At 44.4% G+C, this 64,864-nt stretch overlaps 1 long non-coding RNA gene across 1 annotated transcript; it reads left to right on the plus strand.

Annotated features, from left to right (window-relative positions):
- The first annotated feature begins 23,697 nt into the window (after positions 1-23,697).
- Positions 23,698-40,163, plus strand: LOC116978198. Its single transcript, XR_004413416.1, has 3 exons — positions 23,698-23,709; positions 32,300-32,303; positions 40,127-40,163. It is a non-coding gene; the product is annotated as an uncharacterized LOC116978198 (long non-coding RNA).
- Positions 40,164-64,864: the final 24,701 nt, after the last annotated feature.

The raw sequence follows: 64,864 nt of genomic DNA on the forward strand, positions 1-64,864 counted from the left end.
CCCGTCCCGACCCCCTGGGAAACTGAATAGAGCAACAGTCAACTGCTGCCTGTGCGCTGATATGACAATAAAGGCTACTTTACTTTACTGAGTTAAAGAGTTCCCACGGTAGACTGTAAAACTGGGACCCTGGTTCTGGACTCCCCCAACACCGGAACCCTTCTTCAGACAGCCTAATCGGAATTGAGTCTGAAGATGTGTCTCGTCCCGAAACATCAGCTTTTTTTCTCCAGAGATGCTGCTTGACTCGCTGAGTTACTCCAGCTTTTTGTGTCTGTCTTCGGTTTAAACCAGCATGTGCAGTTCACTCCTTACACGGGTCTCTGTACAACATTGATTGGTAGCGTTCCGGACCCCTGGACCCGAGGACTCCGACCTGTATCTCTCAAAGAAGTACATGTGAAAAATTTCTCACGGACCATAAAAATGCGTAGCCTTTCAGTAAAGTCCCTTTTAAAGATTATAGTTATTTTCTTGAATCTCATTAACATAACTCATGAATAAGTTGATGTCCATATGCGGATGCAAATCTTTATTTTTATTTATTTTTAAAATTCAATCCCACATAAGATAATTTTTACTCACCTTCTGTCCCCTCTGTCCAGCTTCCGGGTTCACCGTTCGCAGGAGTTCCCACGGTACCCGCAAGAGTTATTACGGATATCGCACTGGCCACTACGTTCATATAATGTTGCAATACTCAACCACAAGTGTACAAGTCACTCTTGGAGAAATTCAAACTTTCTTGAATTTTCTCCCGAGTGACCAAGTTACACGATGACCTGCCGTTAGCGCTACGGTGGTCCACGGTGGTCCACGAATGCCGTACTGTTATCGCACGAGGTTCCCACGATGTTAAACTCCGGTTAACTCTTGCGTCAAGTCGCCCCGTGAAAAGGCCGCTTAATGAGTATGTGTCAATCTTCTTGTATCTGTAGTGATGTTCTGATTGAGTTTAGTTTTGAGACACAACATGGAAACTTGCCCTTCAGCCCTCTGTCCGTGCCGACTACTGATCACCCGTTCACACTCGTTCTGTTCTCTCACTTTCCCATCCGCTCCCTACACACTACAGGCACACTACAGGCAATTTATGGAGGTCCAGTTACCTACATCCCCACTCATTCGTGGCCACAGGGAGCGTGCTATCTCCACCTAGAGAGCACCCGAGGTAGGTCAGGATTGAACCCTGGTCTCCGGCACTGTGAGGCAGCAGCTCTAACATCTGTGTCACTGTGATTGGGTGGTTTGGCTGTTTAAATCGATGTGAGTTTTGGGTTGAGGATAACACAAACGAGGTCAGCATGTGTGTGTTGGGTTGATGTGTCTATTTCCATGCTCTACAGCTCTATGACTCTCTGCTGCATCTGTGTATATTTGGCAAATAACTCAACTGACTGACATCACCTGGAAACCTCTTTGCATCCTCTTTGCTTCTCCTATTTACTCTCAGTTTCATGTCATCAAACTTAGAAACATTCAATTTGTTTCCTTGTCAATACCATTGATGGACATTGAAAATAACAGACTCAAGAACTGGCTTGATGCTGGATCATTCATCACCACCTGCCACCCTAACAAAGTCTCCTCTCTGTTTCCTGTCTGCCAAATTATTTTCAATTCATGCCTGTTTAATATTGCCTAATCCACATGTTTAAAAATTCAAAGACCCTCTGAAAATTGGACTCATCGACTTGTTCTCCCTGAAACAAACAAAAACAATCTGCTGGAGGGACTCAGTGGGTCAGGCAGCGTCTGTCGAGGTAAATGTACAGATGACCCTGTGTATCGTGACCCTTCTTCAGTTGCGAATGGTCATCTGTCCATTTACTTCCACAGATGATTCCTGATCCACAAATTCCCTCCAGCAGTTTGCTCTTTGCTGGTGTTTCCAGAATCTACAAACTCTTGTGTCTCCACATCTTCTCCCTTATCTATTCTACACGGTACATCACCATCATCTACAATAGATTTGTTTGCCATGATTTCACTTACATAAATTCAAAAATACATTGTCTTATCGCATAAATTATTTTAAATATCCAAACACTGTTTTGGAACCCGGAAACACCAAACCAGGTGTAGCGGCAGATTTTTCAGATCTTTCAGGAAATTAACTCCCTAGCCACTAATTGGTTGAGAGGGGATAAGGGGAATATCTTCGATACGCATGCAAGCTGCCTCAGAGACTTACAGAGCTTCTACTTTCATAAAGCTTCAGCACACAGTCTTTTAATGAATATTTTCTTTATTGTAGATATAAAACAGTAAGATACATCCAAGGTTTTCTGTCTTGTTCCATCAATCTTCTTCGAACTCCTGGTGCATTGCTTCAGATACTAGAAAACTCTTCGTGTCTTCTTCTTCACATGAGGCTTGACATGCTTGACATGCTTGAAGGATAAACCTTCTCCCTCTCCTGTCCAAAACGAATTCCCAACTAAACTAACACGCAAGCAGTTAAGCTGCATAAACACGCCCCTAGACACGTCATAAAATCCCACCCACATTATAACGGGCTGGCTAAAATTTAAAGGAACATGCCATCCACAATGACATGCAAAATAGGCCAAATGGCCATTACACACCGGCCCCTAATTGTTCCGAATACATAATGAGGCAATTACCAAATAACATCAAAAAAGTGGCCATTAAGGCTTAGCATACATCAAAATCAAAATCAAAATATCAGGGAATAAAACCCTGTGGCTCCCTCCTGTGGCTCCCTCGTCAGGAAATCAAACCGCGATCGCCCGCATGCCAGGCGTGGATACTGACCACCATACTAATGAGGAAAAAATAGCATGCACTATATATCTGCAATCACAATTCTTTCTCGACTCTTCCATCTTCGCTTTCGCCTTCTAGAAGCAAGCACAACTTAGTTATTGGTCTTATTAAAACATTGTTTTTTGTTTTCAGTCGCACTATACGTACCAAACCCTGAACATCAGGCATGATTTCCAGTATTCTACCCATTAACCAAGAACCTCTAGATGCTGTAGAGTCAGCCACCAACACAATGTCGCCTGGAACAAAGTTCCTTTTAATCCTTAGCCATCGTTGTCGTTCTTGGATTAAAGGCAAATACTCTTGTATCCATCTCCTCCAAAAAAGATTTGCCATATATTGTATTTGCTTCCATCTACGTCTCATATACACATCTTCTTTTACAAAAAGCCCAGGTGGAAGTGTTGGAATGGTTTTCAGCAGAAGAATATGATTTGGTGTGAGTACTTCCAGGTCATTAGGATCGTCAGAACCTTTCGTAATAGGTCGATCGTTTAAAATCGCCTCAATTTCACAAAACAGTGTCTGTAACCCTTCATCATCCAAAACTTGTTGTCTCAGAACGGAGCGCAGCACATTTCGTACCATACGAATTAATCGTTCCCAAATACCGCCATGATGGGAACCCATTGGAGGATTAAAGTTCCATTTTATGCCTTGTTGAAGCATAGTATATTGGATTTTATCCTGATTTAAGTCTTTGAGTGCTTTTTTTAGTTCCCTATCCGCTCCAACGAAATTCGAACCATTATCCGATCTTAACGAAGTAACTTGACCCCGTCGACAAATAAATCTCCTTAATGCCTGAATACATGAGTCCGTGTCGAGTGTAGATGCAACTTCAAGATGTACCGCTCTACTCGCCATACAAGTGAAGATCACACCATATCTTTTCACAAGGCTACGTCCTCTCTTAACTTCCATAGGACCAAAATAATCCACCCCCACATCTGTGAATGGAGGTTTGTCTGGAGTGATCCTCTCCAAAGGCAAGTCTGCCATCTTCTGTATACCAAGTTTCCCACGCTCTCGCGTGCATATGATGCAATTTTTTATTATCTTTCTTGCTGCTGAATTTGCCTTGGTAACCCAATATTTTTTACGAAGTTGGGATAGCATGTAATTTCTTCCTCCATGCCCAATTTGTTCATGAATATGCCGTAATAATAATGTTGTTATGTAAAAGTCCTTAGCGAGAATGATAGGACGTTTCCTTTCTTCAGGCATTGCCAATCTGTTTAGGCGTCCACCCATCCGCAGAAGATCTCCTTCCCAAATTGGGTCGAGCTTATACAATTGACTACTTCTTTTTACCCCTTCTCCACCAGCTTGTAATGTTAATATCTCTTCTTTGTATTTCTGCCTTTGACAGAAAGAAATGATCGCATTTTCTGCTTTGAGGAGATCATCAAGACATAGGCACTGTTGGCTAGGTGAAGCTTCAAAAACTTGCGTCTGGAATTTGATTTCCTTTTCCCTTCCCGCAGGATTCTTCTCCAAGATACTTTCTGTTATTTGTTTCTTTTCCCGAATTTTCATCAACAATCTTGTTTTTATTTTAAGAAACCAGGCTACCGATGTTCTCAATTTATTCCATGATGAAAAGTGGGTAATTAAACTATTCACGGTGTCATATGAGTTTTTTTCAATCACATTCACCGAAATGTTTTGTTTAATTTCCGGATCTGTTGTAGAGATTTCAAATCCGAGTTCAAGCTTTGGCCATTCTCTACTTGGCTTACTAAGAAACTTTGGCCCATTGATCCATCTCTTGTTATTAAGAAAGCAATTTGCTGTTTGTCCCCTAGAGGCTTCATCCGCAGGATTTTCCTTTGTATTAACATATCTCCATTGAGAAACATTAGTAGCTCCTAGTACAAAGGAAACTCTATTTGCAACAAATGTCATAAAACATTTGTTTTCATTGTTAATGTATTTCAAAACCGTAGTGCTATCGGTCCAGAAGGTAGATTCTTCCAGTTGAAATTGCAGTTCCTTTTTCAGCATTATGTCAATTTTCACAGCTAAGACTGCTGCTGTAAGTTCCATTCTGGGAATCGTCATTTGCTTCAATGGTGCTACTCTGGCTTTTCCCATTACGAATGCAACATGCACTCTTTTGTTTACATCTTGTAGTCTTAAGTATGAAACAGTCCCATAACCACTTTCGCTGGCATCCGAAAAGTGATGCAGTTGCGCATTTCCGATATTACCAATGGTTTTAGGCTTTATACACCGATCTACTTTAAACGTTGACATTTTTTGGAGGTCTTTTAACCATTCTGTCCAACTGTGCGAGGATGTTTGAGTTATACTCTCATCCCAACCAAGTTTTTCTCGACACAGATTCTGTAAAATTAACTTGGCTGGCAGTGTAAATGGTGCCAGAAATCCCAAAGGATCATATACTGAACCAATCACAGATAAGATACCCCTTCTTGTGCATGGTCGTTCTTGAATTGACAATTTAAACTTAAACACATCCGTTTCCACACACCAGTGCAGTCCCAGTGCCCTTTCCATTGGCAAGTTGTCTTTGTCTAAATCCATCACCTTGGTTTCTTCGGCTCTGTCATCTGGTGGAATGCTTTCCAAAACAGCACGACTGTTGCTGACCCACTTGGTAAGTACAAATCCTCCCTTATTGCAGAGAAAGGTTAGGTGCTTCACTATTTGAATTGCCTCTAACTCGGTAGATACGGATTTTAGGCAATCGTCCACATAAAAATTATTTTTCAAAGTGGAAATTACCTCCTCTGGGAAATAATCTTTATTATCCTCTGCGGTTTTCCTCAAAGCGAAATTCGCACAACTTGGAGATGACACTGCTCCGAAAAGATGTACTTTCATTCGGTAATCAACAAGGTCTTGCTGCACATCCCCTTCAGGCCACCATAAGAATCGCAGATAATCAATATGTTTACCAGTTACTTTCACTTGATAAAACATTGCTCTGATATCAGCCATCAAAGCTATCGGTTCTTGCCTAAATTTGATGAGAACTCCAAGGAGCGAGTTAGTAAGGTCTGGACCTTGCAGTAATTCACTGTTAAGTGATGTCCCTTTAAAGACTGCCGCGCAGTCAAAGACCACCCTCAATGTCCCTTTCTTCGAGTGGTACACCCCATGGTGCGGAATATACCAGATCTCTCCATCATCTCGATATAGTTGATTCGTTGGTATCCTTTCAGCATAATCATTATTAATCATATTCTGTAAGAAGGATGTATATTCCTCTTGAAATTTCGTGTTCTTAACAAATTTACGTTTCAAACCATGAATAGGCTGTTCAGCCATATAGCGATTATTTGGTAAATTGACACTTTCCTTCTTGAAAGGTAAATCCAAACAATAATGTCCATTTTTCATCTTAACTGAATGGTTCATAATATCTAAGAATTTCAATTCTTCTCTAGACATTTCTTCATGTTCTTGGCTGGTACTTTCATTGAAGTCATGATTATATTGCTTCATTAACAGCTTTTCCAATTTACCTGTAGATATTTGGTTAACAGCAACAGCACGGCAATTCATTTTGCTGGTGCTTTCCTTATTCTTACCCAAGGAGCCATAAATAACCCATCCTAATAGGGTCTTCATAGCATACGGTCCATCCCCTTGGCTCCTAATTATCTGTACAGGTTCTAATGCTCTCAGGGCATTCGTTCCAATAAGTAAGTCAATATCAGAATTTATCTTTGTTATTTTGACTTCTTTCAGGTAAGGCCATTGCTGTAAGTCTTCACATCTGGGTACATTTTGACGACCAACAGGCATTGTTTCATGTGTGAAAACCTCTGAAATTGGAATAAAATTATCTTCATCCAAACTGGATATCTCCATATTTGTTATATAATAACTCTGGTAATCCTTTTCTTTATTCATGGTACGCATTTGAATTTTAACTTTCTCTCCAGTAATGTCCAACCTTCTCATCAAATTCTCTGTGCAAAAAGTAGCTGAACTCCCATGATCCAGAAATGCATATGTATGCAACACTACATTAGTTTCCCTATTTCTCACTTGTACTGGTAAAATAGAGAAAATGCATGCTTTCTCTCCGGCCCCAATATGTGCAGTTACTTGAGGCGAGGTGATAGCATTTACATCCGCTGACTCCTTTTTCTGCTCAGTATGATCTGGCTCTTTCTTTACAGTATGAAGCACATCAGGATGATTCTGCTTACATTTGTCACAAATTATTGGACACCTACAGTCTTTTACCATGTGCCCTTTCTTTAAACATCCATAGCAGATTCCATTCCTTTTTAAAAAGTCCATCTTTTTTTCATATTTCTTTTCCTTAAATTTACGACACCATCTTATGGTGTGACCTACTTCATCACAAAATGGACAGAATTCATTCTTTCTGGTCGGTGCATCCTCTTTTGCACCACCTAACACCTTCTCAGGTATTATATTGGTAGCAAAATTGCTTTTCTTAGGCCCTGTCTTTTGTTTAGTTTTGACATAGGTAGAACCCTTATAAATTGCAAGTGGCTTGGCTTCTTCAATAATCCCGCTGCATGAATCTGACATGTACCGTTCTTCTCTTTCTAAATATTCCACCAGGTCTGGTAGCCTGGCTACTTGTTTGCTCTTATCACGTATTTTACCTGCCCTTTCTCTCCACTTTTCTCTCATTCTTCTGGGCAACTTGCTAATGATGATTCTCATATTCCTTGAAAGATTAATTTCCTCCATATAGCCAAGATTTTTCATCGAGCTGCAACATCTTCTCAGAAATATTGCATATTCACTCAATTTTTCCACATCTTCTGGCTTGATTTCTTTCCAATCATGGGCCTTTTCAATGTATGCATTCGCAATCCTCTGTTCATCACCAAAACGTTCCTTCAATAATCTTCTCGCCTTTTTATAGCCCTGGTTGTCTGGCTCCATCTGACAACTTTCCACAAGCCTCTTCACCTTTCCTTGTGTGTACTTCACCAGAAACCTTAAGCGCTCTTTTTCATCCATAACTTTCTTCTCTAATACCTCTTCCAGTGCCCTCACGAAAGTTTCATATTCCAAAGGATCTCCAGCATACGTAGGAATTTCAACTGGTGGCAAAATGAGAGATTTATTTTGTCGAGCTATAATCTCGTTGAATTCAGATTGCTTATGTAGCAGTGCCATTAGACCAACCTGATTCCCTTCTCCTTGGTCCACTGGTCTTTCTCGAGTTTGTACGGATGTTCTTATAGTAGCTAGTTTCGGTCTAGCATCCATTTGCTGAGCTGAAGGTTCACTAAACCTATTTAGGTTTTCCAATCCAAGGTATCCTGTGGACTTTGACCGTGGAATCGATTCAACTGCCAATTCACTCTGAGCAGGTCTGGCTCTCTGTCTAGAGCTTATCGCCTTTGATGATCTAGAGCTGCATCTAGACCCTTCACTTTCCAGTATGTCCCTTCTGGCTTTAGCCACCTTCAACTTTGTATCTAATTCCAGTTGTTCCTGACATCGCGCCATTTCTTCTTGCTGTCGCTTTGTCTTTTCTTGCTGTCGGGCCATCTGTTGCATCTGGTGTCGGGCCATCTGTTGCATCATCTCTTCTTGCTGTCGCTTTGTCTCATCTTGCTGTCGGTTTGTCTCATCTTGCTGTCGGGCCATCTCATGTTTTTTCTTCATAGCATCCGCTTCTATTGAGAGCGCTGCTAACTCAGCCTTTGCTCCCAAACGAGCAGAAGCCCTCGAAACCGAACTGGCTGAGCTACCAGATTTACGGCCTGATCTTTGTGAAGATACATTTGAGATACTATCTTCCGGTGCTATTTCATCACCTTCTTCTTCTGGCTTAGTATCTTCTTTTCTGCTACCTTTACTTTTGCTAACTTACATAGAAACATAGAAAGTAGGTGCGAGAGTAGACCACCAGGTCCGTCGAGCCCGCACCGCCATTCGCTCATGGCTGAACACTAAACAGACACACTTACCCACAAACAGTAGACACAAGACACAGAACACAAGACACTACCCTCCCCTTTATACCGCTATCACCCCTCTCCACCCCAAGAACCTCGTGATCTCCTGGGGGAGGCAAAAAAACGGATAAAAACCCAGGTCCAATTCGGGAAAAAAATCCGGGAAATTCCTCTCCGACCCCAATCCAGGCGATCGACACTTGTCCAGGAGATCACTCAGGTCTTACTATACTAACCATACCTAGGTCCATATCCCTGCCCTCTCCCCGTAGCCCCTTATCCCCTTGGCAGCTAAAAAAACATCTATTTTAGTCTTAAATATATTTAAAGTTTCTGCTTCCACTGCTCCCTGGGGCAGTGAATTCCATAAATTAACCACCCTCTGGGTGAAGAAGTTCTTCCTCATCTCAGTTTTAAAAGAGCCCCCCCTTATTCTGCAACTATGTCCCCTAGTTCTAGTTTCCCCGATCATTGGGAACATCCTCGGTGCATCCACCCGATCAAGGCCCCTCACGATCTTATATGTTTCAATGAGATCGCCTCTCATTCTTCTAAACTCCAAAGAGTAGAGTTCCAGCCTACTTAACCTTTCCTCATATGTCAATCCCCTCATTGCAGGAATTAATCTTGTAAACCTTCGCTGCACTGCCTCCAGGGCTAGTACATCCTTTCTTAAGTATGGACCCCAGAACTGTACACAGTATTCCAAATGTGGTCTCACTAATACTGTGTACAGCTGCAGCAAGACCTCCGTGTTTTTATACTCAATCCCCCTAGCAATAAAGGCCAAAACTCCATTGGCCTTCCTGATTGCTTGCTGCACCTGCATACTAACTTTTAGTGATTCATGTACTAATACCCCTAGATCCCTTTGCGTTGCATTACAACGCAGCTCCTCCTCATTTAGAAAATAACTTGCCCTATCATTTTTTTTCCCAAAGTGAATGACTTCACATTTATTAGTATTAAATTTCATCTGCCAAGTTGTTGCCCACTCACCTAGCTTATCTATATCCTTTTGCAGACTCTTCCTATCCTCCTCATCCCCTACTTTTCCTCCCATTTTTGTATCGTCCGCAAATTTTGATATATTACACTTGGTTCCCTCCTCCAAATCATTTATATAAATTGTGAACAACTGGGGTCCCAGCACCGACCCTTGCGGAACCCCGCTAGTTACCGATTGCCATCCCGAGTATGAACCATTTATCCCCACTCTCTGCTTCCTATTTGTTAGCCAATCCTCTACCCATGCTAATATATTACCCCCAATCCCATAATTTTTTATTTTTAGCAATAGTCTCTTATGTGGCACCTTGTCAAAAGCCTTTTGGAAGTCCAAGTATACCACATCCACCGGTTCCCCTTTATCCACCCGGGTTGTTACTTCCTCAAAGAATTCGAGCAGATTCGTTAAACAGGACTTCCCCTTCACAAAACCATGCTGGTTCTGTCCGATGAAGTCATGTTTATCCAAGTGCCCCGTTAGTGTTTCTTTAATAATTGTCTCTAACATTTTACCCACCACCGATGTTAGACTAACCGGTCTATAGTTACCCGCCTTCTGTTTACTTCCTTTTTTAAATATAGGTGTTACATTGGCCATTTTCCAATCCACTGGGACCGTTCCTGCCTCCAGGGAGTTTTGGAAAATTATCACCAATGCATCCACAATCCCCACCGCTATCTCCCTCAAGACCCTTGGATGTAATCCATCAGGCCCAGGGGATTTATCCTCCTTCAGTCTCATTAATTTCCCTAATACCACCTCCTTGGTGATCTTAATAGTATTTAGCTCCTCCATTCCTACCGCCCCCTGTTTATCCAGCGTTGGAATATTTTTTGTGTCTTCTATGGTGAAGACTGATACAAAATACTCGTTTAATGCCTTTGCCATTTCCATGTTCCCCACCAACAACTCTCCAGTCTCACCCTCCAATGGACCAACGTTCACCTTAGCCACCCTTTTTCTTTTTATATAGCTATAAAAACTCTTACTATTAGTTTTTATGTTGTTCGCTAAATTCCTTTCATAGTCTATTTTCCCCGTCTTAATTAATCTCTTAGTTATTTTTTGCTGACCTTTAAATGCTTCCCAATCCTCTACCCTCCCACTATCTCTGGCTACCTTATATGCCCTTGCCTTCAGCCGAATACTATCCTTTATAGTTTTACTGAGCCATGGCTGACTGTTCTTACCCTTACCCCTTTTTTTCTTCATAGGAATAAATTTTTCTTGAAGGTTATACAGTAGACCCTTAAACGTACACCACTGCTCATGTACCGTCTTATTCTTGAGTCTGCTATCCCAGTCAACTTTGATCAGCTCAGTCCTCATACCTTCATAATCCCCCTTATTTAGACTAAGCACCCTAGCCTGAGTTTCAACCTGCTCCCCTTCTATTTGAATATGGAATTCGACCATATTGTGGTCACTTGTTCCCAACGAGTCCCTAACTATGACATTTTTAATTAATCCTGCTTCATTACACAGGACCAGATCCAAGATTGCCTCCCCCCTTGTCGGTTCTGTGACATACTGTTCTAGGAACCCGTCTCTAATACATTCTATAAACTCTTCCTCTAGTCTACCCTGCCCAGTTTGGTTTGCCCAATTAATATGAAAATTGAAGTCCCCCATGATTACAGCAGTTCCCTTTTTACATGCGTCAACTATTTGCAGATTTATGTTCTGACTAACAGCGTCACAGCTATTTGGAGGTCTATAAATTACACCCACTAGTGTTTTTTTTCCCCTTGTTATTCTCTATCTGTACCCAAGCTGTTTCACTATCCTGATCCTTCAACGCAATATCCTTCCTCTCTATTGCCGTTATTCCCTCCCTTATTAAAAGGGCCACCCCTCCTCCCTTTCTTTCCTGTCTATCTTTCCTAATTGTCGAGTACCCCTCTATATTTAACTCCCAGTCCTGATCCCCTTGCAGCCATGTCTCCGTAATGGCCACGATATCATAACTATATATACTTAATTGCACCGTTAATTCATTTATCTTATTACGAATACTCCGTGCATTTAGATAAAGCACTTTCAGATGATTTTTACTACCCTTCCTTTCCGTTTTTGCCCCTTTTACATCTAGAGCTTTATCTTCACACATTCTGTCTCCTGTCACATTTTGACTTTCCGCTTCCCCACTGATACCCTGCTCTATTTCCTCTACCCCTGCCGTTATTACCCCCCTTGATACCTCCCCCCCGCTACTTAGTTTAAAGACCTCTCTACTGCCCTAGTTATATGATTTGCCAGGACCCCAGTCCCAGCACCGTTCAGGTGAAGTCCGTCCTTACAGAACAGATCCCCCCTGTCCCAGTACTGGTGCCAGTGGCCCAAGAAACCAAACCCATTTTTCCCACACCAGTCTTTGAGCCACGCATTCAGCTTTTTAATTTTACGTACCCTCGCCGATTTGGCCCGTGGCTCAGGTAGCAATCCGGAGATCAGTACCCTCGAGGTTCTGCTTTTTAATTTATTCCCTAACTGCTCAAACTCCTTCAGCAGATCCTCCTTCCTCGTCCTTCCTATGTCATTGGTCCCCACATGGACCACGACCACTGGATCCTCCCCCTCCCTCTGCAAATTTCTCTCCAGCATCGCAGAGATATCCTTAACCCTAGCACCGGGTAGGCAACACAGCCTTCGGGACATGTTCTGCTGGCCGCAGAGAACCTTATCTACCCCCCGAATAATACTATCCCCTATCACTACGGCATTTCTTCTAACTCCCCCCTCTTGAATGGCCTCCTGATCCACGGTGCTGCAGCCAGGTTGCTCATCCCTCCCACAGCCCCTGATCCCGTCCTTACATTGAGTAAGAGCCTCGGTCATGCTCGTCAGGGACAAGGGCTGTGGCTCCTGCCGCATCTCCTCCTGGTTCCCCCTACCTGCCTCGCTTATGGCCACACCTTCCTTTCCTTGCTCACTTCCTACTGAATTAGTTAAACTGGTCGGTGTGACCATCCCCTGGCACAAAACATCCAGGTAATACTCCCCCTCCCTGATGTACCGCAGCGTATGAAGTTGGGTCTCCAGCTCATCAATGCGGAGCTGGAGTTCCTCTAGCCTCAAACACTTACTGCAGCTGTAGGGATCTTCTACATCAATGGTGTCGACAAATTCCCACATCTCACAGTATTGGCACATCTCCTGACCGCCCATCCTATATAAGTAATTAACTGGTCCTATTTAAGAATCCCCTACTGTATTGATACACCCCTTATTTATATAATCCTACCTCCTATAAATGGGAAAGTACTCACCCCAGCCGTAAATTACCTACTGGTTTGGCTGTCTAGTGGTAATTCCGTCCGCTCTTCCTGTCTGGTCCACTGCTCCCTTGCAGTGCGTGGCAAACCTCTTTGCCTCTGTTAGTCTCTGTTAGTCTCTCGAGCCGCGGCTCCGTCCATCCTCCCTCGACCTTCAAGGTCGGCAGAGGAGCGGCAGTTGCTCTAACCATCCTTCTACAACTTCTTTGGATTCATCATAATACTCCGTATTTTCACAATCCCACTTAAAATGTCTTGTCTGCTCCTCTGGAGAACGCTCTGCCTCCAGCAGTGTGTCCTGCTTCTCTCTCAGATCATGGTTAAGGCTACTTATCAGGCGTAATTTCTCTTCCACCTTTTCCTGGCTCTCTTCTGATTCCATGAGTGTCTTCACACTTTCAAACAGCTTTCTAATCTTCTTCCCCAACTTATTCCTATCCAATTCAGCCTCCTTGAGAACATAACCTCGACCTTTCTCAGTGAGTTTAAGTTGTCTGGCTGGTCTTTCTTCACCACCATGTGGCTCTTCTGGCATGGCTCTGCCCTCATCTTCCTTCATGATTTAAAAGAGGTCTTGGCAGATTGCCAAGTCTGTAAATTAGTCGAAAAAAAGTCTCTGCTTCTGAGTGACTTTGTTATTATCAACAATTTCTTCCAAAACTAAAACATACTGATAATGTAGAGAACCTCTCTCTCATTCCAGGTGCAAAATAAATGATGCTAATTCCAATGGAATGCTCCTTTATCTCTTTGATTCAAAACAATCCAAGGTCGGTCTGCCTTTCCCAGACACGCTGGAGAAAACAGCTTGTTGAGCTCTATTACAGAATTCTTTCAATTAAAACCGTAATTTTAATTCAAAAGGTAATAATCAATTCGTACTCACAATCCAGTGATACGTCTTCCGATGCGTTCCGATGCTGTTGATAGACCTCAAGGCTCCTCCTGGCCGAGATCTTCTTCAGTTCCACGATTGGAACCAATCTTCTTTGGCTGCGCCTTTTCGAGGTCTTAGCCTTCATCCTGCTCTGGCCGCACCTCTCCTAGGTCTTAGCCTTCGCACTTCGATCTTCTGTCCCTATCTCAGGGACTGGTATTTACCCCCGCCGGAGGTTCGCTTTTACTTATCTTCTTCTTCTTCTGTCCCAATCTCTGGGACTGGCAATTACCCCCTGCCGGAGGTATCCTTCGACTTAATGTAGCGGCAGATTTTTCAGATCTTTCAGGAAATTAACTCCCTAGCCACTAATTGGTTGAGAGGGGATAAGGGGAATATCTTCGATACGCATGCAAGCTGCCTCAGAGACTTACAGAGCTTCTACTTTCATAAAGCTTCAGCACACAGTCTTTTAATGAATATTTTCTTTATTGTAGATATAAAACAGTAAGATACATCCAAGGTTTTCTGTCTTGTTCCATCAATCTTCTTCGAACTCCTGGTGCATTGCTTCAGATACTAGAAAACTCTTCGTGTCTTCTTCTTCACATGAGGCTTGACATGCTTGACATGCTTGACATGGCCGAAGGATAAACCTTCTCCCTCTCCTGTCCAAAACGAATTCCCAACTAAACTAACACGCAAGCAGTTAAGCTGCATAAACACGCCCCTAGACACGTCATAAAATCCCACCCACATTATAACGGGCTGGCTAAAATTTAAAGGAACATGCCATCCACAATGACATGCAAAATAGGCCAAATGGCCACTACACCAGGTTGGAGATTGAAATATGTTTTAATGAATAAAGAGCAGCATTTACTAGAGAGAAACACCACTATTTTATTTTTTAATCAGTGGGAAGTAGCAACAATAAATTTTAAATTACGCTTTCTGGTCAAGACACCAACAATACAATAGTTAGTTACTATCCTTATAATAAATGCATCCTCAACACACATGCCCCATGTTCTGTTCTCATGTATGTAAAAAAATTACATAAATAGAATTATACGGAATTACTTTTAAATGTAACGGGTAAAGAGAGATAACGTCAGCGTAAAAGAGGAAGGATCTGTGTTAGGCCCTGGAGGGAGTTGAGGGAGTACAGAGAAGGTTCACCAGACTGATTCCTGGGATGGCAGGACTTTCATATGAAGAAAGACTGGATAGACTCGGCTTGTACTCGCTAGAATTTAGAAGATTGAGGGGGGATCTTATAGAAACTTACAAAATTCTTAAGGGATTGGACAGGCTAAATGCAGGAAGATTGTTCCCGATGTTGGGGAAGTCCAGAACAAGGGGTCACAGTTTAAGGATAAGGGGGAAGTCTTTTAGGACCGAGATGAGAAAAATATTTTTTTTCACACAGTGAGTAGTGAATCTGTGCAATTCTCTGCCATGGAAGGTAGTTGAGGCCAGTTCATTGGCGATATTTAAGAGGGAGTTAGATGTGGCCCTTGTGGCTAAAGGGATCAGGAGGTATGGAGAGAAGGCAGGTACAGGATACTGAGTTGGATGATCAGCCATGATCATATTGAATGGTGGTGCAGGCTCGAAGGGCCGAATGGCCTCTACTCCTGCACCTATTGTCTATGTTTCTATGTTTAGAATGTGAGAGTGACGGACAGTGTGGGGTGGACGGGGAGATGAGATGAATTACGAAGAGAAAGATTCAGGAACTGGGGAGAAATATCTAAAACAGAGGGTGAGCAGCAATAAAAATGAATTGTATTTCTCTGCAGAATTCACACAATATGGGGAAATGAGTTGTTAACCCGGATTAAGGAAGGAGCCTGTTTAGATTTCTTGTCACAATGAGGACGACACTAACTCCTGAGCTGATGATGAGCTGCACGTTAGAAACATAGAAACATAGAAACATAGAAAGTAGGTGCGAGAGTAGACCACCAGGTCCGTCGAGCCCGCACCGCCATTCGCTCATGGCTGAACACTAAACAGACACACTTACCCACAAACAGTAGACACAAGACACAGAACACAAGACACTACCCTCCCCTTTATACCGCTATCACCCCTCTCCACCCCAAAAACCTCGTGATCTCCTGGGAGAGGCAAAAAACCGGATAAAAACCCAGGTCCAATTCGGGAAAAAAATCCGGGAAATTCCTCTCCGACCCCAATCCAGGCGATCGACACTTGTCCAGGAGATCACTCAGGTCTTACTATACTAACCATACCTAGGTCCATATCCCTGCCCTCTCCCCGTAGCCCCTTATCCCCTTGGCAGCTAAAAAACCATCTATTTTAGTCTTAAATATATTTAAAGTTTCTGCTTCCACTGCTCCCTGGGGCAGTGAATTCCATAAATTAACCACCCTCTGGGTGAAGAAGTTCTTCCTCATCTCCGTTTTAAAAGAGCCCCCCCTTATTCTGCAACTATGTCCCCTAGTTCTAGTTTCCCCGATCATTGGGAACATCCTCGGTGCATCCACCCGATCAAGGCCCCTCACGATCTTATATGTTTCAATGAGATCGCCTCTCATTCTTCTAAACTCCAAAGAGTAGAGTTCCAGCCTACTTAACCTTTCCTCATATGTCAATCCCCTCATTGCAGGAATTAATCTTGTAAACCTTCGCTGCACTGCCTCCAGGGCTAGTACATCCTTTCTTAAGTATGGACCCCAGAACTGTACACAGTATTCCAAATGTGGTCTCACTAATACTGTGTACAGCTGCAGCAAGACCTCCGTGTTTTTATACTCAATCCCCCTAGCAATAAAGGCCAAAACTCCATTGGCCTTCCTGATTGCTTGCTGCACCTGCATACTAACTTTTAGTGATTCATGTACTAATACCCCTAGATCCCTTTGCGTTGCATTACAACGCAGCTCCTCCTCATTTAGAAAATAACTTGCCCTATCATTTTTTTTCCCAAAGTGAATGACTTCACATTTATTAGTATTAAACTTCATCTGCCAAGTTGTTGCCCACTCACCTAGCTTATCTATATCCTTTTGCAGACTCTTCCTATCCTCCTCATCCCCTACTTTTCCTCCCATTTTTGTATCGTCCGCAAATTTTGATATATTACACTTGGTTCCCTCCTCCAAATCATTTATATAAATTGTGAACAACTGGGGTCCCAGCACCGACCCTTGCGGAACCCCGCTAGTTACCGGTTGCCATCCCGAGTATGAACCATTTATCCCCACTCTCTGCTTCCTATTTGTTAGCCAATCCTCTACCCATGCTAATATATTACCCCCAATCCCATAATTTTTTATTTTTAGCAATAGTCTCTTATGTGGCACCTTGTCAAAAGCCTTTTGGAAGTCCAAGTATACCACATCCACCGGTTCCCCTTTATCCACCCGGGTTGTTACTTCCTCAAAGAATTCGAGCAGATTCGTTAAACAGGACTTCCCCTTCACAAAACCATGCTGGTTCTGTCCGATGAAGTCATGTTTATCCAAGTGCCCCGTTAGTGTTTCTTTAATAATTGTCTCTAACATTTTACCCACCACCGATGTTAGACTAACCGGTCTATAGTTACCCGCCTTCTGTTTACTTCCTTTTTTAAATATAGGTGTTACATTGGCCATTTTCCAATCCACTGGGACCGTTCCTGCCTCCAGGGAGTTTTGGAAAATTATCACCAATGCATCCACAATCCCCACCGCTATCTCCCTCAAGACCCTTGGATGTAATCCATCAGGCCCAGGGGATTTATCCTCCTTCAGTCTCATTAATTTCCCTAATACCACCTCCTTGGTGATCTTAATAGTATTTAGCTCCTCCATTCCTACCGCCCCCTGTTTATCCAGCGTTGGAATATTTTTTGTGTCTTCTATGGTGAAGACTGATACAAAATACTCGTTTAATGCCTTTGCCATTTCCATGTTCCCCACCAACAACTCTCCAGTCTCACCCTCCAATGGACCAACGTTCACCTTAGCCACCCTTTTTCTTTTTATATAGCTATAAAAACTCTTACTATTAGTTTTTATGTTGTTTGCTAATTTCCTTTCATAGTCTATTTTCCCCGTCTTAATTAATCTCTTAGTTATTTTTTGCTGACCTTTAAATGCTTCCCAATCCTCTACCCTCCCACTATCTCTGGCTACTTTATATGCCCTTGCCTTCAGCCGAATACTATCCTTTATAGTTTTACTGAGCCATGGCTGACTGTTCTTACCCTTACCCCTTTTTTTCTTCATAGGAATAAATTTTTCTTGAAGGTTATACAGTAGACCCTTAAACGTACACCACTGCTCATGTACCGTCTTATTCTTGAGTCTGCTATCCCAGTCAACTTTGATCAGCTCATTCCTCATACCTTCATAATCCCCCTTATTTAGACTAAGCACCCTAGCCTGAGTTTCAACCTGCTCCCCTTCTATTTGAATATGGAATTCGACCATATTGTGGTCACTTGTTCCCAACGAGTCCCTAACTATGACATTTTTAATTAATCCTGCTTCATTACACAGGACCAGATCCAAGATTGCCTCCCCCCTTGTCGGTTCTGTGACATACTGTTCTAGGAACCCGTCTCTAATACATTCTATAAACTCTTCCTCTAGTCTACCCTGCCCAGTTTGGTTTGCCCAATTAATATGAAAATTGAAGTCCCCCATGATTACAGCAGTTCCCTTTTTACATGGGTCAACTATTTGCAGATTTATGTTCTGACTAACAGCGTCACAGCTATTTGGAGGTCTATAAATTACACCCACTAGTGTTTTTTTCCCCTTGTTATTCTCTATCTGTACCCAAGCTGTTTCACTATCCTGATCCTTCAACGCAATATCCTTCCTCTCTATTGCCGTTATTCCCTCCCTTATTAAAAGGGCCACCCCTCCTCCCTTTCTTTCCTGTCTATCTTTCCTAATTGTCGAGTACCCCTCTATATTTAACTCCCAGTCCTGATCCCCTTGCAGCCATGTCTCCGTAATGGCCACGATATCATAACTATATATACTTAATTGCACCGTTAATTCATTTATCTTATTACGAATACTCCGTGCATTTAGATAAAGCACTTTCAGATGATTTTTACTACCCTTCCTTTCCGTTTTTGCCCCTTTTACATCTAGAGCTTTATCTTCACACATTCTGTCTCCTGTCACATTTTGACTTTCCGCTTCCCCACTGATACCCTGCTCTATTTCCTCTACCCCTGCCGTTATTACCCCCCTTGATACCTCCCCCCCGCTACTTAGTTTAAAGACCTCTCTACTGCCCTAGTTATATGATTTGCCAGGACCCCAGTCCCAGCACCGTTCAGGTGAAGTCCGTCCTTACAGAACAGATCCCCCCTGTCCCAGTACTGGTGCCAGTGGCCCAAGAAACCAAACCCATTATTCCCACACCAGTCTTTGAGCCACGCATTCAGCTTTTTAATTTTACGTACCCTCGCCGATTTGGCCCGTGGCTCAGGTAGCAATCCGGAGATCAGTACCCTCGAGGTTCTGCTTTTTAATTTATTCCCTAACTGCTCAAACTCCTTCAGCAGATCCTCCTTCCTCGTCCTTCCTATGTCATTGGTCCCCACATGGACCACGACCACTGGATCCTCCCCCTCCCACTGCAAATTTCTCTCCAGCATCGCAGAGATATCCTTAACCCTAGCACCGGGTAGGCAACACAGCCTTCGGGACATGTTCTGCTGGCCGCAGAGAACCCTATCTACCCCCCGAATAATACTATCCCCTATCACTACGGCATTTCTTCTAACTCCCCCCTCTTGAATGGCCTCCTGATCCACGGTGCTGCAGCCAGGTTGCTCATCCCTCCCACAGCCCCTGATCCCGTCCTTACATTGAGTAAGAGCCTCGGTCATGCTCGTCAGGGACAAGGGCTGTGGCTCCTGCCGCATCTCCTCCTGGTTCCCCCTACCTGCCTCGCTTATGGCCACACCTTCCTTTCCTTGCTCACTTCCTACTGAATTAGTTAAACTGGTCGGTGTGACCATCCCCTGGCACAAAACATCCAGGTAATACTCCCCCTCCCTGATGTTCCGCAGCGTATGAAGTTGGGTCTCCAGCTCATCAATGCGGAGCTGGAGTTCCTCTAGCCTCAAACACTTACTGCAGCTGTAGGGATCTTCTACATCAATGGTGTCGACAAATTCCCACATCTCGCAGTATTGGCACATCTCCTGACCGCCCATCTTATATAAGTAATTAACTGGTCCTATTTAAGAATCCCCTACTGTATTGATACACCCCTTATTGATATAATCCTACCTCCTATAAATGGGAAAGTACTCACCCCAGCCGTAAATTACCTACTGGTTTGGCTGTCTAGTGGTAATTCCGTCCGCTCTTCCTGTCTGGTCCACTGCTCCCTTGCAGTGCGTGGCAAACCTCTTTGCCTCTGTTAGTCTCTCGAGCCGCGGCTCCGTCCGTCCTCCCTCGGCGACCTGTTGTGATTCCCTCCAGAAGTTTTGCTGATAAATCTATGTTTTTGGATGTGGGCCTCAGTGTTTAGGCTTCCAGTTTTAACCCATCCATCCTTATTCCACCACTGATGTGTTTAGTAAATGATGTAAATGATAGGAGTAGGCCCCACAAATAACGAAGGACCAGCAATGTATTTCCAAGTTATGATGGTGACTAACTGGGTCAATTTGTGCCACTCCACTAACATGACCAAACAATTCTGGGTATGGATTGTGTTTGCATATTGTGGATATATTTTCTAGCATCGATGCAGTCATCAATGTAATGGGGATAGAGTTTGGGGATAGGGCCAGTGTACACCTGGAACACAATGTATCTCTCGTGTCTATATCTCTAGGCTGTGAAGATCTTGGTGCAACTCTGTGAGGTTGGGCTTGGAGAACACCAAATGACAGAGGGAAAAACTAGTGATTGTGAAAATGTTTGCTGGAGGTTCTACCTTGAGTGAAATTCAGAACTGAGGAGAAATTTGCTCTCAATATTGGACTTACTTTGACAAATTGTAGTAGTTTGATGATTATATGCAGCTCATTGGTGACCTCCTAAGTCCAACCTCCACCATGATCTGATGCAATGAATATTAGTTTGATCTATCGGACCAACTACAGCATGAACAGGCAAGAATATCGACCGTTCCATTTATTACAAAACAACAGATTCTGTCATTTGCCATTATCATAGACATTTCAAACATCACATAGTCATCTGCTTGAATATGTGTTAGAATCATAGAATCATAGAAAGTAGGTGCGAGAGTAGACCACCAGGTCCGTCGAGCCCGCACCGCCATTCACTCATGGCTGAACACCAAACAGACACACTTACCCACAAACAGTAGACACAAGACACAGAACACAAGACACTACCCTCCCCTTTATACCACTATCACCCCTCTCCACCCCAAGAACCGCGTGATCTCCTGGGGGAGGCAAAAAACCGGATAAAAACCCAGGTCCAATTCGGGAAAAAAATCCGGGAAATTCCTCTCCGACCCAATCCAGGCGATCGACACTTGTCCAGGAGATCACTCAGGTCTACTATACTAACCATACCTAGGTCCATATCCCTGCCCTCTCCCCGTAGCCCCTTATCCCCTTGGCAGCTAAAAAACCATCTATTTTTGACTTAAATATATTTAACGTTTCTGCTTCCACTGCTCCCTGGGGCAGTGAATTCCACAAACTAACCACCCTCTGGGTGAAGAAGTTCTTCCTCATCTCAGTTTTAAAAGAGCCCCCCCTCACTCTGCAACTATGTCCCCTAGTTCTAGCCTCCCCGATCATTGGGAACATCCTCGGTGCATCCACCCGATCAAGGCCCCTCACGATCTTATACGTTTCAATGAGATCGCCTCTCATTCTTCTAAACTCCAAAGAGTAGAGTCCCAGCTTACTTAACCTTTCCTCATATGTCAATCCCCTCATTGCAGGAATTAATCCTGTAAACCTTCGCTGCACTGCCTCCAGGGCTAGTACATCCTTTCTCAAGTATGGACCCCAGAACTGTACACAGTATTCCAAATGTGGTCTCACTAATACCGTGTACAGCTGCAGCAACTGTTACTGGAAACAATTCTAACTTCAGTTGTGAATAGCATTAATTATACTTGTCTTTCTCCAGGCTGGTTAGCATTCTGCAAAAGCTTTTCTCTTTACCTCACGAACGTGACACTGAACTAAACTGAATTGAACTGGAAGGGATGTGATTTATTCCCAGAGGTTGTGAAGGTCTTGGTGCAAACTGTGCCGTTTGATTTGGAGAAAACTGTAAGTTGCAGAAGAAATTGGATGATGATGAGGCTGGTGACTGGTGGGTTTACCTTGTGTGAAACTCAGGAGATAATTACACACAATATTGGAATAACTGAGTAAATTCAGCATTTTATTATCACATCTCCTCGTTTGTGTTCTCCTCAACCCAAAACTCACATAGTTTTAAACTGCCAAACCACCCAAATCACGGTGACACAGATGTTAGAGCTGCTGCCTCACAGTGCCGGAGACCAGGGTTCAATCCTGACCTACCTCGGGTGCTCTCTGGGTGGAGATAGCACGCTCCCTGTGGCCATGAATGAGTGGGGATGTAGGTAACTGGACCTCCATAAATTGCCTGTAGTGTGTAGGGAGCGGATGGGAAAGTGAGAGAACAGAACGAGTGTGAACGGGTGATCAGTGGTCGGCACGGACAGAGGGCTGAAGGGCAAGTTTCCATGTTGTGTCTCAAAACTAAACTCAATCAGAACATCACTACAGATACAAGAAGATTAACACATACTCATCATTACACAACAATAGATACTCTCATTCCCCAATGCCCTTGACATTTGTTATCCTCCAATAACCTTTAGACAATAGACAACAGGTGCAGGAGTAGAGGCCATTCGGCCCTTCGAGCCAGCACCGCCATTCAATGTGATCATAGCTGATCATCCCCAATCAGTACACCGTTCCACCTTCTCCCCATATTCCCTGACTCTGCCATCTTTAAGAGCCCTATCTAGCTCTCTCTTGATAGCATCCAGAGAACCGGCCTCCACCGCCCTCTGAGGCAGAGAATTCCACAGACTCACAACTCTCTGTGAGAAAAAGTGTTTCCTGGTCTCTGTTCTAAATGGCTTACTCCTTATTCTTAAACTGTGGCCCCTGGTTCTGGACTCCCCCAACATTGGAAACATATTTCCTGCCTCTAGCGTGTACAAGCCCTTAACAATCTTATATGTTTCAATGAGATGCCCTCTCATCCTTCTAACCTCCAGATTGCACAAGTCCAGCCGCTCCATTCTCTCAGCATATGACAGTCCCGCCATCCCGGGAATTAACCTGGTGAACCTACGCTGGGCTCCCTCAATAGCAAGAATGTCCTTCCTCAACTTAGGGGACCAAAACAGCATACAATACTCCAGGTGTGGTCTCACCAGGGCCCTGTACAACTGCAGAAGGACCTCTTTGCTCCTATATTCGATTCCTCTTGTTATGAAGGCCAGCATGCCATTGGCTTTCTTCACTGCCTGCTGTACCTGCATGCTTACTTTCATAGACTGATGAACAAGGACCCCCAGATCCCGTTGTACTTCCCCTTTTCCCCTTCCCATTTAGAATGATGAGGTTCCATGTCTCAACGCATCCAATGCATGTTTGAGCTCAGTAAATTCCCATTTTCCTTTGCCAAATAAGGTTTGACAAGATGTGTTTTACACTGACACAAACACTTTCAACAGAAGTGATTTCTAAACCCTGAGTAGAAGAGGAAGAGGAAGGTCCTGTAGTTTCATAAGACACAGCGTGAGACTGGGGAAGTCAGTGTGTCACCGTGCTTGGAGCTTTGCTGCCCAGTCTCTGGACTCGTTCACCATCAGTCTCTTCCCACAAGGTAGGCGACCTTACTGCAGGTTCACTTCAGGTAAAGGTGTGGTTTAAATGGGATCTAGAAACGGAACTCTGTGTTCAATAATTTCTAATGTGTGATATTCCACTCCTACCACCATTTACTAGACTGTACCAGTCTGTTCTGCTTTAGATTTTACAAGGACATAGAAACGTAATGAATAATGAAGAGAGACACAAAATGCTGGAGTAACTCAGCGGGACAGGCAGCATCTGGAGAGAAAGAATGGGTGATGTTTCGTGTCGAGACCCTTCTTCAGATCCAGACTTCTTTGACCCGAAACGTCACCCATTCCTTCTCTCCAGAGATGCTGCCTGCCCCGCCCAGTTACACCCACCCAGTTACTTGTCTATGCTCGGTATAAAGCAGCAACTGCAGTTCCTTCCAACATGAAACTTTATCAATATATTTCTGTCTCCATTATTTCCACTAGAAACTTAATGAAGCTAAATTATCAGCATCTGCCATTTTACCCATTTGGGCTTTCTGGTCAATCTAATGTATCGCTGCTCATGTGGGTTTTATTTTTCCCATTTCTCCGGCAATCCTCTGGGACTGATTGAGGATGTTCAACGTCCTCGCCGTTCTGTTGCCCACTCGCTCAATTAATTGACTGAATAGTGAGGTACAAATGAGTTAAAACCATTCTACCGAGAAGCAGGAAGTAAGTGGGTCAAGAATGAAACTGTCGACGTACAGATGAGTCGTTTCAGCCAAGGCAAAGCGACTGAATGTGGTTGTGAAATCCCAGATGACAGCAGTGACAATATTCCAGTGGCAGATTCCACAGAGGAATGGTCCTTCCCCGTGTAATTGTGTGCGGTTAATTCTCAAATGGTCCTGGCCCAGGGTTTTCAAAGTGGCTGTGTTCAATACAACACTTGCCAACTAGCTATTCACTGCAGCATTTCCTTTGCAAATTATTTAGTGGCCCTGTTCCGTTCAAGATCACACGACCATCAAACATTCTTCAGTATGATTTTACACATCATCACCACTTCAAATAGTGACATTTGTTTTAGAGAAATGCAAGGTGGTTATGTGGGTTATTTACAGAGACTGTGATGGTCTTGGTGCACTGTGTGATGTTGAACTTGGAGAACACTGCAAGGTGGTTATGTGGGTTATTCACAGAGGCTGTGAAGGTCTTGGTGCACTCTGTGATGTTGAACTTGGAGAACACTGCAAGATGCAGGAACTATTTGGATGCTAATGAAAATATTGGCTGCAGGTTCCTCCTTGAATTAAATTAAATGCTCGGGAGAAAATTTACATTCAATATTGTACTAAGTTTGAAAATAATGTATGATCCTGATTCTCAAATGTACCTCATTTGTAACTCCCTAAACCCACCGTGATCTGATACATTTGGATATAGATTTAAACTGCAGGATCAGCTATAATGGTATATGGACATATAATGGTATATGGACACACTGATCTGTTTTGTAGCTAATGCCTACTATGTTCTGTTGTGCTGAAGCAAACCAAGAATTTCATTGTCCTATCAGGGACACATGACAATAAACTCACTTGAACTTGAAGTTGAGCTAAAGCTCTAACATAGCTGCAAGGTGTGAATATTGACCATGTTCCCTTCGTTACAAAACAGCAGATTCCCTCGTTTGCCATTATCTTAGACATTTGCCATCCACTAATAGCATTTAATATAAGGAGGTTCCAAGTCTAAACTTATCCAATACATTTGTGACCTCAGGAAATTCCCGATTTGTTCCACAATCAGTTCCCCGTTCCTGCCTTCTCCCCATATCCCCTGACTCCGCTATCTTTAAGAGCCCTATCTAAGTCTCTCTTGAAAGCATCCGGAGAACCGACCTCCACTGAGGCAGAGAATTCCACAGACTCACAACTCTCTGTGAGAAAAAGTGTTTCCTCATCTCCGTTTCCTAGTCAATCTAAATTGAATACTTGTGTTCCCGTTTCACCGGCAACGTCCTGGGACCGTTTGAGAATATTGAATGTCCCTTGCCATTGTGTTGCCTTCTCTGTTCATTAACTCACTAGCGAGATCTGATTTAGTTGAGAACATTTTACCAGTGGTAGGAGGTAATTGAGTCAAACATTAAAAAGGCGGAGTACAGATGAATGATTTGGGACAATAGCGGTTGAATATGGTGATGAAATCCCAGATTACTGAAGTGACAATATTCCAGCAGCAGAGTCCACCAGGTGAATGTATTTTCCCCGTGTAATTGTGTGCGGCCAATTCTAAAATGCCCCAGGGGCAGGAGTTTCAAACTGGCTGTACTCAATACAACATTTGCCAACTACCAATTATAGATATTATATAGCGCCGCAGAATTGTGCACCTATCCCCCCCCCCCCCCGTTTTGTTTTCTGTTTTTTGTTTTTTGTGCTAAATTATATGTATGCACTGAGTATGAGCTGCTTTTAATCTCATTGTACATGTATAGTGACAATAAATGGCATATCTACTGATCCTTAGTCTAAAACTGCACCTTGTTTCCAAACAGAGAATGTACAAAATGATGCCCAGGTTTCTCTGCAACAGTTTGCCAGCTGGTTTGATGATCAGTTTCTTTGTTTTCCTGCTTCGACCAGTTTCCACACAGAGTAAGTACTTTCTCTTCACCGGTCACAATCACCTTGCATTAATTATCATTGTCCGTGTAAACCCGCACCCTATTGTCAATCTCACTTTCCTCTCCACATCCCTGAATGTGTTGCTGCCTCACCAATCCACACCATCCTTGCTGGACCTCCATTCCACATCCCTGTATGTCCCGCTGTCTCACAAATCCACACCATCCTTGCTGGACCTCCATTTCTGAGCCCATCCCATCAACTCCCTCTCCTTCTCCTGCACTGACACGGTCCTTATCAAAGTCAGAAATGGCCTCCTGTGAACTTGTTGCAGAGTTAAACCCTCCCTCCTCATCCCGCTCAGCCTCTGCAGCCTTTGACACGGTTGTCCATACTATCCTCCCCAACATCTCCTCACCACAGTCCATGTGGGTGGATCTGCCCTCGACTTCCTCGCTGGGGTTTCCAAGGAAGGTCACAACTGTCTGGAATTAAATTCAGTTCAAAATTAATGATTACAGATATGGGGTGGGTGGGGAAAATGTGTTTTAAATGTTAATTCTTCATTGTTCGTATTCGCAACAGAAAACAGAAATCGAATGTATTTCTTGGATGATGGAGACGGCATTGTGTTAAACGGACCGGACAATGCTGAGAAAGACACTGTTGTTGTCTGGGAATGGAAACCACACTCAGGGAAGGAAATCAGAAATTGACTTTTAGAAGAACGGGGAACTATTGGATCAAAGGGAAGACCGATGGCAACTTGTATCCGGAGATGAAAGTGAATCTCTATACCCTTGCTCTAACAATTGATAAACCCACATTTAAATTGGCGGGAATTTTCACTTTGACTCAAACAGAACCGAGAAGGCAAATCCTGAAACAATATGAAATATTTGGGATGAAAGGTGAGTGGGTGCGATAAGGATCAACAATGTTGAATTAATCTCTGTAAATATTGTCACCTATAATGAATGATGAGAGATGGCGGGATTGTGAGACTTCTTCCACCCGGTGAAAAGTCAAACAACTGGGGAAGTGATTTTGTTCATTGATTGTGTAATGATCAGCAGGGATGGGTGATAATAGTTTGATGACTTCACTGGGAACAGCAAATCAATGAATCTAGCCACAGCGAATACCATGGTCTTCTTGCCGGCACACGGTAAGGTGATCACGGCAAGCAAGGTGGTATGGAACCAATGTGTCCGTGTAGTGGTCCCGGGGTGACACTGCTACTTAATGTTACCCTGTGACCAGGTGGATGGAAGTCCATCCATTACCTGTGGAACATGGGCTCTGCCATAGAGTTCACCTCTTGAGACCAATCAGATACACCGAGAAGGAGTGGAAATAGATGCATATTCAACAGTTTGTGAATATTTGAAACAGAGAATGTGTAAATACAACACTGCCTGTATGTTGCCGGTTCCACCTGCAGTCCCACGGTGAACAGCCGGCATTTAATACAATCATCCCCTCCAAACTGGTTACCAAACTCTCAGAACTGGGTCTCTGCGCATCCCTCTGCAATTGGATCCTCGACTTCCTCATCCACAGACCACAGTCTGTTCATATTAGTGGAAATGTGTCAATTTGTGACCCTAACCCTAACCCTAACCCTGACCCTAAACCTAACCCTAAACCCTAAACCCCTAATCCTAAACCCTAAACCCAAACCCCTAAACCTAAACCCTAACCCAGCCCTAACCCTAACCCTAAACCCTAGCCCTAACCCTACCCTAAACCCTAACCCCTAAACCCTAACCCCCTCTAACCCCCTCTCTCTAAACCCTCACTAACCCTAGCCCTAACGCCCTAACCCTAACCGACCCTAACCCCTAACCCCAACTCTAACTAACCCAGACCCTAAACCCTAACCCTTAACCCCCTCACCCTAAACCCTCACTCTAAACAATTCGGCGGTACAACAATCACTGATAGTTTGAATCCTCCCAACGTTCGGCTTTACACCTTTAACCACAAACACATACTTGGATCACCAAGTTGACACCCCATCTATCAGGCAATGAACGAGATTGGGCACATTTTGGATGGGCACTACAGGTTCTTGGCGCCTCGACCATAATTAGAAATACGTAGCAGGTTAATGAACAGAGCACAGGGTGACAAAATTATACATTCTCTAAAATGAACACCCAGACACGTGGACAGTGCCTGGAGAAATATCTCTAAGAAGGCCTACTGCATGTGACCACAGCAGTGAATCCTGCAAGTTATCAGAATACATTGACTTAATCAACAGACTAAGCAACACCCCTGCTAAACCAAACACTGTTCTGTGACTGCCATCTGCTGCTGTATACCATGGGCATCAATGCCTGTACACCAACAGGAGTATACAGGGCATTCAGAATATCTAGTGAAAACACACCCATGACTCGCACATTGCTTTCAATGAAAACATCCTTTGAATAACATCAGCGACAAACCAAAGTAACAGTGATGGGGAAGAAGTTTGCCCCAGCACATGCCAACATTGGCAGATTGGGAGGAGACTGACTAACCCTAACAGATATTTCTACCAGCATAGAGCCCATTCTTTTGAGACTCTGGGTGGAAACTAACAGGAACTGCTCACTCCTTAGAGGAAGACAGGATAGGAAATTGTACCACTGCAGATGTATCCAAATCAGAGATTTAAACCAACTGCAAAAACTACAGTGCTTTGTAGGGCAGCATTAATAAAAGTGAGACTTAGCCACAATATTAAACTCTACTTTCCCTGTAACAGGAGCCAACTACAACCAGGGAACATTGCTCTGTCCAAAGACAAAGTGCTGGAGGCATTCAGCAGTTCAGGCACAATCTGCCTGACTGCAAGTGGAATGGACAGATGACATCTCAGGTCAGCAACCTTCCTCAGACTGATGAACGAGAATGAAAAGAGGCTGAGGCACGCAGGACAAAGCCAGCAAGTAAATAGGTGGTACATGTGAGGAGTGATGAGCATATGGATGGAGTGAGTGCCAAAGGTTCAAGATGAAAGGGACAAAATGCCAAATAAGGAGAGAACGGAAATATGAAACTAGGAGAGATGGGTGGAAGGAATAGAGGGAATATGGGATTGTTTGAGAGATGAGCGTACAAGGACCAGTTAGTTGTTATTACAATTTAGTTGTATTTAGTTATTACTATTTAGTTATTATTTAGTCATTGTTATTATTTAGTTATTACCGTTTAGTTATTAATATTATTTAGTTATTACTATTTAGTTAATGAAGGGAAGTATGCTCATCTCTCAACTCCTTGTCCATAGTTCCCTTTTACCTTCCAACCCCACCTCGCCCTGGTTTTATATTTCACAGTTCTTGTCCTTATCCAACATGTTTGATCACTTCCACCTTCACCTCCATCCATTTGCCCATCACCCACTCACCTGTGATCCACCCATCACTTGTCAGGCAGTGCCCAACCCCCACCTCATTTCCAGCTCTCCCCCGTATTTCAGACTGAGACCTCCCGACCCAATTAGTCATCTGTCCAATCCTTCAGGGGTTGTCAAACCCACCAAGTTCCTCCAGCACTGTGTATCTACTCACGATTCAAACATGGGGTGACTCGTGTTGCAAAAAAAAAAAAGTATGTTTGCAACACGAGGAATTTCATTTACCAGACACTCATACGAATAAAAAGCAACAGAACACAAAGTTCAAACTCTTCCCTTCTTTGGTCTCCCGCGGTCTGGGGCCTCGAGCCTTCCGTTGACGGCACGATCTTGCCTCCTGTGGCCGGCGGTCGGGCCGTCCGTGTCGGGGGTCCTGCATCGGGGGTTGAATCCCAGCTCACGCGGGGTCTAGTCGAACCTTTTGCTTTCTTTGGGGCTTCCCGACATCGGTCTCCACCAGAGACTGCGAGCTCCTCGATGTTGAAGAAACAAATTTAGAAAAGCCATCAATTATTTAACACATTTATCCCATTAACTGAAGAGGGTTAGAAATACGTACCTTATCTCCTATGACATCCATAAAGACCGAATCCAGGAAGACTTGATGCTGAAAAATGAAATTAACATAACATTTTAATGTTTGAAATGTTCCATCGTCCTTCTCTACAATTAGACAAAGTGCTGGAGTAACTCAGTGGGTCGGACAGTCCTGGGTGAGAAGATTCTAGTCCTCAAGCTAAAAACACTTGGACATGTGGACAATGCCTGGAGATGTATCTCCAACTAGGACCATTGTGTCTCTGCAGTCAGGACTCCTACAGGTTGGACCAATATTAATGTAGTCGAATATATTTAGACTACCTTAAGAGTTTAAGGTCTGAAGAGTCCCAACCCAGAATTACCAATCCGTGTTCTCCAGCGATGTTGCTGCACCCATCGAGTTGCTCCAGCACTGACACAATTTACAAGCACAGCAACACCCCAGTTACATCAAATACCCATTATATTTCACAAGTGTTCTCCCAACCTTGTTGCCCGATGTCTTACTCTCCACGTGGACATTTAAACGTTAGATATAAACAAACATTCAGTGGTGTCCAGGTGGTTAAAAATACCTGGAAACCCCAAGCCCCCAGAGCTTCAGTCAAAAATATTAAACTCCACTTTCCCTATAACAGGAGCCAACTACAACCGGGGAACATGGCTCTGTCCAAAGACAAAGTGCTGGAGGCATTCAGCAGTTCAGGCACAATCTGCCTGACTGCAAGTGGAATGGACAGATGACATCTCAGGTCAGCAACCTTCCTCAGACTGATGAAAGAGAGTGAAAAGAGGCAGAGGCACGCAGGACAAAGCCAGCAAGGAAATAGGTGGTACATGTGAGGCGTGATTAGCATATGGATAGAGTGAGTGCCAAAGGCTCAAGGTGAAAGGGACAAAATGCCAAATAAGGAGAGAATGGAAATATGAAACTAGGAGAGATGGGTGGAAGGAATAGAGGGAATATGGGATTGTTTGAGAGATGAGCGTACAAGGACTAGTTAGTTGTTATTACTTAGTTATTACTATTTAGTTGTATTTAGTTATTATTATTTAGTTATTATTATTTAGTTATTACTTAGTCAATGAAGGGAAGTATGCTCATCTCTCAAATCCTTGTCCACATTTCCCTTTTACCTTCCAACCCCACCTCACCCTGGTTTTATATTTCACAGTTCTTGTCCTTATCCAACATGTTTTATCACTTTCACCTTAAACCTTTGGCACTTACTCCATCCATTTGCCCATCACCCACTCACCTGTAATCCACCCATCACTTGTCAGGCAGTGCCCAACCCCCACCTCATTTCCAGCTCTCCCCCGTATTTCAGACTGAGAGCTCCCGACCCAATTGTCAATCCTTCAGAGGTTGTCAAACCCACCAAGTTCCTCCAGCACTGAGTATTTACTCACGATTCAAACATGGGGTGGCTCTTGTTGCAAAAAAAGTATGCTTTGCAACACGAGGAATTTCATTTACCAGACACTCATACCAATAAAAAGCAACAGAACACAAAGTTCAAACTCTTCCCTTCTTTGGTCTCCCGTTGACGGGACGATCTTGACTCCCGTGGCCGGCGGTCGGGCCGTCCGTGTCGGGGATCCTGCATCGGGGGTTGAATCCCAGCTCACGCGGGGTCTAGTCGAACCTTTCGCGTTGCAGCTTCCCGACATCGGTCTCCACCAGGGACTTAAACTGAAGAGGGTTAGAAATACTTACCTTATCTCCTATGACGTCCATAAAGACCAAATCCAGGAAGACTTGATGCCGAAAAATCAAATTAACATAACATCTTAATGTTTGAAATGTTTCAACGTCCTTCTCTACAATTAGACAAAGTGCGGGAATAATTAGATGGACCTGCAGTGCAGCGGATCACCACACGATGGGAGTGTCGACCACAAACTGGATGGACCTGCAGTGCAGCGGATCACCACACGGTGGGAGTGTTGACCACAAACTGGATGGACCTGCAGTGCAGCGGATCACCACACGATGGGAGTGTTGACCACAAACTGGATGGACCTGCAGTGCAGTGGATCACCACACGGTGGGATTGTTGACTACAAACTGGATGGTTCTGCAGTGCAGTGGATCACCACACGGTGGGAGTGTCGACCACAAATTGGACGGGCCTGCAGTGCAGCGGATCACCACACGGTGGGAGTGTTGACCACAAACTGGACGTGCACTGCAGCGGATCACCACACGGTGGGAGTGTTGACCACATCAGATGGACCTGCAGTGCAGCTGATCACCACACGGTGAGAGTGTTGACCACAAATTGGAGCAACCTGTTGCACAAATTCACTGCACATTGGGAGTGCTGTCTACAAATTAGATATAATTGTTCTCTTTACTGCAAAATGGTTCTTTATTGCTTTGTGACCAGTTTCATTTCCCCATAACTGGAAGAGAGAAGGTGGGAGACAGTGAGAACGGGAGGGAAGCATGGAATGCCAACGTCCCCGGGTGTTGTACCTCTTGTGAACAGGTTCACCCACTTAGAAGCTGTCGGGACAGAAGAGGTGTTTACACTGGGCGGAGGACTGGCTTGTGATGCGAATAGGGCTGTTGAGCCAAAACCAAAAAGGCCTAAGGCAGGCAACGCCATTGTAGTGGGAGACTCCATTGTGAGAGGTACGGACAGGGGTTTCTGCGGCAACAGACGGGATGCGAGGATGGTGTGCTGCCTTCCTGGTGCCAGGATCCAGGATGTCACGGACAGAGTGCAGAAAATCCTCAAGGGCGAAGGTGAACATCCGGAAGTGGTAGTGCATGTCGCCACAAACGATGTCGGAAAGAAGGGGATGAATATTCTACAGCGTGACTTTAGAGAGCTCGGAAAAATGCTGAAAAGCAGGACCTCCAGGGTTGTTATCTCCGGTTTGCTTCCAGTTCCTCGTGCTGGCGAGAGCAGGAACAGGGAGATACGGGACCTGAACGTGTGGCTGAGGAACTGGTGCACGGGGCAGGGATTTAGATTCTTAGATCACTGGGATCTGTTTTGGGGTAAGGGGGAACTGTACAAAAGGGACGGATTGCATCTTAACAGGTGTGGGACCAGCATTCTGGCAGGCAGGTTTGCCACTGCTACACGGGTGGTTTTAAACTGAATAAGGGGGGTGGGGTGTCGAATGGGCTAGTGGAGGATGGAGTTAAAGGGAAAGGGTTTCTTAAATGTGTGAGCGTAGAGACAGAGGGGTGTAAAATGAGGGTAGAAGCAATAGGTAGCAAGGTGAAAAGTAAAAGTGGCAGGCAGACAAAACCAGGGCAAAAATCAAAAAGGCCCACTTTTCAACATAATTGTATAAGGGGTAAGAGTGTTGTAAAAACAAGCCTGAAGGCGTTGTGTCTCAATGCAAGGAGCATTCATAATAAGGTGGATGAGTTGAATGTGCAGATAGCTATTAATGACTATGATATAGTTGGGATCACGGAGACATGGCTCCAGGGTGACCAAGGCTGGGAGCTGAACATCCAGGGATATTCAATATTCAGGAGGGATAGAGAGAAAGGAAAAGGAGGTGGGGTAGGGTTGCTGGTTAGAGAGGAGATTAACGCAATGGAAAGGAAGGACATTAGTTTGGAGGATGTGGAATCCGTATGGGTAGAGCTGCGAAACACTAAGGGGTAGAAAACGCTGGTGGGTGTTGTGTACAGGCCACCTAACAGTAGTAGTGAAGTTGGAGATGGTATCAAACAGGAAATTAGAAATGCGTGCGACAAAGGCAAAACCGTTATAATGGGTGACTTCAATCTACATATAGATTGGGTTAATCAAATTGGCAGGGGTGCTGAGGAAGAGGATTTCTTGGAATGTATGCGGGATAGTTATCTAAATCAACATGTAGAGGAACCAACGAGAGAGCAGGCTATTTTAGACTGGGTATTGAGTAATGAGGAAGGGTTAGTTAGCAGTCTTGTTGTACGTGCCCCCTTGGGCAAGAGTGACCATAATATGGTTGAGTTCTTCATTAGGATGGAGAGTGACATTGTTAATTCAGAAACAATGGTTCTGAACTTAAAGAAAGGTAACTTTGAGGGTATGAGACGTGAATTGGCCAAGATTGACTGGCAATTAATTCTAAAAGGGATATGCAATGGAAGACATTTAAAGACTGCATGGATGAACTATAAAAATTGTTCATCCCAGTTTGGCAAAAGAATAAATCAGGGAAGGTAGTACATCCATGGATAACAAGGGAAATCAGGGATAGTATCAAAGCGAAGGATGATGCGTACAAATTAGCCAGAAAAAGCAGCATACCGGAGGACTGGGAATAATTCAGAGACCAGCAGAGGAGGACAAATGGCTTGATTAGGAAAGGAAAAATAGATTATGAAAGAAAACTGGCAGGGAACATAAAAACTGACTGCAAAAGTTTTTATAGATATGTGAAAAGAAAGAGATTAGTTAAAATAAATGTAGGTCCCTTGCAGTCAGGAACAGGTGAGTTGATCATGGGGAACAAGGATATGGCGGACCAATTGAATAACTACTTTGGTTCCGTCTTCACTAAGGAAGACATAAATAATCTGCCGGAAATAGCAGGGGACCACGGGTCAAAGGAGTTGGAGGAATTGAGTGAAATCCAGGTTAGCCGGGAAGTGGTGTTGGGTAAATTGAATGGATTAAAGGCCGATAAATCCCCAGGGTCAGATAGGCTGCATCCCAGAGTACTTAAGGAAGTAGCTCCAGAAATAGTGGATGCATTAGTAATAATCTTTCAAAACTCTTTAGATTCTGGAGTAGTTCCTGAGGATTGGCGGGTAGCAAACGTAACCCCACTTTTTAAGAAGGGAGGGAGAGAGAAAACGGGGAATTACAGACCAGTTAGTCTAACATCGGTAGTGGGGAAACTGCTAGAGTCAGTTATTAAAGATGGGATAGCAGCACATTTGGAAAGTGGTGAAATCATTTGACAAAGTCAGCATGGATTTACATAAGGTAAATTATGTCTGACGAATCTTATAGAATTTTTCGAGGATGTAACTAGTAGCGTGGATAGGGGAGAACCAGTGGATGTGGTGTATCTGGACTTCCAGAAGGCTTTCGACAAGGTCCCACATAAGAGATTAGTATACAAACATAAAGCACACGGCATTGGGGGTTCAGTATTGATGTGGATAGAGAACTGGTTGACAAACAGGAAACAAAGAGTAGGAGTAAACGGGTCCTTTTCACAATGGCAGGCAGTGATTAGTGGGGTACCGCAAGGCTCAGTGCTGGGACCCCAGCTATTTACAATATATATTAATGATCTGGATGAGGGAATTGAAGGCAATATTTCTAAGTTTGCGGATTACACTAAACTGGGGGGCAGTGTTAGCTGTGAGGAGGATGCTAGGAGACTGCAAGGTGACTTGGATAGGCTGGGTGAGTGGGCAAATGTTTGGCAGATGCAGTATAATGTGGATAAATGTGAGGTTATCCATTTTGGTGGCAAAAACAGGAAAGCAGACTTATCTAAATGGTGGCCGACTAGGAAAAGGGGAGATGCAGCGAGACCTGGGTGTCATGGTACACCAGTCATTGAAGGTAGGCATGCAGGTGCAGCAGGCAGTGAAGAAAGCGAATGGTATGTTAGCTTTCATAGCAAAAGGATTTGAGTATAGGAGCAGGGAGGTTCTACTGCAGTTGTACAGGGTCTTGGTGAGACCACACCTGGAGTATTGCGTGCAGTTTTGGTCTCCAAATCTGAGGAAGGACATTATTGCCATAGAGGGAGTGAAGAGAAGGTTCGCCAGACTGATTCCTGGGATGTCAGGACTGTCTTATGAAGAAAGACTGGATAGACTTGGTTTATACTCTCTAGAATTTAGGAGATTGAGAGGGGATCTTATAGAAACTTATAAAATTCTTAAGGGGTTGGACAGGCTAGATGCAGGAAGATTGCTCCCGATGTTGGGGAAGTCCAGGACAAGGGGTCACAGCTTAAGGATAAGGGGGAAATCCTTTAAATCCGAGATGAGAAGAACTTTTTTCACACAGAGAGTGGTGCATCTCTGGAACTCTCTGCCACAGAGGGTAGTCGAGGCCAGTTCATTGGCTATATTTAAGAGGGAGTTAGATGTGGCCCTTGTGGCTAAGGGGATCAGAGGGTATGGAGAGAAGGCAGGTATGGGATACTGAGTTGGATGATCAGCCATGATCATATTGAATGGCGGTGCAGGCTCGAAGGGCCGAATGGCCTACTCCTGCACCTAATTTCTATGTTTCTATGTTTCTATAAAGCACCCATTGCCCAGATGCCAAAGCTTGTAAAAGCCCTGAAACCAGGGAAGATTTGGGATAAAAATCAAGGAAGTGCAGATGCTGGTTTACAAAAAATAAAAAATAAAGACAGAGTGCTGGAGTAACTCAGTGGGTCAGGCAGCATCTGTGGAGAACATGGATAGGTGACGTTTCAGAACAGGACCCTTCTTCACATTGTACTAAAATAAATACATTAAGACCAACTAAAGTGTGGAAACAGGCCCTCTGGTCCACTAAGTCAGCACAATCCAGCAATCACCCCGTACACTAGCACTATCCTACACACTAGGGACAGTTTACTAAAACCAATTAACCTGCAAATCTGCATGTCTTTGGTGTGTTGGAAGCCAGAACACCTGGAAAAAACCCACATGGTCAAAGGCTGAACATACAAACAACACATGTTGTCAGGATTGAACCCTGGTCTCTGGTGCTGTGAGGCAGCAACTCTACCACTGTGCTGCCCAATCTTTCCCCCAAACACTGAAACCCAAGAGAGGTTTTGTAACAGGGGCCTTACCTTAAAGTAATCTCCAAAAAGACGAGTTCCTGAGAGCTGACAAAGATGTACAAAACAGTCAAATTAATACACCACAAATATTAAACTCTACTTTCCCTGTAACAGGAGTCAACTACAACTGGGGAACATGGCTCTGCCCAAAGACAAAGTGCTGGAGGCATTCAGCAGTTCAGGCACAATCTGCCTGACTGCAAGTGGAATGGACAGATGACATCTCAGGTCAGCAACCTTCCTCAGACTGATGAAAGAGAGTGAAAAGAAGAAGCGTCACGCAGGACATAGCCAGCAAGTAAATAGGTGGTACATGTGAGGCGTGATTAGCATATGGATGGAGTGAGTGCCAAAGGCTCAAGGTGAAAGGGACAAAATGCCAAATAAGGAGAGAACGGAAATATGAAACTAGGGAGAGATGGGTGGATGGGATAGAGGGAATATGGGACTCCTGTTTGAGAGATGAGCGTACAGTGGAAGGGAAAGGACTAGTGTTAGTTGGTTAGTTAGTGAGTGAATTAGTTAGTCAATTAATTAGTCCGTCAATTAGATAGTCAGTGCAGTGTTGGGGGGTGAAGGGAAGTACACTCATCTCCTTGTCCCATATTTCCCTTTTACCTTCCCAACCCACCTCCCTATGGCTTTACATTTCACAGCTCTTGTCCTTATCCAACACGTTCACCTTCAGCCTTTGTCACTTACTCCACCCATCTGCCCATCACCCACTCACCTGTATCCACCCATCGCCTATCAGGCAGTGCCCCACCCCCACCTCATTTCCAGCTCTCACCCCGTATTCAGTCTGAAGGCTCCCGACCTGATTAGTCATCTGTCCATTTCTTCAGATACTGCCTGACCCACCAAGTTCCTCCAGCACTGTTGTTTACACTCAAGATTCCAGCGCCCCGTATTGAAAGAACCGTGAATAAAAAAATAATTAGAGATAGCGTGGAAATAGGCCGTCTGGCCCAGCGAGTCTGCACAATCCAGTGATTACCCCATACACTAGCACTATAACCATATAACAATTACAGCACTGAATCAGGCCATCTTGGCCCTACAAGTCCGTGCCGAACAATTATTTTCCCTTAGTCCCACCTGCCTGCACTCATACCATAACCCTCCATTCCCTTCTCATCCATATGCCTATCCAATTTATTTTTAAATGATACCAACGAACCTACAACATCCTACACACTATCCTACACACTAGAGACAGTTTACTAAAACCAATTAACCTACAAATCTCTGAGCCAGCCTACAGATGCTGCCTGACCCATCGAGTTCTTCCAACTCTGCTTTTATTGCTAAAGATCCAGCATCCTGAATTATAAAACCCTTGACCAAAAATAAAGAGGAAACCCCATTGTTAATCTTTCCAAAACATATCCCCATTGAAACCAAAACGGGGTTGAAATAAGGGCCTTACCTTCACACCATCTCCATGAAGATCAAATCCAGATAGACTGGATAAGGTTGCAGGAACATTACAGGGCGTGCAGCAGTTCACAATATCAGAGGAAACCCGACCGCAACAGACCAGACTCTACTTTAACCGACAAAACCATTAAATGAAACTTGTGTATCAGGAGAACAGCAATGGGGAAGAAGTTTATTCCATCTTATGCCAACATTTGGCAGAACGAGAAGAGACAGTCTAACCCCAGCAGACACTTCCAGCAACACAGGTCCAGTCCTTGGAACCCTGGGTGGAAACAAACACTAATTATTCAGAGCAAACAGATTGCAGCAACACAGACACTCGCCAAACCAAATATAGATTTAGAGCAACTCTAAAGAACTACAGTAGGGTGAATGGAAGGGGCAGGATTAGTAAATTATAATAAGACTCAAGAGCCATGACTATTAAACTCACTTTCCCTCAGATAACTTTAACCAAGGAATAACTAGGTCAGAAACAGTGCTGGAGGTACTCAGTGGGTCAGGCACCATCCGCCCGACTGCAAAGGAATGGACAGATGTTCAGATCAGGACCATTCTTCAGAGTGATGGAGTTGGGAGAAAGCTGGAAAGAGATGGGAGCAGGACAAAGCCTGGTGAGTGATGCTGGATACAGTTGGGCGCTGATTAGCAGATAGGGGAGTAGTGACAAAGGATAGAGGTGAAGAGGAGACAAGTGTCAGACAAGAAGAGGTGTGACATGCAAAGCCAGAGAGAGGGGTCTGGGAAAGAGGGGAATGTGGGACAGGGATGAGCGTACATTAGAGGGGAAAGGAGTAGGGTGACCGGAGTGTAGAGTGAGGTGCACACCAGGGTGGGGAGTGTAGGGAAAGAGGGGGTGTCCCTTCATCAGTACACTCATCCCCATGTCTAAATCACATTCCCTTTTATCCCTTCTGGTCCCATTACACCCGGATACCCGTCCCATTACACCCGGATACCCGGCCCACTGCACCCGGCCCCACTGCACCCGGCCCCACTGCACCCGGATACCCGGCCCCACTGCACCCGGCCCATTACACCCGGCCCATTGCACCCGGATACCCGGCCCACTGCACCCGGCCCCACTGCACCCGGCCCCACTGCACCCGGCCCCACTGCACCCGGCCCCACTACACCCTCATACCTCGCTCCAGGTTTACATTTCACACCTCTGGAATGTTTTGTCATCTTTTCACCTCTAGCCTTTGTCCTTTTCTCCACCATCTGCCCATCATCCCTTCACCTGTATCCACCCATCACTTGCCAAGCTTTGCCCCATTTCCCTTTTCCAACCTTCTCCCACTACTCCAGTCTGAAGGCTTCCAAGCTGATAAGTCATCTGTCCATTTCCTCCACAGATGTTGCCTGACCCACTGAATTCTGCCAGCACTGTTTATTTTGTTCCATGGCATGGCCAAAACCCAGAATAAATCCCTGTTAGGATGAAGGCCAAGACAATGAGGAAGTGGGGAGCCTAATGAAGGCAAGTGGATTTGGACAAGGGTAATGATCTCATGGGCCAGACCAAAGTGGCCGTTCCCCAGTCAAGACCTCAGATTGGACGAGTCTTCAGGTCACCGTATCCTCAAGCACAAGTACACACCACGCAAAGCACAGAGACAGAAGGCAGCGCCATCCAGTCAAGTGGTGTCAGGAGAAGGTGATCACTGGTATCATGCTGGCGGAGGAGAATCCACCACATTGGCATGTAGAACCAATATCCCCATCCCCCCCATACATCCCCCATACATCCCCCTCACTGTCCCCACCCTGACAGGAGAAGGTGATCTCTGGTATCATGCTGGCGGAGGAGAATCCACCACATTGGCATGTGGAACCAATATCTCACCCCCATACATCCCCCTCACTATCCCCACCCTGACCAACAGCCCCACGCTGAAACTCACTACTAAATAGAGACACAAGCACATACCAGTGGTTCCTGTTAAACTCCTTCAAGTAGGCCCAGACCACAACTTTAGTGAATAAACCCTAATGAGGGGAAGGGACAATGTCATCTTTAAACTAAAGTGGGCCCCAAGCTGAGACAGGCTGAGCCCAATTAGAGAAAATAATTGTTAATCTTTCCCAAACCTTCATCCACACTGAAGCCCAAGAGAAGGTTCTAAACAGGGGCCTTAACTTTGTACCAACTCCATAACCATATTCACATAGACCAAGTTATATACAAAACAAACCAATGTCACGTTAGTGATTTGAAGTCTGCTGACATCCTCCTTCACACTGGACACCTAGAGAGGAAGAGATTCCAATTGAAATTAAATGTCATGAGAAACAGGATCAGCCATTGAAGGATTGTAGTGAATCCTACAGGGTAGCAGAATACATTGACTACTGTAATTCACTGGCACAACAACATGCCAGCTTTGTTGAAGGGCAGCAGTGGCACAGCGGTAGAGTTGTTGCCTTACAGCGCCAGAGACACGGGTGCTGTCTGTACGGAGTTTGCACGTTCTCCCAGTGACCAAGTGGGTTTTCTCAGATATCTTCACTTTCCTCCCACTATCCAAAGATGTGCAGGTTTGTAGGTTAATTGACTTGGTATAAATGTAACATTGTCCCTAGTGTGTGTAGGATAGTGTTAATGTGTAGGGATCGCTGGTCGGAGCGAACTCGGTGGGTCAAAGGGCCTGTATCCGCGCTGTGTCTCCAAATGTGAAACTTAACATGTCACATGAAGTGTTCTCCCCCACACTGACCCAGATACCATTCCCTTTACCATGGACATTGAAACCCTGTGCACAAACAGAAACAGATAGGAGCCTACAGGCAGTTCAAATATCTGGAGAAACACACCATGACAAACCAGATACTACTTTAACTGACAAAGAAATACTTTGAATTAAATGAGACGTACAAGTAAAGGAACAGCAGTGAAGTTTGGCCCAGTTTATGCAACATTTGGCAGAATGGGGAAGACAGTCTAACCCTGGCAGACTCTTCCAGCATCAGAGGACCCAGTCTTTAGAGATCCTGGGTGGAAACTAACACTAATTGGTCACCCCTTTAGAAAGGAGCAGAGAGGAGAGGAAATGGATTCTGGCAACACAGACAAACATACTAAACCAAATATAGATTTAGACCAATTCCAAACAAAGCTACAGTTGGGTGAATGGAAGGGGAAAATTTACTTAATTGTAATGATTTAAACACAAGTGTCATCAACATTAAACTACTTTCCCTGCAACAGCAGCCAACTAGGATTACTTTAACCAGGGAATGTAACCTGGTCCAAAACAAAGTGCTGGAGATATTTGGCAGATCAGGCACCATCTACCCGACCACAAAGGGAATGGACAGATGCTGTTGTTTCCTGTTGGGACCCTTTCAGACCGATGGAGTCGGGCAGAGAAAGTGGGAAAGAGGTGGGAGCTGGACAAAGCCTGTTATGTGATTCGTGGATACAGGGGAGAGGGGGATGGGTTGTGACATTGACTAGAGGTGACAAGGAGACAAAAGGTGCAACAGATGAGAAGAGTGAAACGTAAAGCTGGAGGGATGGATACGGGTGGAAGGGAATAGAGTGAAATATGAGACTGGTTTGGGAGGTGAGCATACAGAGGGAAGGAGCAGAGTGACCAAGGTGTTGAGGGAAGTGTTCACACCAGGGTGGGGGGTGCAGGGAAAGAGGGGGTTCCCATCACCAGGGTGGGGGGGGGGGGTGCAGGGAAAGAGGGGGTTCCCATCACCAGGGTGGGGGGGGGGGTGCAGGGAAAGAGGGGGTTCCCATCACCAGGGTGGGTGGGGGGTGCAGGGAAAGAGGGGGTTCCCATCACCAGGGTGGGGGGGGGGTGCAGGGAAAGAGGGGGTTCCCATCACCAGATCCAATTAGGGAAAATAACTAGGTCTAAAAACAAAGAACGGGCGGTACTCAGCAGATGAGGCAGCATCTTTGTCACCACAAAGTGAATGGACAAGCATCATTTAGATCAGGACCCTTCTTCAGATTGAAGATGGGGAGAATGTTGAGGTGGGCCAAACCCTTGCAACTGGCAGATGGATAGAGGCACTTTGTAGCTATCCATGTTCTCCACAGATGCTGCCTGACCCGCTGAGTTACTCCAGCATTTTGTGTCTTGTTTTGTAAACCAGCACCTGCAGTTCCTTGATTTTCATCCCAAATCTTCCCTGGTTTCAGGGCTTTTACTAAGTTTGGCATCTGGGCAATGGGGGCATTACGGGGAAAGGTAAAGGGTCACAGAGCAACAAAGAACCATTTGCAGTAAAGAGCACAATATCTGAATGGTGCCAGATTAGGAAAAGGGGAGATGCAACGAGACCTGGGTGTCATGGTACACCAGTCATTGAAAGTAGGCATGCAGGTGCAGCAGGCAGTGAAGAAAGCGAATGGTAAGTTCAGAACAAGGGATCACAGTCTAAGGATAAGGGGGAAGACTTTTAGGACCGAGATGAGAAAAACATTTTTTTTCACACAGAGAGTGGTGAATCTGTGGAATTCTCTGCCACAGAAGGTAGTTGAGGCCACAGTTCATTGGCTATATTTAAGAGGGAGTTAGATGTGGCCCTTGTGGCTAAAGGGATCAGGGGGTATGGAGAGAAGGCAGGTACAGGATACTGAGTTGGATGATCAGCCATGATCACATTGAATGGCGGTGCAGGCTCGAAGGGCCGAATGGCCTACTCCTGTACCTATTGTCTATGTTTCTATCCAATTTGTAGACAGTGCTGCCAATGTGCAGTGAATTCATATAACAGGTCACTCCAATTTGTGGTCAACACTCCCACCATGTGGTGATCCACTGCACTGCAGGCCCATCCAATTTGGGGTCAACACTCCCACCGTGTGGATTAAGAAAGAAATGCAGATGCTGGAAAAATCAAAGGTGGACAAAAATGCTGGAGTAACTCAGCGGGTGAGGCAGCATCTATGGAGAGAAGGAATAGGTGACGTTTCAGGTCGAGACCCTTCTTCAGACTGATGTCGGGGTGGGGGGGGGGGAAGAGGCAGAGACAGTCGGCTGTGGGAGAGCCGGTAAAGGGAAGGAGGGAGAAAACACTGAAATTGGAGAATGGGAAGATGAGGCCAATGTTGGGATCCCGTTGGAGGTGGCGAAATGTCGGAGGATTATCTGTTGTTTGTGACGGCTGGTTAGGTGGAAGGTGAGGACATGGGGGACAGTCCTTGTTACGTAGGGGGATGGGGAGTAAGGCCAGAGCTGCGGGATATAGAGGAGACCATGATAAGAGCCTCATCTATAGTAGTAGAGGGGAACCCCCATTCCCTAAAGAATGAGGACATCTCCAATGCCCTGGTTTGGAACACTTCATCCGGGGCACAGATGTGGCCAGTGTAGTCCAGATAGCCATGGGGGTCAGTGGGTTTGTAGTAGATGTCGGTCAGTAGTCTGTTACCTGTGATAGACAATAGACGCCAGAGGAGGCCATTTGGCCCGTTCGAGCCAGCACCTATATTCGATTCTTCTTGTTATGAAGGCCAACAGGCCATTTGCTTTCTTCACTGCATGCAATGGGAGACATGGAGGACTCTGTCCTTGTTACGAGTAGGAGGATGGGGAGTAAGAGCAGAGCTGCGGGATATAGAGGAGACCATGATAAGAGTGCTGGAGAAACTCAGCAGGTCAGGCACCATCTTTGGAGGAAAAGGATGGGTGATATTTTGGGTAAGAACCCTTTTATTCCATCCCCAAATCTCTTGTTTCTCCAGAGATGCTGCCTGACGCACTGATATACCCAGCAATGTGTCTATCTTAGGTATAAACCAGCATCTACAGGTCTTGGTTTCTACATTTACATCAGCCAGATTCAATTTCAGTTAGAAACATAGAAAATAGGAGCAGGAGTAGAGGCCATTCGGCCCTTCGAGCCTGCACCGCTATTCAATATGATCATGGCTGATCATCCAACTCAGTATCCTGTACCTGCCTTCTCTCCATACATCCCTTTAGCCACAAGGGCCACATCTAACTCCCTCTTAAATGTAGCCAATGAACTGTCCTCAACTACCTTCTGTGGCAGAGAATTCCACAGATTCACCACTCTCTGTGTGAAAAATGATTTTCTCATCTCGGTCCTAAAAGACTTCCCTCTTATCCTTAAACTGTGACCCCTAGTTCTGGACTTCCCCAACATCGGGAATAATCTTCCTGCATCTAGCCTGTCCAACCCCATAAGAATGTTGTAAGTTTCTATAAGATCCCCCTCAATCTTCTAAATTCTAGCAAGTACAAGCCGAGTCTATCCAGACTTTCTTCATATGAAAGTCCTGCCATCCCAGGAATCACTGGTGAACCTTCTCTGCACTCCCTCTATGGCAAGAATGGCTTTCCTCAGATTTGGAGACCAAAACTGTACGCAATACTTCAGGTGTGGTCTCACCAAGGCCCTGTACAACTGCAGTAGAACCACCCTGCTCCTATACTCAAATCCTTTTGCTATGAATGCTAACATACCATTCGCTTTCTTCACTGTGATAAGGTTAGGGCAATATCACTTTAGTAAAGATACATCCTTTTATTCTGACACTGTGAAACATAGAAACATAGAAAATAGGTGCAGGAGGAGGCCATTCGGCCCTTCGAGTCAGCACCACCATCCATTGTGATCTTGGCTGATCATCCCCAATCAATAACCCGTGCCTGCCTTCTCCCCATATCCCTGGACTCCACTAGAGCTCTATCTAACTCTCTCTTAAATCCATCCAGTGATTTGGCCTCCACTGCCCTCTGTGGCAGGGAATTCCACAAATAAGATTCCAAAGTTACATCCTTTTATTCTGACACTGTGCCCTTTGGTCCGAGACTCTCCCACTACTGGAAACATCCGTTTAGTTTGGAGACACAGCACAGAAACAACACAATTCCAGTTGCACCAGAAATAAAATAATCATTAAAAACCCTGGACACTTCAAATGACAACAATTGAAAATAAAAGTCAGCAGAATTAATCAAAGAAGCAAACACAATTCAGTAGAAAGCTGTAGTGTTCTCACCGACCTCATGCCCTGGAGATGTAGATCCACATCAGACACAAGGGGAGACTCCCTGTCTCTACCCTGAGCACTGCTCCCATCCACAGCCCAGGACCACAGCTCCCATCCACCCACAGCCCAGGACCACAGCTCCCATCCACCCACAGCCCAGGACCACAGCTCCCATCCATCCACAGCCCAGGACAACTGCACTCAGACACTCCCCCAACTCCCTCTTTTATACAACTGACAATTTTCTAATCAGCTTCAGTCAAGCCAATAATCACATCCACCAGTGGCCGATCAATGTTTGTTGCAGCACATCATGATATCCACCTGGGGCAGTAGTTGTCTGTGGGACAATGTTTGTTGCAGCACATCATGATATCCACCTGGGGCAGTACATCATGATATCCACCTGGGGCAGTAGTTGTCTGTGGGACAATGTTTGTTGCAGCACATCATGATATCCACCTGGGGCAGCACATCATGATATCCACCTGGGGCAGTAGTTGTCTGTGGGACAATAATTGCCCTCTGTTGACTCAATGGTCTTTACATAAAGTGGCTGCTTGCATTTCCTTAAGTCAGAGACGACCATAACACACAGAATCAGAATTAGGCCATTCGGCCCATCGAGTCTACTCCACCATTCAATCACAGCTGATCTACCTCTCCATCCCAACCCCATTCTCCTGCCCATAACCCCCGACACCCGTACTAATCAACAATTTCTGCCTTAAATATATCCACTGACTTGGCCTCCACCGTCACCTGTGGCAATGAATCCCAGATTCACCACCCTATGGCTACACAAATTCCACCTCATCTCCTTCCTAAAGGAATGTCCTTTAATTCTGAGGCTGTGCCCTCTGGTCCTAGACTCTCCCACTAGTGAAAACATCTTTTTAGTTTAGTTTAGAGATACAGCACGGAAACACACCATTCGGCCACAGTCCGTACTGATCAGTGATCGCCCCATACACTAGGGACAGTTTTACAATTACCGAATTACCAAAAGGAATTAATCTACAAGCCTGCACATCTTTGGAGTGTGGGATGAAACCGGAGCGCCCGGGGCAGATCATGGAGAGAACGTGCAAACTCTGTACAGACAGCACCCGTAGTCAGGATGGAACCCGGTTCCCTGGCGCTGTGAGGCAGCAACTCTACCGCTGTGCCACCATGTCGACCCATTTTTTGTTATTTTTCTATTCATGATTCCATTTTTTATTCCACACCAGCTCGCTGGTTCACAAATTGTTCACATCGAGAATGTCAACCTAACATAGAAACATAGAAACATAGAAAATAGGTGCAGGAGTAGGCTATTCGGCCCCTCGAGCCTGCACCGCCATTCAATATGATCATGGCTGATCATCCAACTCAGTATCCCGTACCTGCCTTCTCTCCATACCCTCTGATCCCTCTAGCCACAAGGGCCACATCTAACATCTAAATATAGCCAATGAACTGGCCTCAACTACCTTCTGTGGCAGAGAGTTCCAGAGATTCACCGCTCTCTGCGTGATAAATGTTTTTCTCATCTCAGTTCTAAAGGATTTCCGCTCTATCCTTAAGCTGTGACCCCTTGTCCTGGACTTCCCCAACATCGGGAACAATCTTCCTGCATCTAGCCTGTCCAATCCCTTAAGAATTTTGAAAGTTTCTATAAGATCCCCCCTCAATCTCCTAAATTCTAGCGAGTACAATCCGAGTCTATCCAGTCTTTCTTCATAAGAAAGTCCTGACATCCCAGGAATCAGTCTGGTGAACCTTCTCTGCACTCCCTCTATGGCAATAATGTCCTTCCTCAGATTTGGAGACCAAAACTGTACGCAATACTCCAGGTGTGGTCTCACCAAGACCCTGTACAACTGCAGCAGAACCTCCCTGCTCCTATACTCAAATCCTTTTGCTATGAATGCCAACATACCATTCGCTTTCTTTACTGCCTGCTGCACCTGCATGCCTACTTTCAATGACTGGTGTACCATGACACCCAGGTCTCGCTGCATCTCCCCTTTTCCTAATCGGCCACCATTTAGATAATAGTCAGCTTTCTTGTTTTTACCAGCAAAGTGGATAACCTCACATTTATCCACATTATACTGCATCTGCCATGCATTTGCCCACTACCCAACCTATCCAAGTCACCTTGCAGCCTCCTAGCATCCTCCTCACAGCTAACACTGCCCCCCAGCTTCGTGTCATCCGCAAACTTGGAGATGTTGCATTCAATTCCCTCGTCCAAATCATTAATATATATTGTAAATAGCTGGGGTCCCAGCACTGAGCCTTGCGGTACCCCACTAGTCACTGCCTGCCATTCTGAAAAGGACCCGTTTACGCCTACTCTTTGCTTCCTGTTTGCCAGCCAGTTCTCTATCCACATCAATACTGAACCCCCAATACCGTGTGCTTTAAGTTTGTATACTAATCTCTTATGTGGGACCTTGTCGAAAGCCTTCTGAAAGTCCAGATATAACACATCCACTGGTTCTCCCCTATCCACTCTTTCCACACAGAGGGTGGTGGGTGTATAGAACGAGCTGCCGGAGGTAGTAGTTAAGGCTGGGACTATCACAACACTTGGACAGATACATGGATAGGACAGGTTTGGAGCGATATGAGCCAAACACAGGCAGGTGGGACTTCTGTAAATGGGACATGTTGGCAGGTTTGGGCAAGTTGGGCTGAAGGGCCTGTTTCCATCACTCTGCGACTAGTGTAGATGGGGCATGTTGGCCGGTGTGGGCTAGTTGGGCTGAAGGGCCTGTTTCTGTGCTGGGTGACTCTGTGGCTAGTGTAGATGGGACATGTTGGCCGGTGTGGGCTAGTTGGGCTATAGGGCCTGTTTCTGTGCTGGGTGACTCTGAGACTAGTGTAGATGGGACATGTTGGCCGGTGTGGGCTAGTTGGGCTGTAGGGCCTGTTTCCGTGACTCTGTGACTAGTGTAGATTGGACGTTGGCCAGTGTGGGCACGTTGAGCCGAAGGGCCTGTTTCTGTGCTGGGTGACTCTGTGACTAGTGTAGATGGGACATGTTGGTGGGCATGGGCCACGTTGGGCTGAATCAAATCAAATCAAATCAAATCAACTTTTGGCTATAATACTGATACAACAATTAATAAAATTTCTTTATATGCAGATGATGTTTTGATTTATATTACAAAACCGGAAATTAGTATTCCCAACCTGCTAAACATTATAACTAAGTTTGGTGCATTTTCTGGGTATAGGATTAATTGGGATAAAAGCGAGATTATGCCAATAACAGGAATAAATCTAAATACATTACAACAATACCCATTAAAAGTAGTTACAGACAAACTTAAATATTTAGGGATTAACGTAACTAAAACTCATAACTCATTAATAAAATCCAACTATCCTCAACTATTAGATAAACTTAGAAAAAATATTTTATATTGGAAAACACTTCCTATATCCATGATTGGTAGAATAAGTGCCATAAAGATGGTATTTCTACCGCAGTTGTTATATTTGTTTCAGGCTATTCCTTTTTTTCTTCCGAAAACTTTTTTTTTAAAAATTGATAATATTGTCAATAGTTTTATTTGGGATTATAAAAATCACAGAATAAATAAAAAACATCTATGCAAAGCTAAGATAAATGGAGGATTAGCTCTTCCAAACTTTTTATATTATTTTTGGGCTGTTCAGATTAAGAATATGAATTTCTGGTGGGTAAATATGGATCATGAACCGACATGGTTAAATATAGAAAAGGAGGACTGTCTACCTTTCAATGTAGGTTCGATAATTTTTGCACCAACGGAAGTACAAAAAAAATATTATAAAGACAACCTAATAATATATAATAATAGACGTATTTGGAAACAAATAGTTAAGACTCTACACTTGGATAATCTCTCATTTAGATTACCAATTATGAATAATCCATCGTTTAAACCTGCTATATTAGATGGGGGGTTTAAACAATGGGATGATTTAGGAATTACAAGGATAGAACACCTGTATAGAAAAGGAAAATTTCTTTTATTCCAGGAGTTACAAGATATTTATGGATTGTCTCCACAACATTTGTTTAGGTATTTACAAATTAGAGATTATATTAAATCCAATACACAAGATTATAAAAATAAAGAAGCAGGATTGTTAGACGAACTGTTTAATTTATATCCAAATACAGAAAAATTAATAGCCTATATATATAACATCATTTTGGATAAGGAGAATCCAATAACGGAAGTATATCGTCAAGCATGGGAAAATGAAATGGGATTGGCTATAACAAAAGAAAACTGGGAAGAAAGTCTACAACGAATACACCGGTGTTCATTAAACGCCAGACATATACTGATACAATTTAAAGTATTATATAGGTTACATTATTCGAAAACTAAATTAAATAGTATTTTTCCGAATCTCTCCGCTATTTGTGATAAGTGCAAGAAAGCAGAGGCAAATTTAATACATAGTTTCGTTACATGTCCTAAATTGAATTATTACTGGACAGAAATTTTTAAAGTTATTTCTGAAGTCATCAAAGTTAAATTGGACCCTAACCCAAAGCTAATAATATTTGGAATTCCGGATTTACATCTATCACTTACAGTAAATCAAAGAAATTTCTTTGATTACTGTTTGATAATTGGAAAAAAAATCATATTGAAATTTTGGAAGGGAACATTATCCCCCACAACCAAAATGTGGGCAACAGAGATGATGGAGACGTTACATCTGGAAAGAATTAGATTTGTCCTATTGGACAAGTATAATTCTTTTGAACAGATATGGTCTCCATATATACAGTATTTAGAGAAGTAGCTGTTCTTGGCAACACAGCTCGGCGTGCACCCTGCGGGATTTGGTGAGAATAATTCATTTTTATATTGGAATTAACATATATGTCTTTATTGATACTATCACTTGTAGTAGTGTTATTAATAATACATATTGTGGTTACTAAAATTTTTTATTTTTTTTTTCGTTTCTCTTTTCTTTCTTATATATAATCAAATTATTATTTAATCACTCTCTTAATGATTTATAACTGTTCTATTCTTTCTCTATCATTATTTCTAAAAAAATAGTAGATAAGTATTACTAGTGTTTTACTTAATGCAAATTGAATTAATTTGATATAAAGTTGTTTGAAGCATTGTAATTGATTACCTTTAATAAAAAAATATATTAAAAAAAATCAACTTTTATTGTCATCTTGTCAACAGTTGTACAGTGCAAAATGAGAAGATGTTTCCCAGGGAATACCTGAGCATCGCACATAAAACTTAAAACATTTCACACATAATAACAGTTAAAAACAATCCAGTCCCTGATGAAACAGTATAAATAGTTAAAAGCAGGTAAAACAGCAACATTAAAATACAGTAAAAACAGTCATTAAAATGTCCAGGGGCAGCTGATTTGAGTGGCCAGTGTCAGAGTTATTAAAGTGTCCGTGCCAGCCGCAGAATCAGGTGACTGTGAGTACAGAGTGACTGTTTAGCAGCCTCACAGCCTGTGGTAGGAAGCTGTTTAGCAGTCTTGTAGTCCGGGCTTTGATGCTTCGATATCTCTTGCCTGATGGCAGGAGATCCAGGTGTATGTGGAGGGGGTGCAGTTTGTCCTTAGCTATTCTCAGAGCTTTTTTCAGACAGCGGCTCTGGAACAGTTCTTGTACCGAGGGTAGGGAGACGCCAATGATCCTCTCTGCTCCCCTCACTACCCTCTGCAGAGCCTTCCTGTCCGAGCAGTTGCAGGTGGAGTACCACGTATTTATGCAGTACGTGAGTACAGACTCCACCGTACCCCTGTAGAAAGTCCTGAGGATGTTGGTGGGGAGTGAGGCCTGTTTTAGTTTCCTCAGGAAGTGCAGTCGCTGATGGGCCCGTTTGACGGTCCCAGTGTTGTTCCTGGACCAGGTGAGACTGTCTGTAATTTGCACTCCGAGGAACTTTATGCTCTCCACTCTCTCCACCGTGGTGCCGCTGATGTTGAGGGGTGTGTGTTTTGGCTGCAACCTCCTGAAGGTCCTGTTTCCGTGACTCTGTGACTAGTTTAGATGGGACATGTTGGTGGGCATGGGGCAAGTTGGGCCGAAGGGCCTGTTTCCGTGCTGGGTGACTCTGTGACTAGTGTAGATGGGACATGTTGGCCCGTATGGGCAAGGTGGGCTGAAGGGCCTGTTTCCGTGCTGGGTGACTGTGTGACCAGTGTAGATGGGACATGTTGGTGGGCATGGGGCAAGTTGGGCTGAAGGGCCTGTTTCCGTGACTCTGTGAAAAATACCATCACGGCGAATGGGAGCTCGGGAATGCACATCAGTGTTCTCCCTATCAAAGCGTGCGTAAAATGCATTGAGCTCGTCAGGGAGTGATGTTTCGCTGACATTTGAGCTGCCTCCTGATTTTGCCTTGTAGGAGGTGATTGCATTCAAGCCCCGCCACAGCTGTCGAACATCCGTATCATCCTCCAGCTTGGAGCAGAAGTCCCTTTTGGCCTTTATGATGGCCTAACCAAGGTCGTATCTGGACTTCTTGTAGACCTCTGTATCTCCAGTCCTGAATGCCCAGAATCTGGTCTTCAGAAGAATGCGGATCTCATGGTTCATCCAATGCTTCTGCTTAGGAAACACTCTGAAGGTTTTTATTGGGATGCAGTCCTCCACACATTCCTTTATGAAGTCTGAAGTGACTGTGGCATATTCATTCTGGTCCGTTGCCGAGTCATATAACCATATAACAATTACAGCACAGAAACAGGCCATCTCAGCCCTTCTAGTCCATGCTGAACACTTACTCTCACCTAGTCCCATCTACCTGCACTCAGACCATAACCCTCAATTCCTTTCCTGTCCATATACCTATCCAATTTATTTTTAAATGATAAAAATGAACCTGCCTTCACCACTTCCACTGGAAGCTCATTCCACACCGCTACCACTCTCTGAGTAAAGAAGTTCCCCCTCATATTGCCCCTAAACTTCTGTCCCTTAATTCTCAAATCATGTCCTCTTGTTTGAATCTTCCCTACTCTCAATGTAAAAAGCTTATCCACGTCAACTCTGTCTAACCCTTTCATACTTTCCCATAAAGTCCCTGAACATTGCCCAGTCTACAGACTCCAAACAGTCCTGGAGTTGTTATATGATTATTGGATACAGGGGAGAGGGCAATGTGTACTGACATTGGCTAGGGGTGTCACAAACAGTACTTGGAACACCAAGATGACAAACACCATCTATCGCAAACCATAGAAAACTGGGGACATTTTAGAAGATCTCCAAAGACCTTCGCACATCAAACAGAAACAATTAGAATAACTATAGGGGAGAAACAGCAGCAGGTGAGAAGATTCTACATTCACCTCAAAATAATCAAACACTGAATGGACAGGGCCCAATGTGTGGCTGCAGTCGTGAATCCTTCAGGGTAGAATAATACATTGACTACTTTCATAATCAAACTGGCACAGCAACATGCCAGCAATATCAAAGACAACACTTCACACACACACAGTGAACGCCCCGACTGAGCTGCCCAAAGCTGTCCTCTTACTACGGGCATCAAACCCTGTACACAAGCAGTGAACTCCCTGACAGAGTTGCCCAATGCTGTAAATCATTATTATAGGCATCAAACCCTGTACACAAACAGGGACATGCAGTCAGTTCAAAATATTTAGAGAACTTGACACACAGCCCAGTCTCTACAACTGGAAGAAATACTTTGAATTAAATGACTCACAAGTCAGAGGAAGAGCGATGGGGAAGGATTTTGCCCAAGGTCCTGCCAACATTTGGCATAATGGGAAGAGACTGTCTAACCGCAGAAGGCACTTCCAGCAGCATGGGATCCAGTCTATGGAGATACGCGGTGGAAACTGAATGTCACCCCTTCACAGGGAGAGGAACAGGAAACAGATTGTGGCAGTTCCCACACTCAGACTAAACCAGATCGATTCAGACTGACTAAAAAACTACAGTAAGGTGAACAGAAGGGGCAGAATTAGTAAATTATAAACTTAAAACAGTGTCCACAAATATTAAACTACTTTCCCTTCGACAGACCCAACTTGGGAATATAACTAGGTCTAAAAACAAAGACCTGGAGGTACTCAGTAGATCAGTCAGCATCTTCGTCACCACAAAGTGAATGGACAAGCATCATTTTGATCAGGACCTTCTTCAGATTGAAGATGTAGATGGGAAGAATGCCAAAGGGATGCGTTGGACCAAACCCTTGCAACTGGTAGGTGGATATGGGCAAGGGGATTATTGGGAGAGGCGTGGAGTACATGACAAGGGCTACAGGTGAAAAGTAAACGTGGTTCAGACAAGGAGAGGGAGCACTGAAGTGTAGCTGAAAGGAGGGATATATGTGAGAGGGAAAAGAACAGAACATAGAATATAACAGTACAGTGTAGGAACCCAGTGTCATAGAAACATTGAAAATAGGTGCAGGAGTAGGCCATTCGAACCAGCACTGCCATTCAGTGTGATCACGGTTGATCATCACCAAACATGATGCCAAGACAAAGCTTTCTTATCCATGCATCTGTCCAAATGTATTTTTAAAACATTGTGATAGTGAATACATTGATCAGATTTTGGGTGAAAAAGCAACGGCTGGGGAAAGGTGGAGCAACTGTCCCACTGCTCAAACTAATACCCCAATCTTCAGAGATTTCAATGGTAGCCTGGGCAGTACACCAGCAGATAAACCTCAGTATTGTCATTGTGGATGACACAAAGCTGGGTGGCAGTGTGAGCTGCGAGGAGGATGCTATGAAGCAGTAGGGTGACTTGGATAGGTTGGGTGAGTGGGCAGATGATGTCTAAGTATAATGTAGATAAATGTGAGATTATCCACTTTGGTGGCAAGAACAGGAAGGCAGATTACTATCTAAATGATGTCAGATTAGGAAAAGGAGAGGTGCAACGAGACCTGGGTGTCCTTGTACATCAGTCACTGAAAGTAAGCAGGCAGTTACAGCAGGCAGTGAAGAAAGTTACTGGCATGTTGGCCTTCATTGCAATAGGATTTGAGTTTTGGAGCAAGGAAGTCCTACTGCAGTTGTATAGGGCGCTGGTGAGACCGCACCTGGAGTATTATGTGCAATCTTGGTCTCCTAATTTGAGGAAGGACATTATTGCTATTGAGGGAGTGCAGCGTAGGTTCACCAGGTTAATTCCCGGGATGGCGGGACTGACGTATGATGAAAGAATGGATTAACTGGGCTTGTATTCATTGGAATTTAGAAGTATGAGAAGGGATCTCATAGAAACATATACATTTTTTAAAGGATTGGACAGGCTAGATGCAGGAAAAATGTTCCCGATGTTGGGGGAGTCCAGAATAAGAGGTCACAGTTTAAGAATAAGGGGTAGGCCATTTAGGACTGAGATGAGGAAAAACTTTTTCACCCAGAGTTGTGAAATCTGTGGAATTCTCTGCCGCAGAAGGCAGTGCAGGCCAATTTACTGGATGTTTCAAGATTCAAGAGAGTTTATTGTCATGTGTCCCAGATAGGACAATGAAATTCTTGCTTTGCTTCAGCACAACAGAACATAGTAGGCATGAATACAGAACAGATCAGTGTGTCCATATACCATTATATAAATATATACACACATGAATAAATAAACAGATAAAGTGCAAATAAACAGATAATGGTCTATTAATGTTCAGAGTTTTGTTTCAGTTGAGTTTAATAGCCTGATGGCTGTGGGGAAGCAGCTGTTCCTGAACCTGGACGTTGCAGTCTTCAGGCTCCTTTACCTTCTACCTGAAGGTAGCGGGGAGATGAGCGTGTGGCCAGAATGGTGTGGGTCCTTGATGATGCTGCCAGCCTTTTTGATGCAGCGACTGCGATAATTCAAGTGAGTTAGATTTAGCTCTTGGGGTAAAGGAATCAAGGGATATAGGCAAAAAGCAGGAATGGGCTACCGATTTTAGATAATCAGCCATTATCATATTGAATGGAGGTGCTGGCTCGTAGGGCCAAATGGCCTACTCCTACACCTATTTTTCTATGTTCTAGGTTTCTAACTTTTATCCACCTGTACATGATCCTAATCCCTCCGTTCCCTGGATATGCTTATGTCACAGGAGCAGAATAAGGCCATTTAGCCCATTGAATCTACTCTGCCATTCAATCATGGCCAATCTATGTTCCGCCTCAACCCCTTCTCATAGAAACATAGAAAAATAGGCAGAGTAGGCCATTCGGAGGGAGGGGGCGGGCACTGAGCGGAGTAAGCCATTCGGAGGGAGGGGGCGGCAGCTGAGCGGAGCAGGCAATGAGGAGAGAGGGGGCGGGTGCTGAGCAGGGTTAGGTTGCGCAGTGCGGAGCGGCTGGGTTCAAATAAGCAAGTTCGGTATTCCGACTGCGCATGCCCAGGTCAAAGGTCACTATGCATAAACATTGCTGGAAAGCAGTGGAGCTGTGTACATACACCTTAATTTTTTCTGTTTTTTCCAGCTTTGATTCTTCTGGGTAAGTGAATACAGATTTCAAACTATGAAATAGTTGTATTTATTGTTCCTTTGTTAAAAGCTAAGATTATTTTGGTGTTTTCATTGCTTTATGCTTCTGTGAATGAGCGAGATCGAGCCCGAGGCTGAAGAATTCCATTGTTGAAATTAGCAGAATAGTGAAATTCAACTCAGAAACTATGATCGTTGTGTTCCAGTCTGGAATACATTAATTTTCCTATAATGTGACCACACGGCATCACCCGTTCCTCAGATTAAATATATTTTTACACATAAATTATGAATAAAGATAAGAATTTATATACATTTTCTTCATCCAGTGCTTCATTCACTTTTTCTTTCTGGTGAATGACTTTTGAAAAATCCCATGATTCCTTAAGTTTTTCGGAATACCAAACTCACTTATGCTGTGAAGAAAACAACAACATTGTGGTGGTGCGGGCTGCGCGGTGGATACTTTTCTCTTTACACTGTGTGAAGCAGCATGGCGGAGGAGAGAGCTCAGCCGACCGTAAAGCGACTCTGTTCTAGGCCCTTCCCAGTCTCCCAATCGTCCCAGAAACCCGCACTGACACAACTGACAGAGGCCACAACCTCTCTTGGATGCCAGCTTTAAAATGGTGGCGGAGAAGTAGACTTAACGAAACAACAATTTGTTTCGTTAGGTCTACATTAGTGTCTGCCAATGTTCGATTTCAAATGGTTTATTAACAAAAGGGTGTATCTCCCAAAACAATCTTTGCTAAAATAGCATTGTTTTTTTTCTCTCTCATCACAACTTTCTTGTCGCCTACGACTGTAAGCTAATACCAATCATAAAAGTAATGCTTGCTAGGCAATCTTCTTCAGAAGAAACAACATTTGAAAAGTGAAACACTTTGTAGTTATAGCAGAGGCTGAGACACATGAGAGCAGGTTGAAAAAACGAAGGCGACAAAATCTGTGGGAGCGTGCACGTGTGCGTTCGCGCGTGCACAACTGATCTGGCCCGCATGAAGTCGCGTTTTACCCAATCCGGCCCATGACCTAAAATGAGTTTGACACCCCTGATCTAGCCTGTCCAATCCTCTAAGAATTTTATATCTATATTACTAAAAGTCTGATCTTGACCACTTCCTGTTGTTCTGTATATTGATTTTAGAAAAAACGTTGCCACTTACAGCTGTGATTTTTGGCCATCTTACTCAGTCCCCCTCCGCTGCGCAGGACAAGAGGATTTTTCCCATCAATGAAAAATAAAAGAGTTATTAATGTTTAAAAAATGTTGAGATTCTCTCTCCTGAAGGCCACACCCCTTCCGGAGGGACTATAAAACCCGGAAGTGTTGAGTGCCTCAGTCAGTCTCTGCAAGATGGGGAGCGAGAGTGTCACGTCTCTCAGTCTGAGCTGGGAATAACACTGAACACATGTCTACTAAACTGTGAGTGGTTTCATTGACCTATCAGTGCCCTTAATGTGGTTTGAAAATATAGTTTGGAAATGCTAAAGCTGTGTTGCCTTTGGTTTGGAAATGCTAAAGTTGCCTTGCCTAATTAAAGTTGCCTTGCCTTCTATATAATTAAAAGTTTAATCTTGACCACTTCCTGTTTGCGCTTTATATTGATTTTTGAAAAAAGCGCTACCGTGAACGGCTGTGATTTTTGGCCATCTTACTCAGAGTCCCCCTCTGCTCATCAGGTGCCAAGGATTTTTCCCATCGATGAAAAAAAAAGAGTTATTAGTGTTTTAAAAATGTCGAGATTCTCTCTCCTGTCAATCATGCCATGAAGGCCACGCCCCTTGTGGTGGGAGGGGGGAGGACTATAAAACCCAGAAGTGTGGGCGTGGCTCAGTCTCTGAAATATGGAGGAGGGAGAGGTCACGACTCGCTGTCTTTAGTGACTTTGCACCCTGCTTGAAATGGAATTTCAAGGAATAGTCGTGAGTCAACTGCCAGCCCACCAGCCGCGAGTGAGTGAGCTGCCAGCACAACAGGCTTGAGTGACTGAGCCACCAGCCCAAGAATCTGTATTCAGCCCACAATGTCCATACTAGCCCTCTGGAAACCAGTCCCTTCAGCCCACAACACCCATACTAGCACTCCAGACCCCCCCCCCCCCCCACCCCACTGGTCAATAATATTGGAATTGGTGGAGAGGTGGAATATTGCGTTGGAGGACCAGCCCTCCCGTGTGATGCTGGGACCCAACAGAGGGTCTGAGCTATAGGGAGAGGTTGAGTAGGGTGGGACTCTATTCCTTGGAGTGCAGGAGGATGAGGGGTGATCTTATTGAGGTGTAGATCGGGTAGATGCACAGAGTCTCTTGCCCAGAGTAGGTGAATCGAGGACCAGAGGACATAGGTTTAAAGTGAAGGAGAAAATATTTAATAGGAATCTGAAGGATAGAAACATAGACAATAGGTGCAGGAGTAGGCCATTCGGCCCTTCGAGCCTGCACCGCCATTCAATATGATCATGGCTGATCATCCAACTCAGTATCCCGTACCTGCCTTCTCTCCATACCCCCTGATCCCGCCGGCAACTTCTCCCGCCGGAATCGCTGGGTTAAAGGACTTGGAGCGGGGGCCTAACATCACCCGGCGCGGCTCCAACGGCCACGGGACTTACCATCGCCCGACGGAGGCTTTAACATCAGGAGCCCCAGTTCACCTCGACTTTACAGTTGGACTGCTGGACCGCGGGAGAAGAACAAAGGAAGAGGTAAGACTTTTGCCTTCCATCTCACAGTGAGGAGGTGTTGCAGATTCACTGTGATGGATGTTTGTGTAAAGTGTGTTAAGTGTGGGTCTTGGGCTTGTTTGTAATGTTAAGACTGTAGAAAATGCATTTTCGTTCAAACCAAGTTGTTTGAATGACAATAAAAGGCATTCTATTCCATTCTATTCTATTCCTAAAGGAACGTCTTTTAATTTTGAGGCTGTGGCCACTGGTCCTTGACTCTCCGACTAGTGGAAACATGCTCTCCACATCCACTCCATCCTGTCTTTTACCAGGCTGGGACAGACTGCAACAGCTTCACACCATGTCCAAAAGCTCGTGTCTTGTCCTGCATCACCCTAGGCAGCAGAGACGTTATAGGAGAGGGCAAGCACTGTCACAAAGTAGCTCATGATGGTTTGGGTAACATTCAGGAATGTCTATACATGTCACATCATGAATATTACTGAAGAAGGGTCTTGATCTGAAATATCATCTATACCTTTTCTCCAGAGATGCTGCCTCACCCAGTCAGGGCCGGATTTACGTATAAGTTAGACAAGCTCAAGCTTAGGGCCTCGAGATGTAGGGGGGCCTCTGCTCGCTGCACCAAGGTGTGTTAAACATTTGAGATAGTGGCGTTGTTACAAAACCTACCATCGGTGGCGTTGTGCTTGCGATTCCAGAGGCTTTGGTGGTGTGGGGGGGGAGGGGGGGAGGGATTAAAATGCAGGTGAGGTATATATTAGTTGTGGAGAGGAATTTGCTCCACAGATCCTTGGATCATTGGAAGTGCAGGACAACGGAAAAGGTATGTAGTTTATTTAACCCTTTTCCCTCGCTGCCGCACGGGGGGCCTACGCACCTCGTCGCCGCACGGGGGGCCTTCCCAATTCGCCGCCAAAGATACTAGAGGAGCTCCTCTAGTATCTTTGGTTTCTACGCTGCAGATTCCCAATACCCTGGGTTTGACTGCGCTGGGTCCGAATGCTAGTCACCCCAACTCTGGTAACCTCAGTGGCTGCTCAGGTGTGATAGAATTGGAGGGGCAAGAGGTGGAGGTGTTGCATTGCTTGTCAGGGAAGATATTACAGCAGTGCTTTGGCAGGATAGATTAGAGGGCTCGTCCAGGGAGGCTATTTGGGTGGAACTGAGAAGTGGGAAAGGTGTAGCAACACTTATAGGGGTGTATTATAGACCGCCAAATGGGGAGCGAGAATTGGAAGAGCAAATATGTAAGGAGATAGCAGATATTAGTAGTAAGCACAAGGTAGTGATTGTGGGAGATTTCAATTTTCCACACATAGACTGGGAAACACATTCTGTAAATGGGCTGGATGGTTTGGAGTTTGTAAAATGTGTGCAGGATAGTATTTTGCAGCAATACATAGAGGTACCTACTAGAGAAGGGGCAATGCTGGACCTCCTGTTAGGAAATGGGACAGGTCAGGTGGCGGAGATATGCTTCGGGTCCAGTGATCGCAATACCATTTGTTTCAATATAATTATGGGGAGGGTCAGAACTGGACCTAGGGTTGAGATTTTCGATTGGAGAAAGGCTAACTTTGATGAGATGCGAAAGGATGTAAAAGGAGTGAATTAGGACATTTTGTTTTATGGGAAGGATGTAGAAGAGAAATGGAGGACATTTAAAGGGGAAATTTTAAGAGTACAGAATCTTTATGTCCCTGTTCGGTTGAAAGGAAATAGTAAAAATTGGAAAGAGCCATGGTTTTCAAGGGAAATTGGACACGGTTTGGAAAAAGAGAGAGATCTACAATAATTATAGGCAACATGGAGTAAATGAGGTGCTTGAAGAGTATAAAGAATCTTAAGAAAGAAATTAGAAAAGCTAAAAGAAGATATGAGGTTGCTTTGGCAAGTAAGGTGAAAGTAAATTCAAAGGGTTTCTACAGCTATATTAATAGCAAAAGGATAACAAGGGATAAAATTAGTCCATTAGAGAGACAGAGTGGACAGCTATCTGCAGAGCCAAAAGAGATGGGGGAGATATTGAGCAATTTATTTTCTTCGGTATTCACCAAGGAGAAGGATATTGAATTATGTGAGGTAAGGGAAACAAGTAGAGTAGCTATGGAAACTATGAGATTCAAAGAAAAAGAAGTACTGACACTTTTGAAAAATATAAATGTGGATAAGTCTCCAGGTCCTGACAGGATATTCCCTGGGACATTGAGGGAAGTTAGTGTAGAAATAGCAGGGGCTATGACAGAAATATTTCAAATGTCATTAGAAATGGGAATAGTGTCGGAGGATTGGCGTACTGTGCATGTTGTTCCATTGTTTAAAAAGGGTTCTAAGAGTAAACCTAGCAATTATAGACCTGTTAGTTTGACATCAGTGGTGGGCAAATTAATGGAAAGGATACTTAGAGATAATATATATAAGCATCTGGATAAACAGGGTCTGATTAGGAACAGTCAACATGGATTTGTGCCTGGAAGGTCATGTTTGACTAATCTTCTTGAATTTTTTGAAGAGGTTACTAGGGAAATTGATGAGGGTAAAGCAGTGGATGTTGTCTATATGGACTTTAGTAAGGCCTTTGACAAGGTTCCTCATGGAAGGTTGGTTAAGAAGGTTCAATTGTTGGGTATTAATGCAGGAGTAGCAAGATGGATTCAACAGTGGCTGAATGGGAGATGCCAGAGAGTAATGGTGGATGGCTGTTTTTCAGGTTGGAGGCCGGTGACTAGTGGGGTGCCTCAGGGATCTGTGTTGGGTCCACTGTTGTTTGTCATGTACATCAAGGATCTGGATGATGGTGTGGTAAATTGGATTAGTAAGTATGCAGATGATACTAAGATAGGTGGTGTTGTGGATAATGAAGTAGATTTCTAAAGTCTACAGAGAGATTTAGGCCATTTGGAAGAATGGGCTGAAAGATGGCAGATGGAGTTTAATGCTGATAAGTGTGAGGTGCTACATCTTGGCAGGACAAATCAAAATAGGACGTACATGGTAAATGGTAGCGAATTGAGGAATGCAGTTGAACAGAGGGATCTAGGAATAACTGTGCATAGTTCCCTGAAGGTGGAATCTCATGTAGATAAGGTGGTAAAGAAAGCTTTTGGTGTGCTAGCCGTTATAAATCAGAGCATTCAGTATAGAAGTTGGGATGTAATGTTAAAATTGTACAAGGCATTGGTGAGACCAATTCTGGAGTATGGTGTACAATTTTGGTCGCCCAATTAGAGGAAGGATGTCAACAAAATAAAGAGAGTACAGAGGAAATTTACTAGAACGTTGCCTGGGTTTCAGCAACTAAGTTACAGAGAAAAGTTGAATAAGTTAGGTCTTTATTCTTTGGAGCGCAGAAAGTTAAGGGGGGACTTGATAGAGGTCTTTAAAGTGATGAGAGGGATAGACAGAGTTGACGTGGATAAGCTTTTCCCATTGAGAGTAGGGAAGATTCAAACAAGAGGACATTACTTCAGAATTAAGGGACAGAAGTTTAGGGGTAACATGAGGGGGAACTTCTTTACTCAGAGAGTGGTAGCTGTGTGGAATGAGCTTCCAGTGGAAGTGGTGGAGGCAGGTTCGATTTTATCATTTAAAAATAAATTGGATAGGTATATGGATGGGAAAGGAATGGAGGGTTATGGTCTGAGTGCAGGTAGATGGGACTAGGGGAAAATAAGTGTTCGGCACGGACTAGAAGGGCTGAGATGGCCTGTTTCCGTGCTGTAATTGTTATATGTTCCACTGGGTCTTCCCCATTCCCTTCAAACCATGTGACCCCACCAGCTCTTCTCCACCCACACTACAGTCCTCATACCCCCCTACCCCCTGACCACCCCCCCCCCCCCCCCCCCCCCCCCCCCCCCCCCCCCCCCCACACCAGACATCACCTCGGCCTCAGCCCACTCACCTGCCTTCCTCCGGCCACAACCCCCATCCCTGCCGTGTGTTCACCATCCCCCCCTGACCTCCCTCTCTCAGTTACCGAACGGTTTGTCCGCAGCAGAGGCCTCACCTTTGTCCCTTCCATCGGCCGATAATTAGTAAAGTTTTGAATTGGTCTACCAAACTGCTTTGTGAGTTGTCTGTTTATTAAGAAGTGAACCTGGTTGTTTAGTTATAAGTTAGCCTTTTTCAAGCAGATTTGATTCAGATTTGATTCAGGTTTTGCAATATAATTGTCAATAAGGAACAATTCTTTAAGAAATATTTCAGATGGCCATCCCTAATGTGGAAGCTTAATGGTCACCAAATGCTCGGGAGAGAGGTCTTTTTCAAGACTCAAAAGAATTAAAAATGAATTAAGGTCCACAATGTCTCAAGAGAGGTTGGCTGCACTGAGCATTCTGTGCATTGAGAGTGACAAACTTAGACAAACCGATCTTGATGAACTTCTGGATGATTTTGCTATGAAGAAGGCGAGAGAAAAAAATTTTGCTCTTAGTGTATTTGTAGTTTCTTTATTTCTTAATATTCCACATTCAATTCAAGAGACATTTATTGTCACAATGACATTATGGGGTCACCATCCGACGTCGGAACGGGAGAACATTCTCAGCGACTTGGATTTCCGAATCGGCCACTTCCTAACGGAGACCGCGGCTCCCGAAGTCCACAGGCTGAGCTGGGCGGAGATTCACGCTGGCGGCCCTCGGCAAACAGATCCCAGGGCTCCACGATATTTAAATCATTGCGGCCCGAGGCTGGGATCTCCATAAACCACAGCTCCATGATGTTGAAGCAGCAGGCCCAACACTCCAGAGCTTCAAACGGCGGTCCAGGTAAGGCATCGCCCGCTCCGCTGTGAATCCAATATGTATTTTAAAACCAACTGTTTAATGACAACATACAGTAGGTTCTAAAAGTGTCACACTGTCACTGTCGGGTAGTCATGTTCCTCTAGTCGTGGGGGTGGGGGATTGGGGGGGGCTCACAAGTGAAATAGCTTGGGGCCTCTCTTCACCTAAATCCTGCACTGAGTTACTCCAGCACTCTGTGAAATGTCACCTATCCATATTCTCAAGAAATGCTGCATGGCCCACTGAGTTACTCCAGCACTCTGTGAAACGTCACCTATCCATGTTCTCCACAGATGCAACCTGATCCACTGAGTTACTCCAGCACTTTGTGTCTATTTTCGCTTCACCCATCTGCCCAAGCCCACCCTCCCCCCTCCTTTCCTATGTTCCTTTCCACCCATAAACCTCTCTCTGCCTTTACATTTCACTCCTTTTTCAAATCTGCTCTACTTATCTACATGCATTTTGTCTTAACTTTTTAGTCATAGTCAAGTCAAGTCACATTTATTTATGTAGCACATTTAAAAAACAACTCTCGTTGGCCAAAGTGTTTTACATTTGTTATAAGAATAGCACAACAAAACAAACTACATACATATATACATGTAGCCCTCGCTCAGTGGGCGTCAGGAAAGGCTGGGGAGTACAGATAAGTCTTTAGTCTTGACTTAAAGGAGTCGATGGAGGGGCAGTTCTGATGGGAAGGGGGGATGCTGTTCCACAGTCTAGGGGCTGCAACCGCAAAGGCACGGTCGCCCCTGAGCTTATGCCTAGACCGTGGGATATTCAGCAGCCCCAAGTCAGCCGATCTAAGGGGCCTGGAGGTGAAGTGGTGGGTGAGAAGACTTTTTATGTAGGTGGGGGCAAGCCCATTGAGGGCTTTGTAGACATGGAGGAGGATCTTGAAGTTTATACGGAACCACACAGGGAGCCAGTGGAGAGAGGCCAGGATCGGATGATGTGGTCCCTTTTTCGGGTGCCCTTCAGGAGTCTCGCACACTGCGGCGTTTTGGACCAGTTGCAGGCGGGACAGGGAAGATTGGCTGATGCCAGTGTAAAGGGAGTTGCAGTAATCTAGGCGGGAGGAGATGAATGTGTGGATGATCTTTTCCAGGTCATCAAACTGGAGGAATGGTTTTATTTTAACTATCGTCCGAAGCTGAAAGAAGCTAGCTTTTACCACGGCATTGACTTGTTTGTCAAATTTCAGTGCTGAGTCAAATATCACGCCAAGGTTTTTGACGTGAGGTTTGAGTAGTGGGGTAAGGCTTCCAAGGCTGCCTGCTATCATTTTGATTGAGTCTGAGGGGCCGAGAAGGATGACCTCAGACTTACTCTCGTTTAGTTGGAGGAAGTTCTGGGCCATCCAGCACTTTATATCCTTGAGGCAGTGGGTAAGGTTAAACAGATTTGATTGTTTTTTTGGGCTTCAGGAGGAGGTAGAGTT

Source organism: Amblyraja radiata, chromosome 11, assembly GCF_010909765.2.
Source record: "Amblyraja radiata isolate CabotCenter1 chromosome 11, sAmbRad1.1.pri, whole genome shotgun sequence".
Classification (NCBI taxonomy): Eukaryota; Metazoa; Chordata; class Chondrichthyes; order Rajiformes; family Rajidae; genus Amblyraja; species Amblyraja radiata.